Source organism: Equus asinus, chromosome 25 (assembly GCF_041296235.1).
Source record: "Equus asinus isolate D_3611 breed Donkey chromosome 25, EquAss-T2T_v2, whole genome shotgun sequence".
Classification (NCBI taxonomy): domain Eukaryota; kingdom Metazoa; phylum Chordata; class Mammalia; order Perissodactyla; family Equidae; genus Equus; species Equus asinus.
Window position 1 is genome coordinate 23,444,170 of NC_091814.1, and position 65,992 is coordinate 23,510,161.

The 65,992-nt window shown below is 43.6% G+C and overlaps 1 protein-coding gene and 2 pseudogenes across 2 annotated transcripts; 2 read left to right on the plus strand and 1 right to left on the minus strand.

The window, feature by feature from the left end:
• Window positions 1–2,589: 2,589 nt before the first annotated feature.
• Window positions 2,590–3,503, plus strand: LOC106835815 (voltage-dependent anion-selective channel protein 2 pseudogene; annotated as a pseudogene).
• An 11,746-nt stretch (window positions 3,504–15,249) lies between these two features.
• On the plus strand, window positions 15,250–22,690 carry LOC106835814 (intelectin-2-like). 2 transcript variants are annotated; one of them, XM_044758581.2, is made up of 8 exons: window positions 15,250–15,451; window positions 15,741–15,804; window positions 16,435–16,545; window positions 18,154–18,401; window positions 18,742–18,900; window positions 19,298–19,418; window positions 20,271–20,374; window positions 22,440–22,690. In XM_044758581.2, the coding sequence occupies exons 2-8, from the start codon at window positions 15,747–15,749 to the stop codon at window positions 22,590–22,592; spliced, it is 954 nt and encodes a 317-aa protein (XP_044614516.1). In that variant the 5' UTR covers window positions 15,250–15,451; window positions 15,741–15,746; the 3' UTR covers window positions 22,593–22,690. The 2 variants fall into 2 exon arrangements, with proteins under 2 accessions (XP_044614516.1, XP_044614517.1); XM_044758582.2 differs by having other exon boundaries at window positions 15,273–15,451; window positions 16,438–16,545.
• Window positions 22,691–24,619: 1,929 nt separating this feature from the next.
• LOC106835813 (voltage-dependent anion-selective channel protein 2 pseudogene) lies at window positions 24,620–26,001 on the minus strand (annotated as a pseudogene).
• Between the last annotated feature and the right edge of the window lie 39,991 nt (window positions 26,002–65,992).

Sequence of the window (65,992 nt, forward strand, 5' to 3'; positions counted from 1 at the left end):
AAATTGTGTATATAAGGCCATGTACAATGCAGCAATGGCATCAGGGACAAGGATCTGCATAGACTCAATACTATGGCCTTCTCTTCACCAAGGCTGATTTGAATGATGCCACTCCTGAGTATCAAACCTGCCATCATCAGCCGACAATGTGGGACCTCAATGTGGCATTATTCTCTAGGGGGTACCATCCAGCTACCCAGTGACAACTTGAGTTACTTTGGATTCTTTCTATAAGGCAAAGAGTAATGATTGGTCTTCACAAGGATAGATATATATTCTGACTAGGTTTACCCTCCCTGGCCATAATGCTTCTGGTGGCACCAACATTCATTGATGTACAGAATATCATGGCATCTCACGCAACATTGCCTCCAACTAGGGGGCACATTTTATGGAATTCATCATTTGACTACAAGCCTCCTTTTTCAGAAGGGGCCATAGATCAAATGATGAAATAGGCTACTAATGGTTCAGTGTCATCCTGTCATGGTGACAGTACCATCCTACAGGACAGAAAACGATGTCAACATGTGGTTGCCCCACTAATATGGGCTGCATTGTGTTCCCATGGCCCCCTCCAAAGTTTATATATTGAAATTAAAATCCCTAGCACTTCAATGTGTCTCTATATATAAAAATAGGACCTCTGAAGAGGGAATTAAGGTAAAATGAGTTCATGTGGTTGGACCCTAACCCAGAAAAATGACTAATGTCCTTATAAGAAGAGGAGATTAAGACCCAGACACACACTGAAGGAAGACATTTGCAAACATAGGCTGAAGAAGGCCATCTACAAGCCAAGGACAGAGTCCTGGAACACATCCTTCCCTCACGGCCCTCCACAAAAACCAACCCTGCCAACACCATGACCTTGGGCTTCTAGCCTCTAGAATTGTGGGGAAATAAATTTCTGTTGTTTAAGCCCCCCAGCCTGTGGTGCTTTGTTATAGCAGCCCAAGAAAATTAATAAACCAGTCACATCAAATAGCCTAAATGCACAGGTCTGGGGGTCCAGGGGTGGAAAGGAAATAGCTCCTATTACGGTTACAGCAAGTAATATAGTGAAGGAATTTTTGCTTCTAATTCCCCACAACTTGGGGTTCAATGGGTTTGGAGGTCCTAGTAGGCTAGTGGGTTTGGAAGAATGCTTCCACCGGGGAATGCAGTTATGATTCATTGAATTTGGAAGTTGAGTCCACCCACTTGCTATTTTGGCTTCCTCATGCCAATGATCCAGCAGGCAAAGAAGATGTCACTGTACTAGCAGTATGTACCTGATTTCCCAAAAAATTGCAATGTTGCTTCATAATGGAGACAAGGAGGACCATGTCTTTAACCCATATTCCTGGTCAATGAAAAAGTGCCACAACCCAGTAAAGATGGAGCCACAAGACTCAGACCCAGCAAGAATGGAGAATTGGGTTACACAGGCTTTTCCAGCCAAGATGTTGGTAGGGGGTAAAGGAAACAAGGAATGGGTGGGGGAAGAATGAAACTAGGATTATCAACCAAGGCGTCATGACCAGTTACAGAAGCAATAGCTGTGGTGGCTCTTTTCTATGTTTTAATTCCTTCCCCATTCTTTTGCCCCTGCTACCTTATATGAAGACCATTGGCGGTCCTAATGTCTTAAGTTTCACATGAGGATTTGACTGAATTGTTATCACCCCACAAGGACACAAGAGCTAATGGGATGATTGTGTGTCCTCTGATTGGAGATATCAATTTTCCATCTGGACAAAGGACAAAAATGCATGCTGATGGGCAAAAGGAGTGGAGCATATGGGATTTTTCTCATTTGTCCCTTAAGATGCATCCTTCACCCTATTCTGTCGCTCAGGAAGCTGACCTTTATAGAATTAGTTCATGAGCTTCCAGAAGGATTTAGCCAATGAGAGGCACTGGCAAGAGTCCTAAGGGCAGAAGGATTATGAAGGTAACCTGATAAAGGTTGCCATGTGCTGGCTACGTCTCTCTACCAAGACTCAGTTCCTATCTGGCAGACTTCTACACCTGTTCTTTCTTGGGGTTCTAGTAACTGCTCTCTCCCCATGCCCTTCAGTCCTACCCCGATAACTGCTACCTACTGTTGCTGACTCTGGGAAACTACACATCTCTTATTGGTTTCCCATAACTCTGCTAAACCTTTGCATACAGACTCTGTTAAACTCTCCTCCATTACCATTTGAGTGTACTGTGTATTTCTTGCAGAATCCTGACATTGGGAGAGAGAAAGAAACAAGAGAAGAGGTAAAAAAGTGAGTAGAGAAAGAGGGAATAAAGGAGTAGGAAGAAAAAGCAGGAATGTGCTGTTAAGGGACCAAGTTTTATAAAAGAGGGAGAAAACAATAAAAACTACTAGGAAAAAAAACAAATACCTTAACAGTAGCTGACCAAGTACTGTATCGATCAGGTTTGGCCAAGAACAATCACTGGGCTTCCAGTTGGCCCTCTGGCCATGGGAGCTGCAGCCCAACTCAGAGCAAGCAAGAGCAAGCTTCGGATGTGACACACCCCTCAGGAGACCAGCAGATCACCCCTTCTCATGTCCTGGTCATGGTGACCCACAGACAGTGACAAGCAAGGCCAATGGATATTCCTCCATCATATGCTGACCTTGGCCAATCTGCCAGAGATATTTTCATCAGAGGAAGTGGTTTTAGGTTGTCTAGATGTTAAAACAAAATCATGCAGTAACACGGAATTCTTGGCATCTGGTCCATCCAAAACTGACACTGGTCAAGTTACTGGGACCCTGGAGACCAAATTCATACAGTGTGAGTGTGGTCTGACTTTCACAGAAAAATGGAACACTGAAAACACTCTGAGAACAGAATTGAATCACACTTGGAAACCAGATTTGTCAAGGGTAGAAACAGACATTTGATACTACCTTCTCACCAAATAAGGAAAAGAAAAGTGGTAAACTCAAGTCTTCTTGTAGGAGAGAGGGTATGAACCTTGGTTGTGATGTGGACTTGAATTCGCTGGAACTGCCATCCATGGTACCGCTGTCTTTGATTCCAGGGGCTGGATTGCTGGACACTAGATGATCTTTGACAGTGCCTAATCAAAGCTGACAAGGAGTAACTCTGCAATGGGTTGTAGGACTAGAGACTTCCAGCTACATGCTACTGTCAGTAATGGGACAGCATTTGGAGAAGATTTATCAGAAACTATATGAAGATCTTGACACTTCAGTGAATCTTGCTTGGACGTTACGTACTGACTGTCCTTGTTTTGGCATTGCAGCTAACCATCCATTGGATCCCACTGCTTCCATTTCTGCAAAAGCCAACAACTCTAGTTCAAGTGGAGTAGGCTGCTCTCAGACTCTGAGGCCTGGTGTGAGGCTGACACTGTCTGTTCTGGTCAATGGAATGAGAGTTAATGCTGGAGGCCACGAGCTTGGGCTTTCTCTGGAGTTGGAGGTTAACCCAGCGGGGTGGGAACCCTCTGGAATGGATCTCAGAAGGTTTGGCCTTAATGTATTTCCAGTGTGAGCACAGGCTGCCCCCAACTCCTCTCAACCCCTCCAGTGATCAAAACAAAGGATGATCTAAACAAGAGCTGCATTTTAAATGTGGAGACAGTTTTTTGTTAACTGGCCCCTAGTTAAATTGTTTATCTGGTTACCAGTGCTGCAGTGGGGCAGTCACCTGCACATTATCTAAATGTATTTAATTGTTAAGATATACTGTCCACCAATAATGAAGTAGACCTTGCAAAAACTGTAAAAAGAAAAAAAAAAACTGTGCCTACTTCAAATTAAACACCTTCTTGAAAATTTTCTTCTTTGCCTTCTGCTGCCAAAGGCCAGGGGCTCAGAACTTTCATGCTATAGATTTTAAACAAAAACCTCTAATCCAGGGCTTCTCCACTGCAGCACTGCTGACCCCTCAGATCACCTCATTCTTTGCTGTGGGGAGGGCGTCCTGTGCAGTGTCAGACGTCTCACAGCCTCCCTGCCTCCACTCACTAGATGGCTCCCGTCGTCCTTCACACCACCTCTCAGACATGCCAGTGTCCCCAGATATTGCCAAATGGTCCCTGTGGATAGGGCACCAGAGAAAATACTGCACAGGACATACTTATAGTAAAAATATTATTATTGTTTATCTGAAATGAAAATTCAAGTGGGCATCTGTGTTTTTACTAAATATTTTACTTAATACTAAATTTGCTAAATCTCACAGCCCTACTGAGAGGCGAGATCACCCCTACCTCTCCCACCTCCCGCAGCTTTTGAGAACCATTGCTCTAGCCCACAGGCAGCAAAGGAGAAAAAGGATGGTGATGGGAGGTGGGGAATGTTTGAATCAGATTTGCAATTTGAGCAAAACTATGTAAAACGTCTGAGCTCTGCTCACAAGCAGGACTGCTGTTGTCAGCACCCTGTTTGCACAGATGGCACAGTGAGACTTCACTGGAACCGTTGGCTCTCCTTTTGAATAAGCAACTGAAGATGGGAGCCCAGACCTTGCCAGTCACTTGCATCTTTGGGGAGTGCGATATTGTGATTTATAAGAAGAAACATAAGTTTAGTCTTCATCCTGTTTCTGGCTCAGAGCTCCTAAAACCCTTGGAATTTCCTAGGTGACCAGAGCAACAAAGCAACAAAGATGTCTTTTGTTATGTTAATGAGGTGACTTTTGGACCACACCTAAGGATAGGGGCTGGCTGCCAGGAGAAGCAGCCATATGATTGAAGGGTTGGAACCATATGATTGGGGGTTTCAGTACCCCTCCTCCAGGGAAAGAAGAGGGACTGGAGTTTCCGTCAATCACCAATGGCCAATGATTTTGCAATCATGCTTATGTTGGAGCTTTCATAAAAACCCAAAAGGATGGAGTTCAGCGAGATTCCAAGTTGATTAACACGGGAGATGCAGGGACAATGGCGCACCTGGAGAGGGCATGGAAGCTCCTCACCCTTTCCTGTGCATCTCTTCCATCTGGCTGTTCCTGAGTTATATCTTTCTATAATAAACTGGTGATCTAGAAGTAAAATATCTCTCTGCACTCTGTGGGCTGTTCCAGCTAATTAATCGAACATGGGGAGGAAGTCATCAGAATCTCCAATCTGTAGCAGGTTGGTCAGAAGCCTAGATGAGAAACTGGACTTGTGACTGGTATCTGGTGTCGGGGAGGGAGCGCTCTTGTAGTACTGAGCCCTTAACTTGTGGGATCTGATGCTCTCTCCCATAGATAGAGTCAGCATTGAGTTGAATTGTAGGACACCCAGCTGGTGTCAGAGAATTGCTTGGTGCTATGTTGAAGAAAACAAAAACACAATAGAATTGGGAGCAGAATCTTTGAAGGTGTTTTTTGGGATCTGCACCTGTGAAGGAAACAAAGGGCAGTGATAGCAAGGAATGGAGGGGAAGGTTTAGACTTTAAGTGATGTTCGGAAGGCAGAACCAGCAGGATTTGAGCCTGAGTCTTCCAACAAGCTTGAGCTGATGATCAGTCCTGTTCTTAGGCCTAGACAAGAGGGGCTCCTACTCAGAGTCCTGTGCTTTAGAAGGCTCTGCTCTAGTCTCCCTGGCAGCGCCCTCTGCATAGAGTAAGGAGTCAGTCCACACGCCCATTTTCCCTGCTACTGGAGACAGCCTGTCTGTAGAAGTAAAGATTGAGTGAAAGAAGCGAAGCAAAAAGAAGCGCCGAGACAGAGAGAGCCCTGATAACTTCATCTGAGCCTGTACTTATCCCCTTATGCCCCTGACTCTACCCCCAGACCTCCCAGTGACATGGCTAACAAATTCTGTTGTTTTTGCTTATGGTGGTTTGAGGTGGATTTATGTTACTTGTAATTGAAAGATTCCTGACTCCTACTAACCTGGTCCAAGATGTTGAAACAGAGCATGGAGGTTTACTTCATTTGCATACATTCAGACAGCTGGGTTGTGGAAACTAGATGATGAGATTAGGAGGTGACAACTGACCCGCTTTAATAGAGACCATATTTTATTCCTCTTTATATCCTGGCATCTAATACAGGACCTGGCTCATAGAAGATAGTAAATGCTCTTGCCCAGAGCATGGCATGAAAGGAGAGTTGCAAGCTCTTGGGTTAGGAAAAACATGGAAATAGGCATGTTGGTTATGAAAGCCCAGCCTAGACAGGAGATGGGTCAACAAAGAAGAGTTAGGCTTTACCATATAAGACAGCATTGGAAGTTGGCAGGTGATTGACATGGAAGCTGCAGAGAGCCAGCGATAGGTGTGGAAGCCAGAGGAAGGGTCACTCTTCTGGGGAGGAAGCTCAACCAGTAGGAAATTCCTTGCTGCAGGGATGCCGAGGAACATTAGGGCAGAGATGTCTTCTATCTCATTTTTCCTTATTTTCTGGGCTGCGAGGTAATTCCTCTTCGTTATCCCAAACCTTCAGTAGCAGTCTACACAGCTGCCTTGGATTGGTCATGCTTTGCAGGTGAAAGTGGTGGTTCCATACTCGGCCCTACATGCAGTGAGGGAAGAAAATATTTGTTGGAGGAGAGATGTGAGCTAGGTCAAGAGTCCAGCTAGAATAGGAAGTCAAAGCCAGAGGTGGCCATGGGAAGCCCCTGGGAATCTGCTATCTCAGAGAGGGTGCTGAGTTTTTTCATAGTATGTGGGTCAGGAATTGGAGGCAGTGGATTATCTTTTTCTTCAGTCTTAGAGGGAAGAGTGTCTCGAGAAGGTTAGAGGATTTGGATTTTGGGACATTATGGCTGGAAGCATTTGACTTACACACTCACTTATTAAGCATTCATGAATGATTTTTATTGAGCACCTACCATGTGGCAGGCACGGAGGATAGAACGAAAACAGACATGGTCTGAGATACCTGACAGTGTTCTTTGACTCACGACTATATAGAGATGGCGAAGGGGTCCATATGGTGAGACAGTCTGAGCTATCACTCTTGAGAGAGAACCACAGTTTCTGCTTCAGATTTATAGACAAGGAGACATTAAGGGTGTATAGTGGTGTTATGAACCGACCTAAAAAATACTGGCTGCTCACAATTTTCAGGGTCTTGTTGGCAAATATAGGTGGTCTCCAATGATGTGAGGTAGGTGAAAGTGATGCGACTCCTTTTCTGCAACCTCCCCCCCGCCCCAGTGATACATTACAGGGAAAGCAAGTTTCAGACTGAAATCTACCACACATATGTGTGAGCGAGCAGGTACAAACCAATCGTACAACTCGTCCTCCGAGTTCAGTGAAGCACCAGCTCCTGCATTTAGACAGCCCATCCAGAACCTTCGTGAGATACTCACTTGAGCCACTGTGACAATATTCCATTGCAGGATTTAGCATTCCGTTGAGCTGGATCAGGATCAGAACCCTCCTTTAAGTGGCTGAGCTCAGGATCCCAGGCCGGGGAGCCCTGCCAAGCGTCAGGCCTGTAGGTTTTCCAGATGATCACAGGCAGGACAGAGGCCCGAGCAGTGTTCCTAGCCCTTCCTGAGTAGAAACCCCACTCACTTCACCACAGAAAAGATTGTTTCTCAGCTCACGTGCCGACACAGACTCGTTCTGGGTAGAGTTAGAGAAAGATTGTTGAAGTTCTAGTTAAAGCCCCTGGGCAGCTCCAGAGTGTGGACTCCTGAGTATGTTTCAAATGTGGACCTATCACAGGTTTTTATTGTGGCAAAATATGCATAACATAAAATTTACCATCTTGACCATTTTTAAGAACACAGTTCAATGGCATGAAGTACATTCACACTGTTGCACAGTGGTCATCACTGACCATCTCCAGAACGTTGTTGTCATCCCATCCTGCCCCCACTAAACAAGAACTATTTCTCCCTCCCACCAACAGCCCCTGGTAACTGCTGTTGTGGTTATCGTCTCTGTGAATTTGACTACTGTAAGGGGCTCACGTAAGTGGAGTTAGACAATATAGGTCCTTTTGTGTCTGACTTATTTCACTTAGCACAATGTCTTCAAGGTCCTCCATGTCGTGACGTGTCAGAATTTCATTTCTTTTTAAGGCTGGATAATATTCTATTGTATGTATATACTGCATTTTGCTCATCCACTTTTCAGTTGATGGACACTTGCATTGTTTTCACATTTTGGCTATTGTGAACAATGCTACTATGAACATTGGTGTACAAATATCTGTTCATGTTCCTGCTTTCAATTCTTCTGTGTATATACCCAGAGTGAAATAGCTGGGTCACAGGTATTTCTATGTTTAATTTATTAAGGAACCACCGTACTATTTTCTGCAGAGGCAGCACCGTTTCATGTTCTCATCAGCAATGCACAAGAATCCAATTTCCCCACAAACATGCCAACACTTCTCGTCTTCTGTTTTTTTGATAATAGCAATGCTAATGTGTGTGAAGTACTATCTCACTGTGGTTTTGACTTGCATTTCCCTAATAACTAGCAATGTTGAGCATCTTTTCATGTGCTTATCAGCCATTTGTGTATCTTTTTTGGAGAAATGTCTAAGTTCTTTGTCCATTTTGGAACTAGGGTTTTTTTCAATTGTTGAGTCATAAGTAGAAGTTTATAAAAACTACATATCTGTTTCAACTGAATTTGTATTGTTTGTGTAGTTTTAAAAACATTTTTATTTTGAGAAATATTATTTAAAAATTTGGAACACAGTTTTGAAACCATTTCTGAAGCCCAGTTTAGATTTTCCTGTTCCAGAGAGATACTGAAAGATTTTTCTCCAACCCTCATTTTCGTGAGGGGCTGGCATGATTAGCAACACAAGGATCCATAAGTTATTCCCGGAGGCAGGGACCTTTGTGAAGGACACAGGAGATGCTGGGCCAGCAGAGGGGTGGGTGGGGCAGGCGCTCGAGCCCTCTCCCTCCCTCTTCTTCCTCCTGGACCTGCAGATCATCTGATGCAACCAAGTTCATTGAGGAAAGTTTGGCTTTCTTGAGATGCCCTTTGATGCCACGTATCTGGGGAGCTGGCACTAGGGAGCAGATGGTATGTTCCACAGCCCTAAAGAAGTCAATGTTATCTAGTGTTTGTGCAGCGTTTTAGTGCTAACAGAGTGCTCATAACCCACCCTCTTTGACCCTCATGGCAGCCCTGTGACAAGTGTAAATACCCTCACTTTAGGCTTGAGGACATGGAGCTTCTCCAAGGGGGTCGTAAGAGTTTGCTTTCCTGACCACACCTGCCACGCTGTCTGGGTCCACTTCCTGCTTCCGGGCCTGTTTCTCGGTTTTCATCTTGGCTGTGTGCCTGAGCAGAGGGCCTATGGACGCTGATCTTGCTAGCTCCAGAATGGGAGCTCCAGCTCTGTCCTTCTAGCCCCTGATGCCGAATCAAGGCCTTTGGCCAGGTGGCTGCGGGCTGTGCTGTGCTATGTGGGTAGGATGGAATTATAATCATAGTTTGGCTGAGAAAAGTCTCTTCCTTTTTGGAGTAAAAACCAAAAACATGTCTCCCATATACACCAGGATGTTTCTTAGGTAACAGTAACAAGCATTCCTGGGGTAAAGGTGAGAACGCTTACTGTTGAATCCCTGGGTTTCCTCTTGAGTGCAGGTCACGTTTGCCTTTTCCTCATCTCACTGGGGTTCTCCTCAAGCCCCTGTCTCTAATTAACAGTGAGAAGAGTGGTCCCTGGAGGAGTGAAGCAACCGGTCCACGTTCAGACAATGAGCTGGAGGCGGGGTGATTTCTTTCTCAAGGCTCCTCTTCCCAGTGCAACCAACCACCAGGGGAAAAGGCAAAAATGAGAGGTAGAATGACCTTTCATGGGGATTCCTCTTCTGGGGAAATGGAATGGGGTTTACTTCTTGAATTTTCAGGGCACACTTTGTAATGTAGTATAACCATGAGGATTTCTCAGTTTACATCACAGATAAATGAATAATAATACTGAGATGGTAGTGAAAACATATTTACTAATAAACATATTTAATTGAAACTGATTTGCATGCTTTAACTAACAATTTTTACTTATTTTTCATGCAGTTGTTATCACTTTCGTTTTTAGAAATATTTTATATTACAGAACAGCTCTATGCAATTTTGTGTCCTGTTAAGAATCTTGTTTTGTTACCATTATGACCTCAATAAAATAATAATAAAAAAATTGTTTGGAAAAACAATTTGTTTTATTACCCGAGAATATGTAGAAATTTGGACTGACGTCAGCATGATAATTTACAGTAGTGGAAGGCATTGACTTTAAAAGCTCAAGGGACCAACTGGTGATGCCTGAAACAGGGCGTTTTGTGACATACAGAGGAGACCCAGGGCCAGTGGTGGCTGCCTCAGGTCCTATTGTCATCTGAGCCTCTCCTTTCACCGCAAGCTACAGGCCATTTCACACAAAAGACGTGTTTAGGAGGGCTAGTTTAAGCTTCCCTTTGATTCCACACTATCTGGAAACCAGACAATTATAAAGAAATCCATATTACCTAATTTTATTCAGTGTGTTATAGTGCACAAGGCGTATGGCCACACAAGACCTCCATCTGAACTGAACAACAGTCCTATGGGGTCAGTAGAAGCCCTCAGTTTCTCATCCCTAATTCCATATTCCAAAAAGGCAGCACTGTATTGGACGACGAGGGCCGCCTAAGACTCTGCTGGAGATGTTAGGCCATATATGGTATGTTCACACTATTTGTTTTGGAAATCCTTAAATTTTATCCTAAAATGTATCTGATGCTAAGAGTTTGGGATAAGGAGCTGTGGGCTTGAATCCCTAACAAGCATTTTATCCCTATTTTCCCGATGAGGGACCCGAGGTATCTCTGAGGGGCAGTCTCCTCCCTACAGGGCTCTTGGGCAGAGCTGAGGTGACAAACTGTAAGCAGAGCCAGCCCTTGGTAGGGGAGGTTCCAGGTGAGGGCATTTCTGTCCTTTGGCCTCTCTCTTTCTTTCCTGGTCTAACAGGCTCCGGAGACCAAGGTGCCTGTGGTTTCAGCACCCGGGAATAGTCCACCACCCAGTGTCTCCAACTGCTGACTTCCAGCAGCAATGGCCCACCCCTGGAGCTGTGGGGGCCTCCGAGGAACTTGGCATTTCTCATACTACACCACTGAAATACGCCAATGGAGGAGATACTTTGGACCAAAGAACATAAAAGTTATTTATTCATTTGGTGAGGAAGATTGTCCCTGAGCCAGCATCTGTGCCAATCTTCCTCTACTTTGTACGTGGATGGCACCACAGCATGGCCTGATGAGCGGTGTGTAGGTCCACACCCGGGATCAGAACTGCGAGCCCGGGCCTCCGAAGCAGAGTGTTCGAAGTTAACCACTATTCCACTGGGCCCACCCCTAAAACTTATTTTTTTGATCAAGCAGTCGCAAGTGGAATAATTAGCCTTAGGAGGTAGAGGATTAACTTACAAGCAGAGATCAGATTCATTCCTTTAATAGAATTATACCGAGTTTCTATTGCAGGCCAGATCATGTGAGAGATTCCAGGAGGAGGCAGGTGGGTGGGAAAACAAGGGAATCACACCAATGTCTTATTCTTGTCCTCAGGATCAGGGTTGGCAAACTGTGGCCTACAGTCTGGTTTTGTATGGCCAGCTAGCTAAAAATGGTTTTATATTTTTAATGATTGTTAAAAATAAGCAAGAAAACAAACAAAACACAAAGAAGAATGTGCAACAAAGACTATGTGGCCACAAAGTCTGTAGTGTTTATTGTCTGGCCCTTTACAGAAAAAGGTTGCTGAGGCCTGCTTGAGATGATCTATCTAACGATGAAATTAGATACATAAGGAAATAATTAGCCTTAAACTATATAAAGAGAAAGGGTTATAAATGGACATTGAATAAATGGAGAGACAAACCAAGTGTTATGTTAGAATAAACAGTTGAAAATGACCATTGTTTCTAAGTTGATTTCTAGGTTTAGCACAATTGCGATAGAAATTCCAGAGTCACCATTGTCCAATTTCATTAATAATCAAAGAAATGCAGATTACAAGTTTGTTTTTTTCTAAATTTCAAATTGACAAAGAAAATGATAAATCATTGTTCCTAGTAGTAGACTCAGCTCATCATTCCAATCCTCCTTTCTGCTTGTTCCTTCTAATGTCAGTAGGAAAACTCAAATTCTCGGCATCTTTAGTAGCTAGGGATGGCCAGGTAACAAATTCTAGTGAGGAGTAGCCTAACTGCTCTTTGTTCACTCCTTCTTCTTTCTCCCTGGAATACAGATGTGATGCCTAGAGAGACAGTAGCCATCTTGTGATCACAAGGCTGAAAATCATATATGAAGGATGATGAAACAGGAACATCAAAGAAGTTAAATACCCTCTTGACACAGTTGAGTCCCACACCAGTCCTGCAATGCTGACCCCTGGAATTTTTGCTTTGCGATAAAAATCTGCTTACCTATTTAAGCTGCTATGATAAGATTTTCTGTTATTTGCAGCCAAATATAATCTTTGTTGATATACTAGTTTTGGCTAGGGGTTCAAGAAATAGAGTCTTATTCACTATTGGTAGAAAAAAAAATTGGCACAAATTACCAGGAGGACAATACAAATAACTTCAAAAGTGTTCATATTATTTTACCCAGATATTTCACTTCTAGGAACTTTATCTCTAGGCAATAATTATAGACATAAATAAAGATACATGTATAAGAAAGTTTAGTGCAGTGTTCCTTATTATAGTGAAAAATAGAAAACAGCTTACCTGTCCAACACTAAGGAGATGGGTAAACAAATTAGTAAAAGTTTATGTAAGTGAATATTTGAAAGTCTTCTTTGCAAAGAATCTTTACTAACAGTAAAATGCTCAACAGTTTCATGAAAGTAAATAAACACCCAAGTGTATGCATTTTTCTTTCTGTCTCTGTATTTATACCTAAATGATTGGAAGTTAATAGGAGCTATCTTTGAATGGCAAGCGAAACGGAAACTTCTCTTTGATTTTTAAAGTCAACCTGAAATAAATATATAGGGAAGAATAGCAAACAACCATTTAAGAGGAGAAAAATATGATGTGGGCATTAGCCTTTCTTGGTATCAAAATACATTCTTAAGCTATGATAATTTTCATGGCGTAGTACTAGTCAAAAGTACATGAATGGACCCTGAGTAAGAATGCCCTTAATGCCTAATGAAAGCGTTAATTAGGACTGAGAACATTTCATAAGCAAACGCTGGGAAGAGAAATTTGCGAGCTGAAAAACATCAATTTAGATCTCACCTCACATCATACGTGAAAATTAACTTCAGAGATCTTAAAAAATGAAATTTAAAAATTCCAGAATTTGCAAAGAAATGTCCTAGGTGGACAATAAACATAGGTAAATGTGTGATGGAAGCACATTCTTCTTCCAGTCTCCTGGAGCCACGTTCCTCGCCTCTCCCAGTAGAATGGCCCAAGTCCTGGTGCTGTGGGAAACCCAGCAGCATGTCACCTGGTATCACTGAAGAGCCCCCACAGGGCCTGTGTTTCTCCCTGGTGAATCTGCCATTCAGCCAGCTCCTGTTCTTATCTACTCCTTATCATTGCTCTGACTGTGGCTGCATTGTTTTTCTCTGGCCTGCTTCGTCCCAAATAGCACACCACATCTCTTCCTTGTTCCCCAAAGCACTGGTAAAACCCAGAGTGTTGTGTGTATTAAAAATTTTATTGATTAATTGACAGTGGGCACATGGCATAAAAGAATTACAAGGAAGAAAAGACACTTTTAAATTTAGCATTAGATATCGTCATTCCTAGAAATTCCTGGATGAGTGGAGCATTCCAGCTGGTCTTTTAGTACCTTGTGGAATCAATTTCTTTCATTCAACTAATGCAGATTGAGGACCTACTACGTGCCAGGCACTTTGTGTAGTCCTGGGGATATGGTGATGACCCACACACAGTCCCTGTTCTCATGGAGAAGGAGAAAGGTATTAAGCAAATACCTATAGAAATACTCAAATAAAAGGATTCAGAAGCTTCCTGAGGAGGAACTCACACAGGTGTTCCAATGATGGTAGCTCAGGCTTCTATGCCAAAGGTCAATCAGAATGTAGCATAGTGCCCTTCAGATGTATCCCCTATCCTCACCTTTTTAGCCTTCTGTCTGGGTCTAAGAGGGGGGATTCTGGAGGAAACCCTGAAAGGGCAGTTTCACTGAGGTCACTGGGGCACTGGGAAACCAGTCCTGCTTTGGCCCCATCATAGGAGAGGACAGGCATTTCCTTTCTTCAGCACCGAGCAGGGTGGGTGTCTCCTGCCCCTTGGACCGCAAGGAGACGAGGTGCTGGAGGCCTGGGAGTGAGAGGAAGCAGTGCCCGAACATCAGCAGCTGGTCCCGGTGAGCAGGCCCAGCACCAGAGGCGGCAGGGCTGGCGAATCTAGGCCCCATGGGGAGCCGGAGCCTTGGCAGTGGACAGTGCTGAAAGGTGCCGGCAGGCTGGGAGTGCGTGCAGAATGGAGAAATCCTCTTTGTTAGCACATGTAAGACACGGCCCAGGGAATAAGGACTTAGAAGAGGAGGGGAAGTTCCCGACAATAGGAGGAGATGAAAGCCAAGAAATTTCAGTGCCATGAATGCCAACGCAGCATGACCCCCCGCTGGTGTACCCTAGGAAAGTACCAGGTACATTAAAAAGAGTCAATGATATGAAGTTGATAATTGTACTGTGGTTATGTATGAGAAAAATCCCTTTTCTTAGAAAACTCGCACTTATCTAGGAGTAAAGGGCCATGATGTGTGTAACTTACCCTCAAATCATTCAGGAAAACAATGTGTGTGCACGAGTGTGTGTGCACAGAGAGAGTGCATAGATGATAAAGCAAACGGGGTAAAATATTAACACCAGGTGAACCTAGGTAGAAGGCATATGTGCGTTTTTGTACAATTTTTATTTTTGCAATGTTCTGTAAATTTTAAATTATTCCTAAACAAAAGGTTCATAAAACAATGAAATTACAGTGTGATGCATGTCCTCATTAGTGTAGGACAAAGCAGAGCAGTAGGTCAAGGAGAAAGCCATCAGCTTTGCCTGGGGGTGGGGGTGTCAGGGGGGGCTTCCCCGAGAGGCTTAAGCAGAGCTGAAGGATGATGTCCTGACAGGGATGCATGTGAGGCGCTGGAGCAGCTCATCGAGGTGGGAGGGGGGAGGCGGGAGGGAAGAAGTGTAGGGTCCTACCTGTCCTGAGTGTCTGATTACCTAATAAACACTGCAGCCGCTCGGATGAAGCAGAGACCCGCTCCTCAGATGGTGAGTGTCACCTGTGTGACCCATGCTCCTCTGGCCAACCACACGCCCCTCTTACTCCCAGAGGCCCAGCCCAGGGACCTTCAAAGGGAAGCACGTCAGAGGGAGGGGCCAGCAGCCTGGGCAGGGCTGGGCAGGGCTTGCAGCGTTTGGCTCTCCCCAAAAGGGCTCAGCACTTCACTTGAGTCAGGACCCTCTGCAGAGGCAGGGAGCTCTGAGTCTGCACCTGGCAGGGAACTCTCAGCTGTGGCATCTGTGAGGAAGGAAGGAGGGAGCTCTCTGTCCCGGTGAGGATTTCTGAGTCAGCGACAAGACCTGTGGGTGTGGGGAGCAAAGATGTGAGCTCAGGTCTGGTCTTGGTCTCAGGGATTGAGAGTTTCCAAGAAAGGAGCCCATGGCCCCTCAAGAACTTCTAGGATTGGGAAGGGATGGAGGCTATTCGGGGAGGTTCCAGAATGCCCAGAAGCCCATCACTTTCCATTTTTGGTTACGTGACTCAGAAAGGATGGAGAGCAAGGATGAGTGGAAGGGAAAGGATGGTGCAGCCAGTGACTTGTGCATCTGCTTTCCCCTTAGGGGACAATGGCCAGATTCTGCTTCCTGCTGTTCGTCTCTGTGGCCACCAGAGGGTGGAGTGCAGGTAAGTGACTCAGGCGCAGCAGTTTCTTCAGCTCACCTCTCCTGTGCAGGGGAGTGAGGGGGTAGAGTTGGGCTGGATGCTGACATCCTGGGCCTGAAGGAGAGTCATGGAGATGCACAGAAGCCACATGTGGCAGCTGACTTGAGATGTGGCCTGGGTGCTGATTGCTGGCCTCTCCTGGTGTCTGATCTGAAGTAGTCACAGCGTTAGCTAAGTCATGTCCTGGGGCCTCACCCTGTGCCTGTGTGTGGCTGTGAAGGGGCTCAGGAAGGGGGTGGTAAGGACTGTGTCCCCTCCCGGCTACTCCAGCTCCTGTGGCCTTGGCCTCTGCATCTCCAAAGGAAGCTAGGTGGTCACGCTGTGTCCCGGAACATCCCCCTCCAGTCCCCATCCTCCCAATTCCATTCCTCACAACAGGTGTAATGATAGTTTTCAGTTTTAGTTAGTTGAGAAGAAGAATTCAGTGTTAAGCCTGTACGAGATTGTGGTCAGATAGTCTTAGCAGACGGAATCCTGGGTGCTCACAGCATAGTGACGAACTGGCGAAGTGGGCAGGGGCTGGGAGCTGATGCCAGGAAGGATGGTATCAGGCAACAGACTGTTAATGAGAATTATTCTCACATCCTCCAGCAGTGGCCCAGGCTCCTGAGATGTTCCAGGACAGCAAAACCTGTGCCTCCTCCCTATCTTTCCTGCCTAGAAGCTGCAAGGAACTCAAAGAAAATTGCTACAGAGCAGGTGGTGAGTATTAACCAACCCAGTCTTCTCTCCTTGAGGCCACTTTTTAGCTTAACAGAGCCCAGGCATGGAAATCAGGAGGAATGTACCCACCGCTACTGTCTGTTCTGGCTCCAGCTCCCACCCAAGGAGCTTTCCAGTGGGAATTTGGCAGCTTTATGTCCCACCCAGTCACAGCAGGCATGATCTTCTGAGCACAGGGAGAAGGCAGTGTTCCTGGCGACACATGGGGTGGTGGCAAGAGCCATGATGAGTCTAAGAATTTCCTCTAGTTGGGAGCTAATGTTAGCCTGTCAGTTTCATGGGTGCTGGCAGGAAACATGAGACTCCAGAAGCTGAGATGAAAACCTTTGTTATTCACAGCAATAGCAGTAGCCAGAGTATCAGCATTTTCTCGTGCTGGTTCCCTGAGCCCCAGTTCCAACACGGTGACGTGAAGAGGGCCAGGAGACATCTGCACAGGTAGTGGTTTTGTCAAGCAGGCTGACAAGTGGACTGGTAAAGAAACAACAAGCCTTTTTTAGATCAGACAGTTTAGATCAGACTCACATAGACTGCAAAACCAAGATAGCAAAGGTGTCACCTTCTCCCATCCCTTGGCCCACAGGACAGCACAGAAACGAAAGGGGCCGGATGACAATGTAACATGGGTAGCGAGGGACTCTGATGCAGAGGATCTGACCCAGGCTGCAGCTATGCAGTTTTGTCACCTGTAGCTGCATCGTAAGAGACTGCGGCGGGCAGCAAGGCAAAAAGCCCCAGGCCTCATCAGAAGCTGGAGTCAAAGACAAACTGTCTCACGACAGCCTCCCTGCAAGATAGGGAGGTGGGTGAGCACCGACCTTGTAGCAGCCCCCACAAGCCTGCCAGGCTTCCGTGTTTCAGGAGGATGACAGGTGTTCTACCAGGGGTTAGGTCCACTGTGGTTAGGCCTTGCCCATGTGGCACATGTGGAGATGTGCAAAGTGGCTAGGGTGGCACAATGGAGCCTTCTCCTCCAGGGCTGTGTACAGGAGAGGAACTCTGAGCTTCGGGAATCTGAATCTTACACAGTCACACACCATATAACGATGTTTCAGTCAACAAGGGACGGCACAGATGATGGTGTCCCATAAGATTAGTACCACATAGCCTAGGTGTGTAGAAGGCTATATCATCTAGTTGGCATAGGGACACTATGTGATAGCACAATGAAATCACCTAACGATGCATTTCTCAGAGCATATCCCCGTCATTTAGCGAGGCGTGACAGTATAATGGTCAGTGGCCTTGCCTGCCCTTTGCTCTGGGATGAACTTGATGTAAACTTGGGATGTGATAGGGTGCTGATTTCTGGCCTCTCCTGGCCAGAAGCAGGCACTATCCGGAGAGAGACACCATCTCTCTCTTCTAAGGCTGTTTGCTCTGCAATCTCTTTGAAAAGATAGTGTGGAACTAAGGCAGGCAGTGCCTCTGCTCACAGATGACCCAGAGAGAATTGTCTTCCCACAAATGAGGATGTGTGGGAGCCTTCAGAATACGCTTCTGATTTCCCTGAATTTTTCTGGTTGTGGGGCCTGAGAATAACCATGTGCTCTCAGACAGGGGGCTCTGGGCTCGTTCCCTCTGCAGATGGTGTGTATCTCCTCCGCACTGAGAATGGTCTCATCTACCAGACCTTCTGTGACATGACCTCTGGAGGTGGCGGCTGGACCCTGGTGGCCAGCGTGCACGAGAACAACATGCTGGGGAAGTGCACAGTGGGCGACCGCTGGTCCAGTCAGCAGGGCAGCAAGGCAGACTACCCAGAGGGGGACGGCAACTGGGCCAATCACAACACCTTTGGGTCTGCAGAGGCGGCCACCAGCGATGACTACAAGGTTGGTGCCACTCACCACCATTTTGTGAAAGTGTGAGGAGCTGAGTGTGGCTCGACCACACCATATAGAAGGGCGGGTTGGAAGATGGGGATGTGGAGACAGGGCTGGAGAAGAAAGACCTACTTCCAGGTCTTGAAGCACAGCTTCCTCCCAGCAAGGCCGTTAGGGACCTGGGTGGTGGGAGGCATCTTCATCTGCTGGAAGTAGGGGTGTCTGAGCACTGCTGGCCACCTGCCCTCCTGGAGCCCAGAGCTCTCAGCTCCACTGAGGGCTGCGTGTGTGTGTTTGGTGCCTGTGGGACATCCTGGCCTGGTCAGGCTCAATGTCTGTTGCTCTCCAGAACCCTGGCTACTATGACATCCAGGCCCAGGACCTGGGCATCTGGCATGTGCCCAACAAGTCCCCCCTGCAGCAGTGGAGGAACAGCTCCCTGCTGAGGTACCGCACCAGGAATGGCTTCTTGGAGACTCTAGGACATAATCTGTTCGGCCTCTACCAGGTAACCAGGGCTGTTGGCTGGGGGGACCTTCCTCTGGTGAACAGAGAGCCAAGTGTTTGGGGTGAGAGGTAAGTCTTCTCTGTGGCCACGTGTCACCGTGAGGTGCCTGTGCTTGGCCACTTCTCCTACTCTGGGTCACTGTGAACTGCTGTGCTGCCTCTTTCAGGACCTCTGAGGCAGGCAAGGGGAGAGGCCTATGGGAGAGGAGCAGAGAGGGAGAGCGGGAGAAGGCCAAGGGGCTTGGGGCTGTCAGAGAGACACAGCTCTGGGGAAAGAGGCGTGACTATGATGGAGACGGATTTCTGAATAATGACACGGGAAGGCATTAAATCCCCTACCTCTCAATATGACGGCATCTCTGCTGTCCTCACACAACCACTCTTTTGGGTCCCTGCAGAAATACCCAGTGAAGTATGGAGCAGGGAATTGTTGGACTGACAATGGCCCAGCCGTCCCTGTGATCTATGACTTTGGTGATGCTCAGAAAACTGCATCTTATTACTCACCACTTGGTCAGAGTGAGTGTTGGCTTCCTCAGCCTGGTCTTAAATCCCACCGTGCCCTCTTGGGAAAAGTGTACATAAAACAAATAATAATTGCTAGCATTTCCTGAACACTTTACAATGTGCCAAGCTCTTTTCTAGGAACTTGACACAGTTTTGTGTCATTTCATCATCTTGAGAAAGACTATGAAGTTAAAATTACTATTATCTCCATTTTACAGGATATAAACCAAGGCTGCTTAACCACCACCCTGTGTGGCCTGTTAGAACAGTTAAGAAAAGGTGGAGGCTAGTGTTCACAGGAGAGAAAAACTAGCAAAGTGATGAGAAAATTTTATTTTTGTTATGAAGGACAGCTATTAATTATCTTAAAGACATTTTTCAGCATAATAAAGGCACAGAAGTTAAGTCTTTGTTTGGAAAATAAAAGCCATTACTGTTGACATTTGATATTTTGATGAAGGCAGTTAATGGTAGTTAGGAAAACAAACACACAGTAATTGGATGAGAAGCTTGTCCACAGAAACAGATGGCCACATCTGATCGTTGCTTGTCCTCCTGCACCTTTGGAGATCTTCTCGGTGATCCTCTGTGGGGTCTAATTTCTCCTGTAGCAGACAAGTGTCCTCTTGTGAGCCCCAGCCTTTGTCCTCTTGCCCCAGATGGACAGAGGTTCTCTCCTGGATAAGTTCAGGGTCGGATGTCCCACCCACAGGGCACACAGGTGCTGGGCTCCACCACTACAGCTTGGAGGGTTGGGCTGTGACCTGAACTCTTGGCTTAGGGAATCCCTGAGCTGGTCAAAGGGAAGCTATTTCCGGTTCCTCCTTTGAATACTTGGCCCTTTCTCTGCTGCTTCTTTTCCAGAGGAATTTGTTGCAGGATTCATCCAGTTCAGAGTGTTTAATAATGAGAAAGCAGTCAATGCCCTGTGTGCTGGGGTGAGAGTTACTGGCTGCAACACTGAGCACGTGAGTTTGGGGAGATCAAAGCGTGTGCATGTGTCCGTGTGGGGTGTGTTGATGTGTGTCTCCAGGGCTTGCCTTTTTACTTTCTTGATGGTATCCGGTGAACATAATCTATTTCAATGAAGTTTAGTTTATCAAGATTTCCATGTATCGTTAGCACTTTAAAGTTTTGTTTAAGTATGTTCCTATGTTGAGGTCATGATGATATTGTCCAACATTCATATTAACTTCCAGAAGCTTTCTGTTTTTGTTGTTTTCCCAGTCTTAGAGGAGAGAGCACCATAGCTGTGGAGACTGGAGAGTGTCTTTGAGGGACAATTTGTGACTGGGGGAGGAGGAGGGAGTCAGAGCCACAAGAAGAAGGGCATTCACTTAGGGCCCTCTTGCCTCCCCAGCTGACAGTCTGAGAATGTGACCCTGAGATTACTCCATCTTCACATCCCCCTCAGCCATTGGTTTGTCCATTTCAAGATGAGGCAGCTGTGCCCTCATGGAAGGACCCCTAGATTGTGATCCAGAGGATAATGCAGCTGTGGGTCCTGGGAGTGCAGTTGGGTGTGTCTCTTTTCCTAGACAACCGTTTCCTACACTGGCTTCCCTGGCTTCTTACACTGTGCATTAGTGCATCTTTGCATATAACCTTCAGGCATTGATTCTTTCTTTAAAAATACAAGCATAGACTGGTGGTGAACACGATGCAGTCTATACAGAAACTGATAGATAATAATGTACACCTGAAATTTACAGTGTTATAAGCCAATATGACTTCAATAAAATAATTTAAGTAAATACAAGCAGAGAACTCCTGCAGAGTGCTAGGTGTTAGAGGTGCACAGATGACATAGCCATCTTAAGAAGCTATGAGTGGGACAGAGATGGCGATCTCCCGTGGTCTGAACTGTGAGGGTAACGTAAACAAGGGGCTCTCAAACACGATAGAGGAGCTTCTAATTCTACTAGTGGCACAGAGTTGATTCTCTAAAGAAGGTGACATTTGTGATGAATCTCAAGAGATGTATAGAGTTCGACAAGTAGGAAAGGGCAGAATAGTTCATTTTTAACGTGTATGACTACGATGCTCAAAATCATTGGTGTTTGAGAGGGCATGGTGTGCATATTGGGCAGAAGCAGGGGCTGATGAAGAAGATCCCTATAGGAACCAGGACCAGGAGGGACTTCACATTATGTCAAGGATTTAGAGTTTATGTTGCAGGTGACGGGACTCAGAGAACTTTGAACAGAGGAGTGACGTGATCAGCTTTGGTTTTGCTAAGATGATGCATCGCAGTGTGGAGGACAAGGACTGAAGAGCAGGAGAATTAGGGGCCAGGAGACCGTGGGGCAGATGCAAAGGTCCAGATGCGACACACTAAGGTCCTGAGCCAAGGCTTTCTTGATGAGGTTGAATGAGCATGGATAGCTTCCAGGGATACGTAGGGGAAGGAATCATCAGTCCTTAATGAACAGATAAATATGGGGGGATGTCGAGCGAAGGAGACTAAAAAGACCTTAGGTGTTGGTTTTGGGTGACTGTGTACTACCAATTAAGACAGGTGGCAGGATGAGGAACAGATTCCTCAATCAGGGACAGTAAGAGAGATCATTAGTTTTGTTTTGCTCAAGTGGGGTTTTAGATACCTGTGAAATATCCAGGTGGGGACACCCAGGTGGTAGTTGGATATGAGGGTCTCAAGAATGAAACTATCTGGGCTGGCCTCAGAGATTAGGAGTATACTGATAGTATATGAGTATGCTAATAATGGCTGAAGTCATGGGAGAAGATGAGCCATAACAGGGAGAGTGAGATGTGGACTGAGCTCTGAAGAGCATGTAGGGGATGGGCTGAGGAAGAGAGGCAGGCCAAGGGGCCTGAGAATGCATGTTCAGGAAGGTAGAAAGGAAGTCAGGAAGGAGAGTGATTTCAGAGTCCACAGAGGAGAGGCTTTTGTGGGAGGGAGTGGTCAAAGCCAAGTTGGATGAGGACCAAAGATTCCAGGGGACTTGGCCATTAAGAGCTCAGAGCGTCAGCAGAAAATCCGTCATTGTGTCTCTTCTCCTTGCTTCCCAGCACTGCATCGGTGGAGGAGGATTCTTCCCGGAGGGCAACCCCAGGCAGTGTGGGGATTTCTCCTCCTTTGATTGGAATGGATACGGAGCTCACACTGGTTACAGCTGCAGCCGGGAGATAACTGAGGCAGCCGTGCTCTTGTTCTACCGATGAGAGCTCTGTAGTTGGGAGACCGGGAACCCAGATACTCCGAAGTGGAAAAGCTGGAATGCTACCAAGGAGGAGAGGAGAATAAATTACATCAATTTGTGGCTCTAGGTTTCTTTGAATTCTTTTTACAAATCACCTGAGACCTTGAGAAATATCTTAAAATAATACCTATTATTCTGGTGAATATGAGTTTGTAATTTCAAGTCTCAGGGATCCCAGAACCCAAGTGCGCCCCTCTCTCTAGGAGCCCCGAGTTAGATTTACGGGCAGGGGAAATGCTTCCTGTTAATTCTCCCTTCCATACTGTTATCAGCTGATCAAATACAGCCCTCAATATAAACATTTTAAAGAAGAAAAGATGACTATTATTTAGCTTCGATAGAAAAAAAGGAAACAGAGGGCACAAGTTCCCAGTTCCTTACTCTCTCCTGCTTCCACAGTCAGGATACTCTCCCCAAAATGATTCTAGTACTTATTCCAATGTGTGTGTGTGTGCGTGCATGTGTGTGTTTCTATGCCACCAAGAAATTCTCCAGCATCAGCTGGGTGTCCTAGAACTCAATTCAACTTTGGTACTATCTACTCAGAGATAGCATCAGATTCCACAGATTAAGGACTCAGTCCTACCAAGAGTGCTGCCCCCTCCAATTTAGATGACAGTCACAAGCCCAGATTGTCACCTGTGCTTTTGACCAACTGGCTATAGATTGGAGGTTCCAAGGGCTCTCTCAATAGGTTTGATTAATTTGCTAGAACAGCTCACAGATCTCAGAGGGACATTTTACTTACTAGATTATCAGTTTATTATAAAAGGATATAACTCAGGGAGAGCCAAATGGAAGAGACGCATAGGCAAGGTATGAGGAAAGGGCAAGGAGCTTCCATGCCCTATTCAGAGCACACCACTCTCGCTCATCTCCATGTGTTCATCAACCTGGAAACTCTTCAGATGCCATCCTTTTGGGTTTTTATGGAGCCTTCTTTACATAGGCATGAAGATTAAATCATGGGTGATTGATTCAACCTCCACTCCCTCTCCTCTCCCTGACGGTCAGGGGAGTGGGACTGAAAGTTCCAAGCCTCCAATCATAAGGTGGCTTCTCCTGGCAACCAGCCCCCATTTTTCAGTGTGGTCCAAAAGTCACCTCATTAACGTAACAAAAGACACCTTTGTTGCTCCGGTCACTTAGGAAATTCCCAGGGTTTGAAGAGCTCTGTGCCAGGAACATAATGAAGACTAGATTTATACTTCTTATAGATCACAATATCGCACTCCCCAAGGGTGGATGTGACTGGCAAGGTCTGGGCTCCCATCTTCAGTTGCTTATCAAAAGGAGGGCCAAGAGTTCCAGAGAAGTCTCACTGTGTCATCTGTGCAAACAGGATGCTGACGACAGCAGTCCTGGCTTGTGAGCAGAGCTCAGATGTCTTATATAGTTTTGCTCAAAATACAAATCTGACTCGAACATTCCCCACTTCCCATCACCATTCTTTTTCTCCTTCGCTGCCTGTGGACTAGAGCAACAGTTCTCAAATGGGGCGGGAGGTGGGAGAGATAGGGGTGATCTTGCCTCTCAGTAGGGCTGTCAGATTTAGCAAATAAAAATACAGACATCCACTTGAATTTTAATTTCAGATATAACAATATTTTCAGTATAAGTATGTCCTGTGCAGTATTTTCTCTGGTGCCCTATGCCTAGGGACCATTTGGCAATATCTGGGGACACTGTCATGACTGAGAGGTTGTGTGAAGGACGACAAGAGCCATCTAGTGAGTGGAGGCAGGGATGCTGTGAGACGTCTGACACTGCACAGGACGCCCTCCCCACAGCAAAGAATGATATGATCTGAGGTGTCAGCAGTGCTGCAGCAGAGAAGCCCTGGATTAGAGGATTTTGTTTAAAATCTATAGCATGGAAGTCCTGAGGCCCTGGCCATTGGCAGCTGAAAGCAAAGAAGAAAATTTTCAAAATTGTGTTTAATTAAAAAATAGGCCCAATGTTTGCTGGTTTGTTTTACAGTTTTTATCTATTTCATTATTGGTGGATAGCACATTTAACAGTTAAATACATTTAGATAATGTACAGGTGACTGCCACACTGCAGCATTGGTAACTAGATAAACAATCTAACTAGGAGCCAGTTAAGAAGAAACTGACTCCACATTTAAATACACCTTTTGTTTAGATCACCCTTTGTTTTGATTACTGAAGGGGTCGAGAGGAGTTGGGGGGAGCCTGCTGTTTACTCTGGAAATATATTAAGGACAAACCTTCTGAGACCCATTCCTGAGGGTTCCCACCCAGCTGGGTTAACCTCAAACTCCAGAGAAAGCCCAAGCTTGTGGCCTCCAGCATTAACTCTCACTTCATTGACCAGAACAGACAGTGTGAGCTTCACAACGGGCCTCAGAGTCTGCAGCCTACTCCACCTGAACTAGAGCTGTTGACTTTTGCAGAAATGGAAGCAGTGGGATCCAAAGGATGTTTAGCTGCAATGCCAAAATGAGGACTGTCGGTACCTAACATCCAAGCAAGATTCACTGAAGTGTCAAGATCTTCATGTTTTCTGACAAATGGATTCTCCAAACCCTGTCCCATAATTGACAATAGCATGTAGCTGGAAGTCTCTAGTCCTACACCCCATTGCAGAGTTATTCCTTGTCAGCTTTGATTTGGCACTGTCAAAGATCATCCAACATCCAGCAAGCCAGCCCTCAGAATCAAAGACAGCTGAACCATGGATGGCAGGTCCAGCAAATCCAAGTCCACATCACAACCAAGGTTTATACATCCTCTCCTGTGAGAAGACTTGAGTTTACCACTTTTCTTTTCCTTGTTTGGTGAGAAGGTAGTATCAAATGTCAGTTTCTACCCTTGACAAATCTGGTCTTCAAGTCTGATTCAATTCTGTTCCTAGAGTGCTTTCAGTGTTTCATTTTTCTGTGAAGGTCAGACCATACACTGTATGAATTTGGTCTCCAAGGTCCAAGTAATGTGACCAGTGTCTGCTTTAGATGGACTAGAGGCTGAGAATTCCATGTTACTGCATGATTTTGTTTTCACATCTAGACAACCTAAAACCACTTCCTCTGATGAAAATATCTTTGGCAGATTGGCCAAGGTCAGCATATGATGGAGGAATATCCATTGGCCACACTTCTCACTGTCTGTAGGTCACCATGACCAGGACATGAGAAGGGGTGATCTGGTGGTCTCCTGAGGGGTGTGTCACATCCGAAGCTTGCTCTTGCTTGCTCTGAGTTGGGCTGCAGCTCCCATGGTCAGAGGGCCAAGTGAAAGCCCAGTGATTGTTCTTGGCCAAACCTGATTGATACAGTACTTGGTCAGCTACTGCTATTGTATTTGTTTTTTTTCCTAGTAGCTTCTATTGTTTTCTCCCTCTTTAATAAAACTTGGTCCCTTAACAGCACATTCCTGCTTCTCCTTCCTATTCCTTTATTCCCTCTTTCTCTACTCACTTTTTTACCTCTTGTCTTGTTGTTTTCTCTCTCCCAATGTCAGGATTCTGCAAGAAATACACAGTACACTCAAATGGTAATGGAGGAGAATTTAACAGAGTCTGTCTGCAAAGGTTTAGCAGAGTTATGGGAAACCAATAAGAGATGTGTAGTTTCCCTGAGTAAGCAACACTAGGCAGCAGTTATCAGGGGTAGGACTGAAGGGCATGGGGAGAGAGCAGTTACTAGAACCCCAAGAAAGAACAGGTGTGGGAGTCTGCCAGATAGGAACTGAGTCTTGGTAGAGGGACGTAGCCAGCACATGGCAACCTTTATCAGGTTACCTTCATAATCCTTCTGCCCTTAGGACTCTTGCCAGTGCCTCTCATTGGCTAAATCCTTCTGGAAGCCCATGAATGAATACCATAAAGGTCAGCTTCCTGAGCGACAGAATAGGGTGAAGGATGCATCTTAAGGGACAAATGAGAAAAATCCCACATGCTCCACTCCTTTTGCCCATCAGCATGCATTTTTGTCCTTTGTCCAGATGACAAATTCATATCTCCAATCAGAGGACACACAATCATTCCATTAGCTCTTGTGTCCTTGTGGGGTGATAACAATTCAGTCAAATCCTCATGTGAAACCTAAGACATTAGGAACCACCAATGGTCTTCATATAAGGTAGCAGGGGCAAAGGATGGGGAATGAATTAAAACATAGAAAAGAGCTGCCACAGTTATTGCTTCTGTAGCTGGTCATGATGCCTTAGTTGATAATTCTAGTTTCATTCTTCCCCCACCCATTCCTTGTTTCCTTTACCCCCTACCAACATCTTGGCTGGAAAAGCCTGTGTAACCCAATTCTCCATTCTTGCTGGGTCTGAGTCTTGTGGTTCCATCTTTACTGGGTTGTGGCACTTTTTCATTGACCAGGAATATGGGTTAAAGACAAGGTCCTCCTTGTCTCCATTATGAAGCAACATTGCAATTTTTTGGGAAATCAGGTACATACTGCTAGTACAGTGACATCTTCTTTGCCTGCTGGATCATTGGCATGAGGAAGCCAAAATAGCAAGTGGGTGGACTCAACTTCCAAATTGAAAGAACTGTAACTGCATTCTCCGGTGGAAGCATTCCTCCAAACCCACTAGCCTAGTAGGACCTCCAAACCCATTGAACCCCAAGTTGTGGGGAATTAGAAGCAAAAATTCCTTCACTATATTACTTGCTGTAACCGTAATAGGAGCTATTTCCTTTCCACCCCTGGACCCCCAGACCTGTGCATTTAGGCTATTTGATGTGACTGGTTCATTAGTTTTCTTCAGCTGCTATAACAAAGCACCACAGGCTGGGGGGCTTAAGCAACAGAAATTTATTTCCCCACAATTCTAGAGGCTAGAAGCCCAAGGTCATGGTGTTGGCAGGGTTGGTTTTTGTGGAGGGCCGTGAGGGAAGGATGTGTTCCAGGACTCTGTCCTTGGCTTGTAGATGGCCTTCTTCAGCCTATGTTTGCAAATGTCTTCCTTCAGTGTGTGTCTGGGTCTTAATCTCCTCTTCTTATAAGGACATTAGTCATTTTTCTGGGTTAGGGCCCACCCACATGAACTCATTTTACCTTAATTATCTCTTCAAAGATCCTGTTGTTATATACAGACACATTGAAGTGCTAGGGATTTGAACTTCAATATATAAACTTTGAGGGGGGCCATGGGAACACAATGCAGCCCATATTAGGGGGGCAACCACATGTTGGCATCATTTATAGTTTGTGTCACATAGGACAGTACTCTTACCATGACAGGATGACACTGAGCCATTAGTAGCATATTTCATCACTTTAGCTATGGCCCCTTCCAAAAGATGGGGCTTGTGGTAAAATGATGAATTCCATAAAATGTGCCCCCAGTTGGAGGCAGTGTTTGTGAGATGCCATGATATTCTGTACGTCAATGAATGTTGGTGCCACCAGAAGCATTATGGCCAGGGAGGGTAAACCTATAGCCAGAATATATATCTATGCTTGTGAAGACCAATCATTACTCTTTGCCTTATAGAAAGGATCCAAAGTAACTCAAGTTGTCACTGGGTAGCTGGATGGTACCCCCTAGAGAATAGTGCCACATTGAGGTTCCACATTGTTGGCTGATGATGGCAGGTTGGATACTCAGGAGTGGCATCATTCAAATCAGCCTTGGTGAAGAGAAGGCCATAGTATTGAGTCTATGCAGATCCTTGTCCCTGATGCCATTGCTGCATTGTGCATGAGCCCACTAAATGAGCACTGGGGTGGTTGGGGAAAGACACTGAGTGCCATCCACAGGTTGGTGCACCTTACTGACCTGGTGATTCAGAGCCTCCTTACAGAGGATGCCCCCAGTGCACATTTACATGGAAGGCAAATTCCTTATTCTCTGTGCTCACATGTAGAGGTCCATTCATGTACTTCCCCTCACAGCTTTTTGTTGCCATTCTTTCAGTCCTACTCTATCCAAGTTCCTCCCCAAAGGGCCAACGTGCAAGCCACCGCTCATGAAGCAGTGTAGATTTGTACTTCAGGCAATCTCTTCTTCCTCACAAAGTCAGCAACCAGATGAATCACCTGAAGTCACCCTCAGGGAGAATTCCTTTTCACTATCACTTTTCAGGTCACCCCTGCTTGGGGCTGTAATACCGTGGCTGTCTACTTATAGCTAGAGCCAACAGATCAAGCAAATCCATTTGTAAATCACACTTTCCCTCCATTCCTTCTTCATTAACTGATCATAGGTTACTTCATATGAGGCCACAGGTGTGGACTTAGGAAGATGAAGCAAAGAGTCGGAGAGGATAATACGGGAGTCTGAGACATTTGCTCATGTAGTGGAGTTCTGTCACCTTGACTTGCCTTGGTTTGGCCTTAAATACACCATTTCCATTTCACAACTGTATGATTTGATGGGTTAGATAATACCTAGTTCATGGTCATGATGGGAAGTTTGGGTTACACAGTCAATTGATATCCCTTGTCATGCATTTAGCCTCTCCAGGGCCCAGTAGCAAGACAGGTTATCTTAAAAAAGCTGTTTTAAATGGAGAATAATTGGCAGGAGACACAATGTCTTTACTCCAAAACTCTAGGGGTATGTGCTGTGGTTCTCCTACTGGGGCTTGCCAGAAACTCCAAATAGCTGCTTTTCCATCTGAAATCTTATCTGGTATGCTCCACAATAAGGTCCATGTGGGAAACAAAATTTCACTGGGACCTGGACCTGTTGTAGAGCCTTTTCTTGTTTTGTGTCCACTCACAATTGGTACCCTTGTGGCCTGAGTAAGAGCAGCAGGCTCAAATGTCATATGTGTTGCTTCCATATTCCGAAGAGACTAGCCTGACCTGGGATTGTGTCTTTTTCTTCAAAATAGCTGATGAAAGCTGTTTCTCACTTTAGGAAGAACATTCAGACATAGATAATTAACTGATGTGGCACATTCCGCATATACTCTGTGAATTCTTTGATAACCGTGCCTCAAAATTTGGTCTCACTTAGTGACTCAATTCTAATGAATAGAATGTGGCAGAAATGACACTGTGTGACTTCTGAGACCATGTGAAAATACCACATAGAGAGAGAGGGATGTCCAGGAAGCTCTGTGTGTTCCCTCCTCCAACTGTTTGAGTCTTCCCAGCCAGGCAGCAGACATGTGAGTAAAGGAGCCTTAAAGATTTTCCCAACCTTAGCCACCATCTGACTCAAATGAGTCAGAGAGCTGCAATATCAGCTTGACCTCTGGAGAGCTGGAGACTGAGGGCAGCCAAGCAGCTTTATGTGGTTGAGCCTCAAAAGACTCTAAGCAGCAAGGATTGGGTGAGCTTTCCTGATTGACAATTCTCTGTGTGTATTGTTACACCTTGATGTCAGGAAAGTAACGGTGTTGGAAAGTCTATGAGGAGAGGACACCTGGAAGCCCTGTGCTTGGAACTTTCCTGGGCTCTTCCTTATGCACCTCTTCCTTTAACTGATTTTAATCTGTATTCTTTGGCTGCAGTAAACCATAACTGTGAATATAGCAGCTTTCAGTGAGTTCTGAGAGTAATTCTATATAATTATTTAACCTAAGAGTACTCTTCGGGCCCTTCAAACTGGGAAATAATTTCAGAGGTGATGGTGGTGGTCTTGAAGGAGCCCAAGACTTGCAATTGGTGTCAGAAGTGAGGGTGGTCTTGTGGCCCATTCTTCTAACTCTGCACTCAGCATAACCATACTACAAATATCAGACAAGAATATCATAAGATAGGATAGTCACAAGCCAATCACTTTGATGATCACAGATGTAACAATCCTAAATAAGATACTAACTAACCTAATCCATTAATTAAAAATACATCATTGCAAAGTTAGGTTTATTCCAGGAATGCAAGAAGTCAATCAATGTAACTGGCTGCATTAACAGGATGAAAGAGAAAAATGATCTCATAGAAGCATAAAAAGAAGCTGATGAAATTCAAAACGTATATATGATGAAAGCTATCATTATGATAAATAGTAAATTCTAGAAAACTACAGCAGATATCATAATCTATGGTGAAATTGAAAACTTTCCTTTAGAGACTGTGAACTCGGTGAAGATGGCTAATCCCACCATTTCTAGTCAACATTTATAAGTGACCTCAGCCAGGGAAATAAGGTGAGAACAAGAATAGATATGATTGTGTTTGTAGAATATACTAAAGTCTCTCTAAGCTTTAGAATGAATAAATGAATTTAGGAATGTCACAAGATCAACACACAAATATTAAGACCTATTGGAAACAAACAACTAGAAAATAAAATAAACCACCATTTATGATAACATCAACATAATCAAATACCAAAGGATAAATGTAATGAAAGATGAGCAATATCTCTAGAATAAAAGCTACAAAACCTTACTGGGAGAAATTAAGAAGACTTAAATAAATGGAGGTATAAACAGGGTCATAGATTAGAAAACTCAAAGTTACAATGATGTCAATTCTCTCAAATTTGTCCATGAATTCAATGCCACCCCAATCAAAATCTAAGCAGATGTTTGAATTCCAAGCTAATGATAAATTTTATGTGGAAATGAAAAGAGCCAAGAACAGTGAAGACAATCCTGAAGAAGAAGGAAAATTTAGAGAACTTACGCTACAAAATACATATCAAGACTTGTCTCAATTAGGGTTCTTCCAGAACTGGATGCTGAGATGGGCATTTGGGTAAAAGGATTTTTTGGGAAGTGACCCCAGAAAATATGGTGAGGGAATGCAGAAGTGAAATAGGGTAGGTAAGAGAGCCCATAAAATATGCCTTCACTTTAGGTGATGTGAGCAATGAAGGGGTTGCTGGTTCTGCAGGTCTTGACAATGTCCTTCACGATCTAGTCTATGCGGTGTGTGTATTAGGCACTACGGATAGACAAACGTATACCCAGTCTCTGAATAAAATCTCCTTCAAATCTTTTGCCAACAGCAACTGGGTTAGTTTTTTGTTAAGGTATGCTTTTCCCATCCTGAATATGTACAGACAACTACTCAGATATCTTCATCTAAATAATAGTGTGTTATCCGAAAACAATCTATCTGAATATTTAGAAAGGAATTCAAGGGAGGCAGTGAGCTGTCTTTCTTTTTCTTTTTTCGGTGGCAGGTTTGTTGACATTATATACTTGGAAAATTGGGCAGATCTGAGTCACCCTGGAACATTTTGGGGCGAACCATGTCTTATTATTTCTCCCACCGCAACATCTCCTTTCACTGTTCTGTTTTCTCCATTCTTTATTCACTGGGGCAACATCTTTTGGCATCACCAAGTGGTAGTCTGGGCCATGGCACAGAAGATGTGCAACAGGCATGGAGTGGGTGGGTAACAGACGCCCTCGGTCCCCAAGACTTCTTCCTCGATATGAGGGCCTTGATCTAGCAGAAGGGTAACATGGAGTTTCAAGAGTAGTCAGTTGGAAAAAATTAAAACATCGGTGAAATCTGGGGTAAGAAATGGTTGTTCTCTTGATAATGTTATCAAACAATGCATTTTTATGTTTTGCAAAATATAGTTCAAAATTTTTCACTACTTAATATATGCACATAGTACAATATTCCAAAGGCATAAAAAATATACAGTGAGGAGTATATCCACCTCTTACCACTGACCCCAGATCCCTAGCCCCATGACCCAGAGAAAACCATTGTTATACCTTTTCTTATAATAAAATTTTGAACTACAAGAGCTCTTCAGCTCATTAAGTGACAGAGAGTAAGCAGCAAAGATCCTCTGTGAGAAGCTTCTGAGTGACAAGCTGCAAGAAAATGTCACCTTCTAACCTGAATACCTATCCTCATTCTGGGCACAAACTGTTATTTGTAATCAAGAAAAATGTCTCCATTTGTTCATATCCGGAGGTTGACATCTCCCTGAAACTTCTTGAGGATTTGTTGTTATTCCAAAAATCACACTCAACTCGTTCAACTATTTTGTTAGTTTAGAAAGTATCTTTTGTCTTTCATTCAATTTTAGTATTTCTTAACAGTTTTGATGTTAGGCAAGGAAAGAGTCAGAACTCTTGAAAAATCTGGCAACATTTAAAATCTTGAGGTCCAGGTATCTGTGATGAATACAAGCTGAAGAGGAGCCTGTGACTAAAGTTCTAGCAGAAAGTGATCCCTCCACCGGAATTGTAGCCATGGGCATAGTACACAGGCAGGGCGGCTGCCCGGCTTTGCACGGTTCCGAGGAGGGCTGTGTGTCAGGCAGTAGGCTTTTGCTTGTCTCCATGACTTAGTGTTGTCGCCCCTAAGGTAACTCTATCCTCTCATGACAAAAGAGGGAAAGTTCTCATCCTAATTGGGAAGACCTGGCTGAACTCCACTGGAGGAGGGAAAATTATTCTTCCATTTCTAGCAGCCAAGCTCCAATTCGTTGTATTAAAGAGTCAGCAGTTGAAGAATATCCCAATTTCTCTTATGAATAATGGCCAGCCATGTCTCAAAAGGTACATCTTGGTGAAATTGCAGTTATCCTCGGGACCTTGGGAATGGCTTCTACTTGGGAGGTATTGGGTGTTGCATGACAAGACATGTCACAGGAAAGAGACTCATGCCAAATAAAATTGTAATTTTTCCTTAGAAACCTCATGGCCCTTTTTTTTTTTCTCTGTGCTCCCATTGCACTTTATTTCTTTTTAATTTAGGTGTTGCATACACACAGTAAAATACACAAATCTGAATTATAAAACTTTATGAATTTTTACATGTGAACCCAGGGTAACCACCACACAGATCAAGACATAGGACATCTCCAAATCCCCAGAAGGTTCTATTGTGTTCACTCCCATCGTTATCCCTAATCCCCACTGTTAACTTTCATTTTGGCTTTTATCATCCTTTAGCTTTTGGCTGTATATGCATATATATATGAGAAGGCATATACATATGCATATATAACCTCATGGCCCTTTTAAATGAGAGAAGAGAGTAAAATTACTGAGCCCACTCGCAGGCATGAATTGAGGAAGAGGCTGGTGAGAGGTCATCTACCTACTAGACAAGCATGGAGTATCCAGGAAATAGAATACATACTATCCAAATCTTTTTTGTAGATTTGCAAAGATACGTGGACTTGCAGCATCCAAGGCTACAGGAGACCTTGACGTTTAATGGCAAATAAAAACAGGCTGTCAGGATGAATGAGGACAGAACAGAGGGAGGAGGAACACCTATCTACCACCAGAGAAGGGCAGAAGATGGAGTGATGATTACACAGTGGCCAGATTGAGAGAAACTGGGTACAAAGGCAACACCATTGCACTGACTGCCCAGGGATCTTGAAGAAAACGGTAAGCACATTTGTTGGTCTGTTTAGCTGAAAGAATTGGGGAATCTCAAGAGCCTTTAAGTGGAATTATAATTTCTTGTTGCAGCAGTTGTGGCAATGACATTACAGTGTGATACCTACTGCTGATTCTGGACACAAGGGATACTGAGACATTTTAGGAAGGAGCTCAGCTGCCTTTCATCTGATTCTAACTGGCTGAGCAGAATGAATGAGTCTGACGTCATTAGCATGTTGGGGCCTGTCTTAGCATGTTTGGGATGGTACAACAAATTACCATAGACCAGGTGGCTTCTAAGCAGCACACATTTATTTCTCTTGGTTCTAGGTTCTGGGAAGTCCAAGATTAAGATCCTGGTAGATTCAGTGTCTGGTGAGAGCCTGCTTCCTGGTTCATACATGGCCATCTTCTTGCTGTGTCCTCACATGGCAGAAGCAATGGGGAATCTCTTTTATGAGGGCACTAATCCTATTCATGAGGGCTCCACTCTCAGGACCTAATCGCCTCCCAAAGGCTCTGCCTCCTAATACCATCATCTTCGTGGTTAGGAATTCAGCATACAGATTTTGGGGGAACAGAAACATTCAGACGACAGCAGGACCAGAGTGAAGAGGGGATGAACAGAAACATTCAGACAACAGCAGGACCAGAGTGAAGAGGGGATCGTATGTCACAGTCATTGAAACCTCTGGCAATGAACTGGGAATTGCAGAGACGATGATGTTTGCTCTTGGTTGGTGCTCCGAGGCACTAGTATTCAGGGATCACCAATTTCAAGAATTAAGATCATTCAAAGCTAGGCTTCTCCTGCTCCAGGGCTGTTGTGGTTTTTATACATATTAATGGTCTCCAACTCTCCCTTAAATTGTGTCATTTCTCTTCAAACACAGGACATTCCTGCACCAAAGTCAGGAATTATAAAATTTCAAGTTGAATAATAATTTTCAGTTCTTTGCTAAAATATTTATTCCTTCTTTTATTCCTTTGAACATATTAAACACAATGTAGGCTCCAAGTCTGATAACTCCATTATCGGAGTGTCCTGTTGCTTTGTTCCCATTGGCTTGTTTCTCTTGGGTTGTGGTCACATTGTTTTGTCTGCACATATGCTACATTATGTGTGATTGGATGCTAAATGTTGTCTATGAAAAATTATAGACAGAATTCAAGGTCTAGAACGATGATTGCTGTTGTGGGCTGAGTTGTGTTCCCCAGAAAGTTATGTCGGAGTCCTGATCCCAGGTACCCGTGAACATGACCTTACTTGGAACTAGGATCTTTGCAGATGTAATGGGATAAATTAATGAGCGCATACTGGGTTAGGGTGGGCCCTAGATCCAATATGACTGGTGTCCTTATAAGAAGAGAAAGAGGCATGGCGACAGACACACATAGTCGGAAGATGGCTGTGGAAGATGGAGGCTGAGAATGGAGGTATGCTGCCGCAAACCAAGGAATGCCGGGATTATGGGCAACCACAGAAGCTAGGAAGAGGCAAGGAAGGCTCCTCCCTCAGGACTTTCAGAGAGAGCTCGGCCCCACAGACACCTTGATTTCAGACTTCTCACCTCCAGAACTGCCACAGAATGAATTTCTATTGTTTTAAGCCACTCAGTTTGTGGTAATTGGTTATGGCAGCCGCAGGAAACTAATACAATTGCTTCTGGCTGTTGGAAGCTGTGCCCACTGGGCCCATCTGCGTTTGCCGGCCGACTGCCACTGCTTCACGCACACAGGCCCAAGCTCTCTGGCAGGGACCCCCTGCCCTGGCCAACCAGCTGAGGTGGTGCTGAGGATCCAGCAACAGAAAACGCAAACACTTCAGCCTTTCTGGAGATTGCCCTCTAGTGTGGGAAATAGACAATATCCAAAATAAATACATAAACTAAATATAATGTTAAGTTTTGATAGGTGCTATGGAGAAAGAGAAAGTAGAGTAGGGACTTTGACATGTTGGGGGTGGTGGTGGTTTGCAACTTTAAATAGATCTTTAGACATTCAATGTCATTCCAATAAAAATTCCCAGTTTGTGTGTGATTTAAATAGACTTAAAAATTTTATATAGAGGCAAACGGCCAAGAGTAACTGAGACACTTTTGAAGAACAGGTGGGAGGCCTTGCTTCACAGCCTGTCCACACATTTCATTAAGTCTCTAATATGTACAGCAACGTGTCTGGGCACAAGGAAGTGATTCCTACAATTGAGGCTAATGATTACCTTTAGGGAGAAGGGAGGCCTTTGTGAAAGAGCGAGCACTTCTGGGGAACTGGCAAAGTGTTATTTCTTAGCCAGGATGGTGATTACAGAGGTATTTGCCTTTCTGTAAGTCATTAAACTGGATATTTAGGTTTCATATCCTTTTCCATATGTGTGTTAAGTTTTCTTACAATAAAGTTTTGTTTTCGACAACAAAGAATAAACAAGTCACCTGGAGAAGCTGGGCTGGATATGAGGTTGGAGGAGAAGGCTTTCTTCCATTGTATTCTCTCAGTGCAGACACGTACCACCCATTTTTTTGCCTCAAGTGTGTTTGGAACTATTTTCGGTTGGACTGGCCATTGATGATCAATCTAAACCCACAAGAAGCAATACTCTATCAAAAGCAATTATTTTTCTTCTTTTACATTCTTACCAACCCTCTTCTACCTACCGACAATTCCCAGGAAGTTACTACACACACCCTGGCCTCAAACTCTCCCTTGCTACCCCAGTTTAGGCTGTGATATGGTGGGAGGGTCAGGTGTCCAAAATTGCTACTCCTCACATTTCCCTCACTTTCCCTCAGCCCCCCTTCACAGCCCATGCTCTTACAGTGCTTGCCGGGTCTACACTCACCCTCTTAACTTCTCTCCCTGATTTGTATCTTCTGGTGCACATGGATGTTCAGTGATCAGAGGAGTTGATCTAAAATAGATAAAAGGCCCAAAGAGGGGAAGAGAAAGGTGGAGAGGGCAAGCGCCAGGTGTTAATGCAGCTCCACTGACCAGCAGCAATGGGTTTACTATTCCTTTCAGAGATGTAAGCAATTCAACTCTGAAATTCCATGCTGACAGCCCATTTCCAGAACCATTTCTGGTACTATTTTTCTTAGCCTGAGTCCTCTACAAATGAAAGCCTGAGACAAAGACTAAAGTGCTAACGCTTGACTTGGAAGGTGGAAATTCAGGGAGGTAAAGATTAGGAAAAATGGAATAGATGCAAGGAAATATGTTAATTTCAGCATTATTCAGAATAGCCAAGGCTTTGAAGCATCCTAAGCACCATCGATGGATGAATGAAGAAGATGTGGTATGTATATACAATAGAATAGGGGCCGGCTCCATGGCCGAGTGGTTAAGCTCGTGTGCTCTGCTGTGGTGGCCCAGGATTCGGGTCCTGGGTGTGGACATGGCACCACTCGTCAGGCCACGTTGAGGTGGTGTCCCACATCCCACAACCAGAAGGACCTGCAACTAAGATATACAACTGCGTACAGGGGGTTTTGGGCAGATAAAGCAGAAAAAAATAAAAAGATTGGCAACAGTTGTTAGCCCAGGTGCCAATCTTTAAAAAAAAAAAAAACAATAGAATACTAGTCAGTGATAAGAAAGATGAAATTGTGCCATTTGCTACAACATGAATGGACCTAGAAGGTATTATGCTAAGTGAGATAAGCTGGACCCAGAAAGATGAATACTGTGTGATTTCACTCACATGAGAAGATGAATGAACAAACTCATAGATACGGAAAATAGATTGGTGGTTACCAGAGGGGAAGTGTGTAGGAAGGGAGAAAGGGGTAAAGGGGCACATTTGTGTGGTGACAGATGCAAACCAGACATCACAATACAGTTTATAAAAAAGCCAAAATATAATGCTTTACATCTGAAATTTACACAATGATGTAAACCAATGTGACTTCTACAAAATAATTTTTATAAAAGATAAGATCAGAAACTACATGATTTGTGATTATCCTGCCTATCACTTTGCAATGATTCCCTAAGTGACCGGGAGGAGGCAGAGACCTGAACAGAAATCTGTCCCGGGTCCCATGGCGCTTTCTGCAGTGTGGGAGGGAGCATGGCTGAAGGACAGCTGTTGCAGTATGAGGAACGTGGAAAAGGGTGGGCAGAGAGAGGGTGGGAGAACAGAGGAACGGGTCAGGAGGCAAAGCAAGTGCAGAGCAAAAGATGAAGGGAGAGGAGGGGGAGAGAAGGCAAACTGGGCGTGCTGAGGGGAGAGGGGTCATTGAGGAAGGAGAGAAGTTAGAAGGGATTGAAGAAGAGAGACGGCATTCAATGTCCCTGCTGACGGCATGTGCAGAGACCAAGCCATCCCCACTAAGCTCTGCTCAAATGGAAGACTCATGAGCAAAGTAAATGATTGTTGTAGTTTTAATCAGTAAGTTTTAGAGTAGTTTGTAATGCCCACAGACAACTGATGCAACCTCTATGATGTGGAGTTTGAGCTTGGTGTTCTAGCTGAAGACACGAACCTTTTCAGTGGGATTATGGGTGGTTTGTGTTTTATCAGGAGCCCTTTGGGCAGCAGTATGGAGAAGGGATTGGAGCAGGCTAGTACTGGACACAGAAGAGGATTAGGAATGGGCAGGAGGCCATTTTTTCTATATTTATTCTGATTCGATCAAGTTCAAATTGTGCTGTTAAAATTCCCTTTTTCTATCAACTGATGATATGGTAGATGTTCAATCAAAAATTTTTTTTGCTTTGCTAGAAATAATGACACAAACAGGGCCCAGCCCCGTGGCCAAGTGGTTCAGTTCGCACGCTCTGCTTCAGCGGCCCAGGGTTTTTGTTTGTTCTGATCCTGGGCAAGGACATGGCAGGGCTCATCAGGCCATGCTGAGGGGGTGTCCCACATGCCACAACCTGAAGGGCCGACAACTAGAATATACAACTATGGACTCGGGGGTGTGGGGAGAAGAAGAAGAAGAAGGAGCGGGAGGGGGGGAAGGGGAGGAGGATGGGTAGGAGGAGGAGAAGAAGGAAAAGAAGGAAAAGAAGAAGAAGGAGAAGAAGAAGAAGAAGGAGAAAGATCGGCAACAGGTGTTAGCTCAGGTGCCAGACTTCAAAAAAAACAAAAAACAAAAAACAAAAACCAACATCAACACATACCAGTCTTGTCCTCAACTATTTTTTTTTTTTGAAAAAAAAAACGCAGGTCCATGAAATCCCCAAATCCAGAAACAATGCTGGGAAATGGTGTTTCAGATTTGTATTTAGAGCCTGTTAACTCCATGAATTATCCCTGTAGAAAGACCCTGCCCCTAGATACCTGGAGCCCTCACCTCACTGGGCATCCTGCCATGAAAGCCTGCTCTGGGTCCCACTGGTCTTTCTCCATCAATGGCTCAGGGCCCTCAACCCACACCAGGAGCCTCTGCAGAGCAACTTCCCAGCTCCGGCCAGCTGGCAGCTCTCAGCTCCTGGCCCCAGTATGGAGGGAAGGAGGGAGCTCTGTGTGATGGAGGAGAGTGCCGCTGAACTCAGACTGGGTCTGTGAGTGGGGGGAGCCCTGATTCCAGCTCAGAGATGTGTGGGGTTTAGCGCAAGGGGTCCTTGGCCTTTGAGTTTTTGTAGGACTAAACCGGGGTTGAGGGTGTGGCAGGGTTGGAGAGAAAAAGGATGCTAGTGACGTTAACCATCTTGTTTTTCCTCAGGTTACAATGACCCAACTCGGCTTCCTGCTGTTTCACTTTACGACCACCAGAGGGAGCAGTGCAGGGGAGTAACTCCCAGGAGGAGCAGTTCCTCAAGCTCACCTCTAGGGGTCAGTAACAGAACTGGGCTGTGCTGCTCCCAGGGTCTGGTCTCTCCTGGCCAGAGGGGATGTCTTTGAGTTGCACAGAGGCCACATCTTGCTGCAGACTTGAGATGTAGGCTGGATGCTGATTTCTGGCCTCTGCTGGGATCTGGCCTGTAGCAGTTAGGGTGTAGGCTGAGGCGTGTCCTGGGCCCAAGCTCTGTGCCCCTGTGTGGTCCAGAGGAGCCTCTGGTAAGAACTCTGCCCTCTCTGAGCCATGCCCTACTCCTGTAGCCTCGGCCTTGGGAGGTCCAGAGGGAGTTGCATGGTCTGTTTTGTGCCCAGGAATGCTCTCTTCACAGTCTTCCTCTCCACAACAAAAATAACAATGGCATTTTAAAATTTGTATTTGTCTTCTTTGTTATTTATCTATTTTTTTAAAAAAAGAAAGAAAACCATATTCCTAAACACAGTCTCACTTGATCTTGACAAAATCTGTTTCCTAGCATCCTGTTAGGCGTGAGGAAGCCGAGAGAGTCTCAGATATGTGAGGTCTAATTCCAAGGACGCTCAACCAATAAGTGTTGAGCTACTTGTAACTGAAGACATCTGACCTCAAAGCTTGGGATTCTTCATTCTTGTAGACTTTTAGAATTGCCTGCAAACTCTTTAAAGTTTGGACTAGTATACAAGGTTCTTCATTTGATGCCTCGGTTAGCTTCTTGGTCACAGTCTCACCACCCCCTACCTCACACAGTAGGTTTCAGCCACATTAAACTACTTACGTTTCCTCAAGAGGTTGGGCTGGGCTTTGTCTCTCCCTCCATGCCTTTGGGCTGTTCTCCCTAGCCAGTATTGTCTTTTCTTCCTACTGATGAGTAATGTTTACTCTCTTGGAATAAGCCAAGGTGTCTCTAGGACTAGGAGGCCACCTCTGACTATCCACTGACCTCCATTCCTGGGACAACCTCCTGCCCCCAGACTGCCCTCTCCATTCCCCAGTCTCACCTCAGAGTCTCTCTTTTGTTCTCCTGGGCTGGTCTTTCATTTATTCTTATGAATATAACTTTTTTTCATAGTTCAGGGTAGATCAACAGACTTTAACGTGATTGAGTACAAGGAGTTCATTGACAAAGTTTCACATTCTACATTACAACTACCATTTAAAGAAATAGTGCAGGGGGTCGGCCCCATGCCGAGTGGTTAAGTTCACGCACTCCGCTTTGGCGGCCCAGGGTTTTCCAGGTTTAGATCCTGGGCGCAGACATGGCATGCTTATCAGGCCACGTTGAGGCGGTGTCCCACATGCCACAGCTAGGAGGACCCACAAGTAAAATATACAACTAGCTACTTGGGGCATTTGGGAAGAAAAAGCAGAAGGAAAAAAGATTGGCAACAGTTTTTAGCTCAGGCGCCAATCTTAAAAAAAAAAATTACTGCCTTTTGAACTTTCATATAGCATCAAAGAAAAATACCCATGATGATCTGAAAGGCTATTAAAATTTTTACTGTATTTATTATGATTATTTTTTATCATGAAAATTTCCCAACTACATGTCCGAGTTAGGCTGGATTTCCTTCTTTTTTTTTTTTATTCCACCATACAACTTGTATTTCTAGGCAACCAAATAGCTCTAATTGATATGGAAATTTTCTTTTTCTTTTTTTATTATTTCATTACGCTCATAATAGTTTATAACTGTGAAATTTCAGGTGTACATTATTGTTTCTCAGTCATCATATCTATGTGCCCGTTTACCCCTTTTCCCCTTCCCCCAAACCCCTTCCACTCTGGTGACCACTAATCTGTTCTCCTTGTCCGTGTGTTTGTTTATCTTCCACATATGAGTGAAATCATACAGTGTGTGTCTTTCTCAGCTTAGCTTACTTTGCTTAACATAATACACTCGGCGTCCATCCATGTTGTTGAAAATGGCACTATTTTGTCTCTTTTAATGGCTGAGTAGCATTCCTTTGTATATATAAACCACATCTTCTTTATCCATTCATCAGTCAATGGACACTTAGGTTGCTTCCACATGTTGGCTATGGTGAATAATGCTGCAATGAACACACAGATGCATAACTCTCTTTGCATTATTAATTTCAAGTTCTTTAGATAAATACCCAGTAATGGGATAGTTGGGTCATATGGTATTTCTATTCTTAGTTTTTTGAGGAATCTCCATACTATTTTCCATAGTGGCTGCAGGAGAATGCCTTCCCACCAGCAGTGTATGAGGGTTCCCTTTTCTCCACATCCTCTCCAACATTTGTTATTTGTTGTTTTGATAATTATAGCCATGCTAACAGGTGTAAGGTGATATCTCATTGTGGTTTTGATTTGCATTTCCCTAATGATTAGTGATTCTGAACATCTTTTCATGTGTCTCTGGGCCATCTGTATATCTTCTTTAGAAAAATGTCTGTTCATATCCTCTGCCTATTTTTTGATCAGGTTGTTTGGGTTTTTGTTGTTGAGTTGTATGAGTTCTTTATATATTTTGGTGATTAACCCCTTGTTGGATATATGATTTGCAAATATTTTCTTCTGTGTCATGGGTTTTCTTTTCATTTTGTTCCTGGTTTCCTTTGCCTCGCAGAAACTCTTTAGTCTGATGTAGTCTCATTTGTTTATTTTTCCTTTTGTTTCCCTTGCCTGAGTAGACATGGTATTCCAAAAGATCCTTCTAAGACCTATGTCAAAGAATGTACTGCCTATATTTACTTCTGAGAGTTTTATGGTTTCACATCTTACCTTCAAGTCTTTAATCCATTTTGAGTTCATTTTTGTGTATGGTGAAAGATAATGGATTACTTTCATCCTTTTGCATGTGCCCGTCCAGTTTTCCCAACACCATTTATTGAAGACTTTCCTTTCTCCATTCTATGCTCTTGGCTCCTTTATCAAAGATTAGCAGTCCACAGATGTGTGGGTTTATTTTAAGGCTCTCAATTCTGTTCCATTGATCTGTGTGTCTGTTTTTGTGCCAGTACCATGCTGTTTTGGTAGCATAACTTTGTACTATATTTTGAAGTCAGGCATTTTGATGCCTCTAGCTTTGCTCTTTTTTCTCGGGATTGTTTTAGCTATTTAGGTCTTTTGTTGCCCCATATGAGTTTTAGGATTCTTTGTTCTATTTCCATGAAGAATGTCATTGGGATTCTGATTGGGAATGCATTGAATCTGTAAATTGCTTTAGGTAGTATGGATATTTTAACTATGTTTATTCTTTCAATCCACATGCATGGAATATCCTTCTGTTTCTTTATGTCATCATCAATTTCTTTCAATGTCTTATTGTTTTCATTGTATAGGTCTTTCACCTCCTTGATTAAATTTATTCCTAAATATTTTATTCCTTTTGTTGCAATTGTAAATGGCATTGTATTCTTGAGTTCTCTTTCTGCTAGTTCATTATCAGAGTACCCTGAAACTTTGCTGTGGTTGTTGATTATTTCTGATAGTTTTCCAATGAATTCTTTAGAGTTTACTATATATCAAATCACATCGTTTGCATAGGGCAGGAGTTTCACTTCTTCCTCACCTATTTGGATACCTCTTATTTCTTTTTCTTGCCTGCTTGCTCTGGTGAAAACCTCCAGTACTATGTTGAATAAAAAGTGTTGAGAGTGGACACGTTTGTCTTGTTCCTGTCATCAGAGGGATCACTTTCAATTTTTCCCCATTGAGTATGATGTTGGCTGTGGGTTTGCCATATATGGCCTTTATTATGTTGAGGTACTTTCTTTCTGACCCATTTTATTGGGAATTTTTATGATAAATGGATGTTGGATCTTGCCAAATGCTTTCTCTGCACCTACTGAGATAATCATGTGGTTTTTATTCCTCATTTTGTTACTGCTGTATCACATTGATTGATTTGTGGATGTTGAACCATCCCTGTGTCCCTGGTATAAAACTCACTTCATCATGGTCTATGATCCTCTTACGGTATTGCTGTATTCAGTTTGCCATTTTTTTTTTTTTGAGGAAGATTAGCCCTGAGCTAACTGCTGTCAATCCTCCTTTTTGCTGAGCAAAACTTGCCCTGAGCTAACATCCATGCCCATCTTCCTCTACTTTATATATGTGACGCCTACCACAGTATGGCTTTTGCCAAGCAGTGCCATGTCCGCACATGGGATCCGAACCGGTGAACCCTGGGCCGCCGAGAAGAAGAACATGCGAACTTAACTGCTGTGCCACCTGGCTGGCCCCCCATTTGCCAATATGTTATTGAGTATTTTTGCATCTATGTTCATCAGCAACATTGGCCTGTAATTTTCCTTCTTTGTGTTGTCCTTGTCTGGCTTCGTGATCAGGGTGATGTTGGCCTCATAGAAGGTGTTAGGAAGTGCTCCATCTTCTTCTTTTTTGAATAGTTTGAGGAGGATAGGAATTAAATCTTCTTTGAATGTTTGATAAAATTCTGCAGAGAAGCCACCCGGTTCTGGACTTTCTTCTTTGGGAGGTTTTTGATTACTGTTTCGGTCTCTTTACCTATGATTGGTCTGTCCAGATTCTCTATTTCTTCTTGACTCAGTTTTGGGAGGTTGCATGAGTCTAAGAATTTATCCATTTCTTCTAGGTTTGCCAGTTTTTTAGCGTTCACTTTTCCATTGTATTCTCTTATAATCCTTTGTGTTTCTGTGGTATCCATTGTAATTTCTCGTCTTTCATTTTTAGTTTTATTTATTCGAGCCTTGTCTCTTTTTTTCTTCGTGACTCTGGCTAAAGGATTTTCAATTTTATTTATCCGCTCAAAGAACCAGCTCTTAGTTTCATTAATCCTTTCTACTGTTTTCTTGGTTTCTATTTCCTTTATTTCTGCTCTAATTTCTATTATTTCCCTCCTTCTGCTGACTTTGGGCTTTCTTCTTCTTTTTCTAGTTCTATTAGGTGTAATTTAAGATTACTTATTTGAGATTTTTCTTGTTTGTTAAGGTGGGCTTGTATTGTTATGAATTTCTCTCTTAGGACCACTTTTGCTGCAACCCATATGAGTTCGTATGATGTATTTTCATTTTCACTTGTCTTCAGATATTTTTTGATTTCTCCTTCAATTCTTCATTGATCCATTGGTCATTCAGTAGCATGTTGATTAGTCTCCACATATTTGTCACTTTCCCAGCTTTTTCTTGCAGTTGATTTCTAGTTTCACAGCATTATGGTCAGAAAAGATGCTTGATATAATTTCAATCTTCTTAGATTTGGGGGGCTTGCCCTGTTTCCCAACATATGATCTATCTTTGAGAATGTTGCATGTGCACTCGAGAAGAATGTGTGTTCTGCTGTTTTTGGATGGAGTGTTCTATATATATCTATTAAGTCCATCTGGTCTAGTTTTTCATCATTATTCCCTTGTTGACATTCTGTCTCAATGATCCATCCATTAATATAGGCAGGGCATTGAGTTCCCCTACTACTATCTTGTTCCTGTTCATTTCCCCCTATAGGTCTGTTAATAGTTGCTTTATGTACTTTGGTTCTCCTGTGTTAGGTGCATATATATTCATAAGTGTTCTGTCCTCTGGTGGAATGTCCCTTTTATCATTATATATCGTCCCTTTTTGTGTCCCATTGCCTTTTTTTATCTTGAAGTCTACTTTGTCTGATATAAGTATGGCCACATCTGCTTTCTTTTGTTTGCCATTGGCTTGGAGTATCATATTCCATCCCTTCACTCTGAGCCTGTTCGTCTTTAGAGCCGAGATGTGTTTCCTGGAGGCAACATATTGTTGGGTCTTGTGTTTTAATCCATCCAGCCACTCTGTTTTTTGATTGGAGAATTCAATCCGTTTACATTTAGAGTGGTTGTTGATAAATGAAGGCTTAATGCTGCCACTTTATCTCGTGTTTTTCTGGTTGTTCTGTATTTCCCTTGTTTCTTGTCCCAGGGATTTCTCATTGCCATTTCAGTTTGGTGATTTTCTAGGATGGTTTTCTCAGTTTTCTCTTTATTTATCATTTGTGTCTCTGTTCTGATTTTTTGTTTAGTGGTCACCATGAGGTTTGTACAAAAGATCCCGTAGATGAGATAGCGCATTTTCTGATAGCCTCTTATCTCCACCTAAGCAGGTTCCATCCCTTCCTCTTCCCTAAGTTATTGTTGTCACAACTTATTCCATTTTGTGTTGTGAGTTTGTGATTAAAAAGAAGTGATTATAGTTATCTTTGATGCTTCCCTTCCCTTTATCTTTAGTGTTATAATTAACTGTTTGCTAAACTGTTCTGATAGACAGTTACAATTTTCTGATTTTGTCTGTCTATTTATCTCCTTGCTCAAGGTTTTGAAAACATTTTTTTTTTCAGGTATGAGGGCCTTCTTGACCATTTCTTGTAGGCAGCAGATCTTGTGGTCATGAGCTCCCTCAGCTTTTGTGTGTCTGGGAAAGTTTTTATTTCTCTGTCGTATCCGAAGGATATTTTCACTAGATAGAGTATTCTTAGCTGAAAGTTTTTGTCTTTCAGTATTTTAAATTTATCCTTCCATTATCTCCTGTTCTGTAAGATTTCTGCTGAGAAATCTGCTGAAAGCCTGACTGGGGTTCTTTGTAGGTTATTTTCTTCTGCCTTGCTGCCATCAGGATTCTTTCTTTGTCATTCACTTTTGCCACTTTCACTACTATATGCCTTACACTAGGTCTTTTTACACTGACATATTTAGGAGATCTGATAGCCTCTTCCACATGGATTTCCATCTCCTTCCCTAGGTTTGGGAAGTTCTCTGCTATTATTTCTTTGAACAAGCATTCTGTGTTTGAATACCTTCTCTTCTCCTTTTTGAATACCTATAATTCTTATGTTGCATTTCCTAACTGAATTGGATATTTCTCAGAGACTTTCTTCACTTATTTTTAGTCTTAGTTCTCTCTCCTCCTCTATCTGGAGCATTTCAACATGTCTATCTTCGATTAAGCTGATACACTTTTCTCTGATGTCCACTCGAGCATTCAGGGAACGCATATTTTGTTTTATTTCTTTCACTGTGTCTTTCATCTCTCATATTTCTGATTGATTCCTCTTTACAGTTTTGATCTCTTTTGTGAAGTAGCTCCTAAACTTGTGGAATTGCTTCTCTACATTCTAACTCGTTGAGTTTTTTGATGATGGCTATTTTGAATTCTTTGTCATTTAGATTACATATTTCAGTGTCCTCAGGACTATTTTCTGGGTACTTGTCATTATCTCTCTGGCCTGGAGATCTAATATAACCTTTGATATTGCTAGAGGGAGTGACTCTGTTTTTTTATATCTTGGTATTATTTGGTTGCAGTTACTGAGCCTTAGCTCCTGGTAGGTGACCCTGAATATCCTAACTCTTTTTCCTTCCTCAGCCATCAACTTGTCCTTCTCCCACTGAGGGTGAGGGAGTTTTGCTGTCTAGGAGGACCTGGGATCCTATGGGAGAATGATGAGTATGGGGACACTAAACAAGTGGGTCTCTGTGCATTCATTCTCTTTGTGACAACCTGGCTCTCATGGCTCCTTTCAGCCATGGCCCAAAGCATGTGTAATATAATGTGTGCACGTGCCTGCATGCACCTCAACAAAGCACGCAGTGAGCACCTATGCTGTGCTTGTGTGGGAGACATGAAGATGGCATGTTCCTTGCTCAGTGTTTAGCAGGACAGACATTCACACAAACACACAATTGTAGTCTGATGTATCCAAGGTATATAGAAATATTAATGAGGGGCTATAGGAGCACCTGACTCTGCTGGGGTGTGGGGTAGCAACGGCAGGAAAGGTAACTTCTGAGCTGTGTCTTGAGCAATGTCTAGAAGTTTAGGATGTGTCAGTGCAATTTAGGTAGGGGGCAGAGCACATTAAAAATCAGTGTTAGAGAGAGCATGTCATGTTGTGGGAGCAGCAAGCTGTTTTGTAAATTTCGAGCATGGGATGTATGTCGGGTAGAGGCAGGAGCTGATGGACATGTTAACAGGAGCCAGATCATGGAGGGACTTTTTACATCATGACAATGATTCTGGACTTTATGCTGTCGGTGATGGGAGCATTAAATTATTTCAAGGGAAGATTGACCTGGTCATCTGCATATTTTACAAAGACCATGCTGTTTGCACAGTGGTGACATATTCTAGTAGGGACAAGCAGACCAGTGTTGAGTTAGGTTCAATAATCCAGATAAAGGCCTGAAGTAGAGCAGTGTGCTTGGGGATGAATGGTGGGTAATGATGAATTCTAATGATTTTAAATTTGTGACCAGTTGAATACAGAAGATGGGAAGGGAGGAACTTTAGAATAACCCCATCATCTTCATTTGGTTGACAGACTGTCATTTATCAAGTCAGGATATCTGGTTGATGAACTGGTTTTGGGTAAAGAGGGATATAATTAACTCTCCTTTGGTCATGTAGAGCTTGAGGTACTTGTGTGGACATCCAGGTGGCAGCTGGATTTTTAGGTCTTCAGCACAAGAAATATTTGGTTTGGAAGTAGAGATTTGGGGGCCTTGAGTTAATTCTTAGTAACTGAAGGCAAAGGGGTCGCGCAATCCATAAGGGAGAGAGAGATGTGTCCTTTATTGGGGAACAGCACTTAAGGAATTCATGAAGGAAGAACCCAGTCAAGGAACCTGAGGATGAATGTTCAGAGAAGTTGAAGAAAAGTCATGAGATAATGAAATCACTAGAGCTAAAGGAAGAGAGGTTTTTACGTGAGGAATAGATCAACGCTGCCAATGGAAAGTCTGACGAGGACCAGAGATTCCCACTAAGATGTCATTGGCCTCACTGACAGATCTCTCATTACCATGTCTCCCTCTCCTTATTTCCCAGCACTGCATTGGTGGAGAAGGATTCTCCCCAGAGTCGACCCCTTGCAGTTTTGGGGGGATTTCTGTGGTTTTGATTGGCATAGATACAGAACTCATGCTAGTTTTAGCAACAGGCTGGAGATAACTGAGGCAGCTGTGCTTTTTTTCTCCGGGTGAGAGCTTCATGGCATGGGATCCAGACATCTTCTCCCAACCATGGGATCCCAAGGATGGGGAACAACTTACCTAGTAAGTAGAATGTTAATGGCAGAGGATAGGAAAATAAATCACATTGATTCAAGGTTGGTGTTTTTGTGAATTCTTTTCCTGCAGAGGATGAAGCAGAGTAGGATAGTTCAAAAAAAGTCTGCTGTTCTGGTTGATTCTACTTTAACCACTTCTGTGATTGGTATGTTAGGGCTCAGGAATCTTGCTAAAGGAGCAGGTCACCCCTCACGCCTTTTTCAAGTAGCTGTTAAAATAGCCAGAGGAATTAAGGGCAGGGGGGAAGCATTTTATCCTAACCCTTCCTAAGTCACCCAGATGGACTGATCAATTTGCATCCTTAACCTGAAGATCCTAAAGGAGAAAGAGCTCTTTTTTGGGGGGGGGGGGGACTACATAGGGAAAGAGATACTCCCAGTAACCATATCTGGTATATTCTAGCTGTAGCTGTAGGGCAATCTCCCTGGGGATGGATGGGACTGGGAGTCCTGTGATGATGGTGACTTTTCCTGGGCTGTGGTTTGATGGCTCCTTGGCTCCTATCATCAGGTGCTTATACAAAAGGAGCCAAGTAGCCAAATCATCTTCAACGTGTTATCAGTACAGATAGGATGTCAATGACATCAGTCCTGACCTATAACTAAATCTTAGACATTTTATTCTGTTTTCCTCTCGGATGCAAATCTGATGATAACAAGCCCCTGCAATCCTCTCCACCCCAAGTGTCAACTATTTCTCACTGGCGAGAACATGAAGTCCACAGTCCTTAGGCCTTGGGGAAATTAGAAGAAGAGGAGGAACAGGAAGGAACAGTAGGAGGAGCAAGAGAAGAAGGGAAAGAAGAAGAAGGACAGAAATGGGAAGAAGGGGGAGGAAGGGGAGCAAGTTTGCTGTGAAAATATCTGGGAGATTTATCTTGGTTTAAACTTGATTGATGTGGCCCTGGGTCAGAAATTGTTAATAGCTCTCTACCACCTTTCTTCCTCCCTTCTTTTTTCTCTTGTCCCCATTCTCTATTCCCAAAAACAGACATCTCTGCCCCTCATTGCTCTCAGCTGCCCTTCCTCCAAGTGGAGAAGATGTCAGGGAACCTGAATAAGTTTTCAGCTCTGGTTGGTGTTCCCCTGTATGTGACTCACCTCCTGTGTGGGAGTGCACAGACCAGTGGTGGGACAGATGAGGGAGCATTTCTTCTTTTTCATGTATTCTTTTTTCTTAAGATTTTTTAATTTTTTTTCCTTTTTCTCCCCAAAGCCCCCCAGTACATAGTTGTGGGTCCTTCCAGTTGTGGCATGTGGGACACCGCCTCAGCATGGCTTGATGAGCAGTGCCATGTCCACGCCCAGGATTCGAACTGACAAAACACTGGGCCACCTGCAGCAGAGCACGTGAACTTAACCACTCGACCACGGGGCCGGCCCCTTTCTTGTATTCTTCGATGCGTTCATTCAAAAATATTTATTGAATGTGTACTAGGTTTTAGGCTAAGGGCTGGGGGTCCAGTGATAGAGGAGACCCATGAGCCCCATTCTACAGCTGCCGGTGGTGGAATCCACAGGCTATTTTGGTGCAAGGTGATAAGTGCTCAGATGAGGACATCTCGAGGAGCAGCCCAAACTCCAGAAAAGAATGTCAGGAAGGACCTTTCTGAGAAGGTGACTTTGCCTTCATTGTTTTCCCTTCTACCCTGGAGTGACCACAGAGATCTCTGAACTGGGAAAGTTTTCACCTGTCATTGTTTTCATTGTGCCCCACACCTGTGGAGTGAAGTGGTTAAAGATCTAAGCTCTGGAATTAGATGAAACTAGTCCACATCATGGCTCCCTAAAATCACCTGACCCTTGGAAAGCTATTCATATATCAGAGTCTCAGTTTCCTTAACTGATACATATAATACAGGTAATAATAAAATACAGATAATAGTAAAGTCCTCACATGTGGCTTCCATAAGAATAAGATGAAATAACATATAGAGCCATTAAAAGAGTGCCTGAATTATACTAACTGCTTGATACCTGTTAGTCTTTATTACATTTTATTCTTCAGGGTTTTAAAAAGTCTACTTCAATTCCATTTCACACACTCATTAAAAAGAAGCTTTGGGGCACTTTTGCTGAAGGATCACTGCATTGTGGTAAACTCTGAAGCAGATGTAAAGAAAACTAAGACATGTTCCTTGACTCACAGAGTGCAGTGGGAGGGAGGGTGAAGTGAGGAGGATGGCAGGGAAATGTATTACTCAACCCCTGTGAATACATTTTGTTTTCTATTTAAGGGATGAATGCATTACAAAAGTATTAGTTTATGGGCTTGGACACATAATGTATAAAGATGTAATTTTGTGACATCAACAACTGAAAGGGATGGAGACAGAGCTGAAAAGGAGTAGAGTTTTTGTATGATATTGAAATTAACTGGTATAAATTCAAGTACAGTGTTGTAACTTTAGGATGTTAGATGTAGTCCCTTTGGTAACTGCAAAGAAAATAGCTATTGAATATACACAAGAGGAAATAAGCAAGAACTTTAAATTTTCACTACAAAAATCAATTAAATACAAAAGAAGACTGTAATGAAGAAAATGAGAGGCAATAAAACTATAAGGCATATAGAAAACAAAACAAAATGACAGAAGCCCTTCCTTATCAGCAATTACTTTAAGTATAAATGGATTAAATTCTCCAATTGGAAGACAGAGATTGGCAGAATGGATTAAAAAAATGATCCAACTATATGCTGTCTATAAGAGACTCAATTTAGATCCAAGACACAAATAAGTTAAAAGTGAAAGGAGGGAAAATGATATTCCATAACAAAAGTAACCAAAAGAGAGTGGGATTTACTATCCTAATATCAGACAAAATAGACTTTAAATAAAAAATTCTGAGAGAGAAAGGGCATTATATATTAATAAAGGATCCAAGACAGCAAGAATATATAACAATTATAAACATTTATGCAGCTAATAACAGACCATTAAACATATGTGAAGCAAAGAATCAACAATTGAAAGGAGAAATAGTTCTACAGTAATAGTCGGAAACCATTATTTAATAATACTCTACTAGTCTACCTTCAATAATGCAAAGAAGAAACAGAGAGAAGATAAGTTAGGAAATAGAGGACTTAAAAACACCATAAATGGACTTTACCAAATAGATATACACAGAGTACTCTACCCAACAAAAACAGAATCCACATTCTTCTCAAGTGCACATGGGTCATTTTCTAGGAAAGCCATATGTTAGGCCACAAATCAATTCTCAATAGATTTAAAAGATAGATATCATACAAGGTATCTTCTCTTACAACAATGGGATGAAGTTAGAAATCAACAGCAGAAAGAAAACTGGAAAATTAAAAAATGTGTGGAAATTGAACAACACACTCTTAAGCAAACAATTGATCAAGAAGAAATCACCAGGGAAATTAAAAATTACATAGAGACCAATGAAAACTAAACCACAACATACCAGAACACATGGGACACAGCAAGGGCAGTGCGAAGGGGAAATCTATAGCTAAAAATGCTTACATTGAAAAAGAAGAAAGGTCCCAAATCAATAACCTACCTTCACAATTTAAGGGATTAGAAGATGAATAAACTAAACTAAACTCTAGCAGAAGGGAGGAAATAAAGATTAGAGCAGAGATAAATGAAATAGAGAATAGAAAAAGAATAGAGAAAGTTAACGAAATGAAAATTTTTTTCCTTGGAAAGATCAACAACATTGTCAATCTTTCAGCAGGTGGACTAAGAAAAAAGACTGAAATTACTAAAACAAGAAATGAAATGGGAAAAATTACTACAGATTCTACAGAAATAAAAAGGGTATAAGAGTAAAATATGAACAATTTTATGCTAGCAAATTGGATAACTTAGATAAAAGGGACAAATTCCTAGAAGAACAAAATCTCCCAAAACTAAATCACTAAGAAATAGAAAATCTGAATAGACCTACAACTACAGGTCTTACTATAGTCTTACTATAACTAGTAAGGAGATTAAATCAGTAGTCAAAATCTCCTGACAAAGAAAAGGCCTTGATCTGATGACTTCAATACTGAATTCTACCAAATACTTAAAGAAGAACACACACAAATCTTTTTCAAACTTACCAAAAAACTGAAGAGGAGGAAACATTCACTCATTCAATGAGGCCAGCAGTATCCTGATACCAAAGTCAGACAGATACCACAAGAAAAGAAAACTACAGACCAATATCCTTTATGAACATTGATGCAAAAATTCTCAACAGAATATTCACAAGTAGAATTCATCAGTATATTAAAAGAATTATACACCATGTCTAAGTGGGATTTCTTCCTGGAATGCAAAGATGGCTCAATATACGACTATTGATCAATGTAATCACCACATTAACAGAATGAAAGATAAAAACCACATGATCATCTCCAGCAATGCTGGAAAAGCATTTGACAAAAATCAACACCCTTTCATGATAAAAACAAAACAGGAACAGAAGGAAAGTCTTTCAACATAATGAAAGCCATATATGAAAAACTCACAGTGAGTATCATACTCAGTGGCGAAAGACTGAAAGCTTTGCCTCCAAGATCAGAAACAAGGCAGGGATGTGTTTCTACTTCTATTCAACATAGTATGGGAAGTTCCAGCCAGAGAAATTTGTCAAGGAAAAGAAATAAAAGGCACTCAAATTGGAAAGGAAGAAGTAAAATTTCTAAAATTTTCTACATGTAAGATGATATGATCTTATACGTAGAAAACGCCAAAGATTCCACAAAAATATTGTTAGAGCTAATTGATTTCTGCAAGGAAGCAGGATATGAAGTCCACACAGGAAAATCTGTTGCATTTCTATACACTAACGATGAACAATTTGAAAAGGAAATTAAGAAAACAATTCCATTTCCAACAGCATCAAAAAGAATATAATGCTTAGGAATTAACTTAGCCAAGGAGGTGAAAGACTTGTACACTGAAAACTATAAAACATTTCTGAAAGGAATTGAGGAAGACATAAAGAAATAGAAGGACATCTTATGCTCACGGATTGGAAGACTTAATATTGTTAAGAGGTCAATACCGCCAAAGGTGATCTGCAGATTTAATGAGTTCCCTACCAAAATCCCAATGATATTTTTGTCAGAAATAGAAAAACCATCCTGAATTCATATGGAATCTCAAAGAACCCTGGTGAGCCAAAAGAACCTTGAAAAAGAACAAAATAGGAGGACTCACACTTCCTGACTTCAAAACTTAACTACAAAGCTACAGTAATCAAAATAGTGGGATTCTAGCATGAAGACAGACATATAGACAAACAGAATAGAACAGTGAGCCTAGAAATAAACTCCTGCACATGTGGTGAAATGATTTTGACAAGGGCACCAAGACTATTCAATGGAAAAAGGACAGTGTTTTCAGTCAATGGTGCTGGGAAAACTGGATATCCACAAGCAAAAGAATGACATTGGACCCTTACATTACACTATATTCAAAAATTAACTAAAAGTAGATCCATGACCTAAATGTAAGGCCTAAACCATAAAACTCTTAGAAGAAAACATAGGGAAAAATCTTCACAATGTTGGAATTGGCAATAATATCTTGGATATGACACCAAAGGCATAGGCAACAAAAGAAAAAATAGACAAATTGTAATTCATGGAAAAGAAAAAAATTTGTTCATCAAAAGACACAATTAGCAGAGAAAAAGGCAACCTATGGAATGGTAGGAAATATTTGCAAATCACATATCTGATATGGGAATAGGATTCAGAATATATAGAGAACTCCTAAAACTCAGCAACAAAAAACAGCCTAATTAAAAAATGGGCAAAGGACTTGAATAGATATTTCTCCAAAGAAGATATACAAAAGGCCAACAAGCACATGAAAAGATGTCCTACACCGCTAATCACTAGATAAATGCAGATACCACTTCAAACTCATTTGGATGGTCATGATCAAAACATAAATACCAAGTGTTGAGGAGGATGTGGAGAAATTGGAACACTTGTGCACTCTTGGTAGGAATGTAAAATGGTACAGCCCCTGTGGGAAACAGTAAGGCAGTTCCTCAAAAAATTAAAAGTAGAATGACCATATGACCCAGAAATTCCACTTTGGGGTATATACCCAAAAGATTTCAAAGCAGGTCTTGAAGAGATATATTTGTACACCTATGTTCAGAGCAGCATTATTCACAATAGCTAAAAAACGGATGCAACCCAATGTCCATTAATAAATGGATAAGCAAAATATGGTATATACATACAATGGAATATTTCTCAGCCTTAAAAAGCAAGGAAACTCTGACACATGCTACAACATGGATGAACCTTGAGGACATTACGCTAAGTGAAGTAAGCCAGTCACAAATAGACAAATACTGTATAATTCCACTAATATGAGGTACTTAGAGTAATGAAATGATAGAGATAGAAAGTAGAATGGTGGTTGCCGGGGCCTGGGGCGGGGGAGAATGGAGATTCACTGTTTAATAGGTATAGAGTTTCAGTGTTGCAAGATGAAAAGAGTTACAGAGATGGATGATGGTGACGGTTGCATAACAGTAAGAACTTAATACCACTGAATGGTACACTTAAAAATGGTTAAGATGGTAAATTTCATGTCATGTGTATTATACCAGAATGAAAAAAAGTTGACAAAGAGCCCCACTGTGAATAAAGTTATGTCTGGTTCAACAGTTTCGGATTCCCATTTTTCAGAGTCCTTCCAGCTGCCCAGGAATAGGCAATTTCTTCAGACCAGTGGTTCTCAAGCTGTACCGTGCATCAGAATAATCTGGAAGGCTTATTAAAACACATTGCTGGAGCCCACTCCCAGAGTTCCCGATTCAGCAGATATAGAGAGGGACCCAGGAGTGTGCACTTCCAGCAAGTTCCTGGGTGATTCTAATGCTGCTGGTCTGGGAACCACAACTGAGAACCACTGTCCTAGAATTTCTATTTTCCACTTAGGATCTTGTACTAGTTTGCTGGAGCTGCTGTAACAAAATACCACACAGTGGGTGGCTTAAACAACAGAAATTGGTGTCACAGTCCTGGAGGCTGGAAATCCGAGATCCAGGTGTCAGAAGGGCTTATTTCTGAGGGGTGTGAGGGGGAGTCTGTCCTCGGCTCGCCCCCAGCTTCTCATTGTTCACTGGCAATCTTTGGCGTTCCTTCGCTTGTCGATGCAGCACCTGATCTCTGCCTTCATCCTCACATGACGGTCTGTCTCTGGGCCCAAATTTCCCCTTTTCATAAGGAGACCAGTTACACTGGATTAGGGCCCACCCTAATGACATCGTCTGAACTTCTCCTCGCCAGAGACCCTGTTTCCAAATAAGGTCATATTCTGAGGTACTGGGGTTGGCAGTTGAACATCTTTTGGGGCACAATTCAACTGATAACAAGTCCCTTAGATATTTTGGTCTCCACTCGGCTGAACAATTCACTAAGCAGCACACTGAGCATTATCACAGGCAATTCTGTCCTTTCCTTCTCTGCAGTCCTGGCCTGGCCTGGGCCACTTGAATTATCAGATGCCTTTGTTCTCCTTTATACCGTAGGCTTGCAGTGGACTTTGGCTTCTGGTTCCACTTTCTTGTAATTTTAGAGAAGAAACCCTTCCATCCTTGTACATCTGTTCCTGCCCCTTTAGCACCAAGAGCAAACCCATCACAGTGGGCCATGAGACACAGCACATACAGAAATCAATAACTTTCTTATATACGTGAATAACAAGCTAGAAAACAGAATGGAAGAAACGATTCCATTTACAATAACAGAAGATGAAATATTAGGAGATAAATTTAACAAGTAATGTGTGAGATCTAGACGACAACCTGCAAACACTGAAAGATTCTGAGGAGGGCAGTGGCGCAGACCTGGAATAACCAAGATGAAGGTGCCCACGAAGCACGCTGACAGACGTTCTAGGGAGCCAGCCTGTCAGACTCCACAGTTAAAGACCCAGGTCTTCTGAGACTGTTTCCTTTGACAACCAACTCAACCGCACAGAACAATGATAATGCCGTGTGGGATTTTTAGGAGTTCTTTATATGTTCTGGAGACAAGCCTTTTGCTATGTGTTACAAAATCTTTTCCCACTCTGTGGCTTGCTTTTTCACTCTCTTTATGTATCTTTGGTGAACAGAGGTTCTTAATTATAATGAATTGCAACTTATTGTTTCTTTTTCCTTTTGTGTCTTATTGAAGCTTTCCTTATTCTTAGGTCATGAAGATATTCAGCTATGTAATATTCTAGAAGCACTATTGTTTTATGTTTCACATATAAATCTACAATCCACCTGTAATTAAGTTTTATATTTATTATGAGGTAAGAGTTGTTTAATTTTCTTTCCTATATTGATTTCAAATTGTCCCAGCACCCCTGTGATGGAAAACAGTTATTTTCCCCACTTCTCTGTACTTTTCTGCTAGGTGGTTTGGCGCCCTCTTGCTTTTTCCTCTTATTTCCTCTCCACACCCTCATTTCCTCGGAGGGTCCTATCCTTGGACAGTCAGGCTGGGAAGAAGAGGATGTCACATGACTGGGTGTGAGAGGAGAGACCACTTAAAGGAGTAACAGTAAAAGACTCTACCAGAGGCTCAGAAATGATCTCCCCAGGTCTGAAGCCCGCAGCATGCTGAAGGGTTTCTGCAGCTCAGAGACATCCACTGCGACGCAGGGTAGACCCTGCTGCTGGGAATATCTTAGCACAGCTCTGTTACCTCTTCTCCATTGAACCACTAACAGAAAGGAATTGCTGCTCCTAAGAAAGTGACTCATGGGCACTGACCCCTCTCCTGGCTAGGAAGAAAAATAGCAGAGAACACAATCTGGTCATCGTCATTGAAAAGATAAAACCGAGATGCAGAAAGTCATTGTCCTAATGATCACTTTTTATTCCCCTTCGAGCATTAAACCCCAAAGAGAAAGGGATGGGAGACTTAATCATCGACTTGATCACAGCCCCTGAATTCTCCTTCCACAGGGGTATAGGAGCTTTCTCTTACTCCTCCCTTCTTCCTCGACTGCCTGGAATGAAAAATTCACTGCTATGTGGGGATCCTGGGCTTGTTTTTCAAACTCTCTGAGGATTGCTGCTGAGTCCTTTATGAGGAAAGCCCAGCGGTGTCCTCTGTCCACATTCTTTGCCCAAAGGAGATGAGAACTTCAGTTTTCTCAGGGAGAGCCTAGGCTCAACACAGAATCCTAGACTTAGAACTTATCATCAAGTTCATTTCCTTCCGTGGGAAACAACATAAAGTTACAAAATTTTAAAATTAGCCAACTAGAGGTTAAAAAGCAAAAATCAAACATCTATTATCAATATCATTTCACATGAAAGATATTTCAATGACAACAAAATAGAAAGGACACAATCGCAGACTAATTATAGTTCTTTAGCTTGAATATATCTAGTTTCAAGCAAAAGCCACACTTTCATTCTTCTATTTTTTTGTTGTTGCCAACCACAGGAATGTGTCATGACCTGCTGCAACCTTTGGATGGCAATTTGGGAACCTTCCATTCAGTACAAACCCCTCTGATGATTAAAATCTTTGACATCATTCCTACCCTAGAGTTAACGAGTTCTGTAAGAAATATTTACCTCCCTCTCCCAATAATAGAATCAACCCTTTCTTCCTATGTGTTTTCCTATTGTGGGGGAGAGCTTTTATTATGCAACTGATAGCATTGCATTTCAAAGGTCTGTCTTTTTTAGAAAGTCTTAGGAAAAACTGGGTGACTTCCTAAGTTTCCTAAGCTAATATTTTTTATTTTGAGAACGTCAAGGAGATGCCACCCAAACACTAGCGAGACAGGCTAATGCAGAGAATGACAGCTCATTGGGAACAGAGCTGCTGGAGCCAGCAACTGTTAGGGACACTTAAATGGTAACTGACCAATTGCTGGCTGCTGAGTGTGGAATAGTTGAGAGTTTAAAACTCCTGGGGGCCCAGACTTGGGGGTGAGTCCCCACACTTCTGTGAGTTTTATCTGCAGGTGCTTGAGCAGGTTCTTATGATGGAGATCAGAAAAACCCCCAAAGGACTGACACTAGCAACTTCCAGACCTGCTAGAAAGCTACAGTTATCCACACAGTGTGGAACTGGTGAAAACACAGAAAATAGGTCAATGGAACAAAATCAGAAATAGACCTACATAAATGCAGTCAATTAATGTTTGCAAAGGAGCAAAAGCAATTCACTGGAGAAAGTATAATGGTAGTCTCTTCCACAAATGATGCTGGAGCAACTGGACACCTACACTGAAAAAAAAAAGAATCCAGACAGAGACCTTCTTCCTTTCACAAGGTGGATTATAGTCCTAAACGTAAGGTGTAAAACCCACAAAAATTATAGAAGATAACATGGAAGGATATCTAGGTGACTTTGGGTTTGGTGATGACTTTTTTGATATAATGCTAAAAGCACAATCCATGAAAGAAAAAATTGATAAGTTGGACTTCATTAAAATTAAAAACTTCTGCTCTGTGAAAGACACTGTTAAGCTAATTAAAGGCAAGCCACAGACTGGGAGAAAATCTTTGCAAAACACATATCTGATGAAGGACTGGTATCCTAAACATACAAAGAACTCTTAAAACTCAACAATGAGACAGCTAACTTCCCCATTAAAAAATGGACAAAAGATCTAAAAAGACACTTCACCAAAAACGAAATACAGATGGCAAAGAAACCTCAGAAAGATGCATAAAATCATTTGTCATTAGGGAACTGCAAATTAAAACGACAGTGAGATATCTCTCTATACCCATTAGAATGACTCAAATTCAAAGCACTGATAACACCAAATGTCGGCAAGGATGTGGATCAATAGGACTCTCATTCATTAGTGATGGGAACACAAAAATGGCACAGCCACTTTAGAAGACAGTTTGGCAGTTTCTTACAAAACTAAACATACTCTTTCATTTGATCCGACAATCACAGTCCTTGGTATTTCCCCAAATGAGATGAAAAGTTATGTTCCTACAAAAATCTGCAGATGAGTGCTTATAGCAGCTTTCTTCATAATTGTCAAAAAGTGGAAGGGACCGAGATGTCCTTCCTTAGGTGACTGGATAAACAAGCTGGGGTACATCTGTACAATGGAATGGTGTTCAGCAATAAAAAGAAATGAGCCATCAAGCCGTAAATGACGTGGAGGAACCTTGAACACATAGCGTTGAGTGAACAAAGCCAGTCTGAAAAGTCTACACACTGTATGATGCCAACTGTAGGACATTCCGGAAAAGGCAAAATCACAGAGACAGTGGAAAGGTCTGTGGTTGCCGTGGGTTTGTGAGGAGGAGAGGAGGGGTGGACAAGGGAAGCGCCGGGACTGGTGAGCAGTGAGACTATTCTGTATGACACTGTGCTGGTGGATTCGTGACACGATGCATCTGTCAAACCCCATAGAACTGTGTGACACAAAGAATGAACTCTAATGTAAACTATGGGCTTTAGTTAATAATAAAGTATCAATATTGGTTCATCAATTGTAACAAGGGTACCACAATAATGCAAGATGCCATCATAGTGGAAATTGTATGAGGGAGAACAGGGGGTATGTGAGAACTCTATACTATCTGCTCAATTTATCTGTCAACACAAAACTGTTCTAAAAAGTAACGTCTATATAGTAAAGCTGCAGGGTAAAGAGCAACAGACAAAAATCAGTTGTGTTTCTATACACTAACAATGAAATAGCAGAAAGAGAAATTAAGAATACAATCCCATTTACAATTGCAACAAAAAGAACAAAATAGCTAGGAATAAATTTAACCAAAAGGGTGAAAGACCTAGACAGTGAAAACTATAATACATTGCTCAAAGAAATCAAAGAAGACATAAAGAAATGCAAAGAAATTCCATGCTCATGGATTGGAAGAATTAACATAGTTATAATATCCATACTTCCTGAAGCAATCCACAGATTCAATGCAATCCCTATCAAAGTCCCAATGACACTTTTTACAGAAATAGAACAAAGAATACCAAAATTTATAGAGAACAATGTAAAACCCTGAATAGCCAAAAGAATCTTGAGAAAAAAGAATGATGCTGAAGGTGTCCCATGCCCCGCTTTCAAAACATACTACAAAGATATAGTAATCAAAACAGCGTGATACTGACGCAAAAGCAGCACACAGATCAATGGGACAGAACTGAGATCCCAGAAATAAACCTGCACATCTATGGACAGCTACTTTTCAATAAGAGAGCCAAGAAAATACAATGGAGAAAGGAAAGTCTCTTCAATGAATGGTGTTGGGAGAACTGAACAGCCACATGCAAAAGAATGAAAGCAGACCATTATCTTACACCATGCACAAAAATTAACACAAAATGGATTAAAGGCTTGAATGTAAGACCTGAAGCCATAAAACTTCTAGAAGAAAACCTAGGCAGTACACTCTTTGACATCAAACTTAGCAGTATCTTTTTGAATAGCGTGTCTGACCAAGCAAGGGAAACAAAAGAAAAAATGAACAAATGGGACCAAACTAAAAAACTTCTGCACAGCAAAGGAAACCATCAACAAAACAAACAGACAAACCACTCACTGGGAGAGGATATTTGCAAATCCTAGATCTGATATGAGGTTACTATCCAAACTATATAAAGAACTCATACAGCTCAAACACAGAAAAACAAACAACGCAATTAAAAAGTGGGCAAAGGATCGGAACAGACATTTTTCTAAAGAAGAAACACAGACAGTCAAAAGGACTTGACAAGATGTTCAACATTGCTAATTATTAAGGAAATGCAAATCAAAACTGCAATGAGATACCACCTCACACCCGTCAGAACGGCTGTAATTAACGACAAGAAATAACAAGTATTGGAGAGGACGTGGAACAAAGGGAACCCTCATGCACTGCTGGTGGGAATGTAAACTGGTGTAGCCACCATGAAAAAGCATGGAGGTTCCTAAAACAATTAAGAATAGAACTACCATATGATCCAGCCACTCCATTTCTTGGTATTTATCCAAAGAACATGAAAACACAAATGCAAAAAGATATTTATACCCCTATATTCATTGCAGCATTATTCACAATAGCCAAGACGTGGAAACAACCTAAGCACCCATCAATGGATGAATGGGTAAAGATGTGGTATATATATACACAATGGAATACTACTCAGCTGTAAAAAATGATGCAATCTTGCCATTTGTGATAACATGGATGGAACCTGAGGGTATTATACTAAGCGAAATAAGTCAGACAAAGTCAAATACTGTATGATTACCAGAGGGGAGGAGGGAGAAAGGAGTAATAGGCCACATGTGTAGGGTGAAAGATGGTAGTTAGTCTTTGGGTGGTGAATATGATGTAGTGTACACTGAAATCGAAACATAATGATGTATATCTTAAATTATGCAATATTATAAACAGTTACCTCAATAAAAAATGTCTATTAATTAAAAAACAAAAGTAAGGATGCCACACCCACAAATCTACGTGTGGGTGGCATCCTGTAATGGTGTGGTTAATACTAGTGTTGAGTGGCACCAACCTGGAGTCTGAAGAGCTGGTGATTCGATGCTTGTGCCTTCAGCCACTGGCCCTGGTAGTTCCCCTGGAATCCAGATGTTTGCATCAGGCAGGTCAAGTTGGCTTCGGTGCCCCAAATGTTGCAGAGAGACCAATGGCATCTGATAAGGACCAGGAGAAAACACCGCGCAGAGCAGAACTCGGTGACTATTCAGGGCTGAGATCCGGCCGCTGCCCCACCTGCGCCCACGGAGCAAGGGAGAGCGAGGGCAGAAAGTGAGAGACAAAGGATGAGGTTGCTGCCTGAAAGGTCAAAGCACCACCTCTGAAGCCGCCTCGCTTCAGGTGAGACCACAGCCTCTTGCGCCGAAGTCATCCATTTGCCATTCTTCCCTGCACTTCACCTGTCACGCTCACCTGGATTCCCCCCAGGCCCGGGGAAGGGGAAGACACACGTGGGAAGGACACCAGCGGGCTGTGCCGCCAAAGCGCTGTCGCCCTCTCCTGGCCTCCAGAGGACAGCTCCACGGGGCAGGGACTGGAGTTTGCTCACCATGCAGACCCTCGCCTGGAGGAGGGCCTGGTACCCAATACATGCTCAGTTAAGGAAGGCATTCGCCACAGGGTGCCGGGAGGGACCAAACATTTCACTGTGGACTACGTGTTTTTAGTCTTAGAGGAACCCCGGGACAGGAGGATGGGAAAGGCTTTCCAAAGTGGCCGTTGTTTAAAACTTTAATGCTGGCAGCTGAATCATAGAAATGTTCCGATTGCAGAAACATCTAGAGGGCACCACCTGCAACCGCACTGAGCTCCCACCCAGGACCCTGCAGGGCCTCAGTCTGGGGGATGCGGTGGGCGCGAGTGGGGGTGAACCCGGAAATTGAAGAGGAGAAAGAAGGTGAGGGAGGGAAAGTGACGGGGGAGAGAGAGAAACAGAGACAGTGTTGCAGATACAGCCACTACGGAAAGAGCCCAGAAGAAAACGCTGTCACCTGGGTACACCCAACCACACCGCCGCAGGTCGTGGGTGGCGCTGTGCTCACGGCGCGAGGTGTAGGGGCTCTGGCAGCTTCCGTTCGAATCCCGAATCCCATTCACAGTAGAGGAGGCCTGTCTGTCTCAGATAGAAGCCGGCAATTCCGTGTGATTTTGCCCTTTGGACTGGGAGCTCTCCCTCCGGCAAGGCGGCTCTTGGCGCGCCACAGGAGGACGATTCAGCAGTCAGAGGCACTGAGACTCCGCCGGAGGTTCTCGTACCCGGGAGTCGGCAGCGCCCCCGGTCTGGAGACCAAGCTCCCAACACCGCCAGCAGGGCAGTTGGAGACAGTCTCTTGGTGAGCCCCTCTGTCCAAGCGGACCTTCTCCGTCTAAATGGGGCGCTAGGATGGGTTTTCTTTGGACCAGCCCTTGCAGCATCCTGGGCGAGGCGAATCCCAGCACGCCGTCCCTGCGGAGGCCACAAGGAGGCGCCGTGGGCTTTCCACCGGAAAGGCTGGCCGAGGACAAGGTCTCCCACTGGTTTCAATGTCCCTCAGAGGCTGCCTATTTAAATAGGGGTCACCCCAGGCACGGGGTCACCTTGGATCAGCCCGTCCTCCCCAGGCCTCGAGGACTGGCTGTGGACGCTCCGCCACTCAGCTGGGGCCACCTCACTCTGTCTTCCAGCAAGAATCCCCAGAGGGCTCTCACCAAGGAGACATGTATCCCTCATCGCCCTCTCAGTCTGTGGTGGTCTGTGGTGGCCCCTTCCTACCTTGGTTTGGACAGCGTGTGCGGTGGGGGCGCAGGGGCGGTGGATCAGGGAGGAGAGGGAAGAGGAGCAGAGGGAGGAGAGGAGAGGATGGAGAGAGTGAGGGAAAAATGGGTGGTGAGGAAGACAGCAAGGAAGGGCGGGCGAGGAATAGAAAGGGATGAGAAGGACGAGGAGGAGACGGAGGGGGAGGGGGAGGGGGAGGAGAGGTACCATGGAGGAAGGAGAGGAGATGGAGGGAGCTGGAGAAAAGGGGTGGTGAGGGAGACAGCAAGGAAGACGCGGGGGGTGCGCGGGCGCCAAGAGGAGGAGGGAGAGGCACTTCTAGGAAGTCCCAGGTCCTGTTCTGGGGATCATCAGAGCTCCCAGGGCAGTGGGAAGAGGGCAACTGCAAAGAAAAGGAAAGGAACTTTTTCTTTCCTGCCAGATAATTTACCGCAGAGCAGGAAACTCTAGTGATCCAGGCAGAGCAGGTGGATTTCGGGGAAGCCTAAAAGCCCTTCCCTGTCGCTATGATGGATTTTATCTCGTTCCCCGACGTGCGAACCCAGAGAGACGGCAGAGAGCACGGGAGTCAGGGCGACCCCTTCCGTCGCGGAGGAACCGCACTGGGGCCGGGGGGAGGGCGGCGCCCGGCGGCGCGGGTCCCGGCCGCGGGGACTGGAAAGGCCGTGCGCTCCCCGGGCGTCCGCTCGGTGCCTTCGCCGCGCGCACTCAGGACTCGGCCTCCAGCGACCCGAGGGCACATCTCAGCGGGACTGTCCCATCAGGCCGAGCCCCCGCCACTTTTCCTCCAGCGGCCCGCAGACAGAGGGTCCCCTGGAAAGCAAACTCGCGCCTTAGACGCGGAGGGAGGGGGACGCGGTGTCCCGCCCTGTGTCCCCCTCCCTCCTGCTTTCGGGAGAGGAAGGTTCCGTCTTGGGAAGGGAGCTCCGCGTGCCGCCGGCCGCTCTGGGTCCCCGCATCCCTTCTGCTTCTGCCGCCCTTTGCGCCTCCCAGCCATGTCCCGGCGCTCTTCCGCCTCTTCCTCAGGCGGCGGGGACGCAGGAGGCGGGTTCTCTCAGTGGCGCCGTCCACAGGGACAATGCTGGCATATCAGGGTGACCGGAGCCTGGGGTGCCCCTGCGGGCCTCGTGGGGCTCTGCCCAGCCGCTCAGCATCGGAGGCCTCTGCATCGCCATCAAGGGACCCAGCGACCGAGCCAGTGCCACCCCGTCGTCAGGGTTACCCCGGGGCTTCAGGGTAAAAGGCAGAAGCTGCGTCCACTACATCCTGGACCACGAGGAGTGTTCACAGGACTGATGGTCCGTTCGTGAGGACATTGTAGGTACAAGAACCTGTGATCGCGCTAACTGGGTCATTACTGACTGTGTCTTAGTTTTGGGGTGGACAGGTCGAGACCTGAATTGGAAGTACTGTAGTTTATTCAAATAGTCTATTTTATTCAGAATTTTAACATATTCTAGTCTAACTTGTTCAGATCTTATGCAGAATTTCTAGCTCCTGAGTCTCCATTGGACACTAGGACTGCTGTTAGGCTGAGCTTTGAAACTGACTCTGGGAAATCTCATCCTTTCCTCCCAAACTCAGCCAGAGAGAGGAATCCTGGCTACAGACTCCAGCCTCTGTGGAGACCAGGAGTCCCTACTTCACCTCCACCCGGGCCGTGGAGGAGTTTGCAGATCTGAGTGTCAAGGCTAGACTATTTGGAATATACTTTGTTTGGTTAGGTATGAGTTGCAAACCATATAAAACCGAATTAAAGTTTTAACATTTGGCCTTTAGACATTGAAAACACAATGTAACAAATGAACCTAATTGTGCAAAAATGTTATAGAACAACCAAATGGATTAGAACTATTCCACGAGACTTTAAAACAATAATTTATCTATACCCCAGGACAGTAAGAAAACCAAAAGCTACTTTTCTCAATCGTGTTGCTAGTGGTGTTGCTGCTATCATCTTTATTCGTGTGTCTGTATAATGTGGGAAAAGCAAACGTTGTGGGATATTCTAATTCTACTACTCCCTGTGTCCTTAACGCACAATGCTTGGTGTTAGAGGAGGAGATTTAGATGAAAAACAAACGTTCAGTAAAA

Bases quoted from the DNA above. Each gene is read 5' to 3' on its own strand.
- LOC106835814 (XM_044758581.2), top strand. From the start codon at position 15,747: ATGGCCAGATTCTGCTTCCTGCTGTTCGTCTCTGTGGCCACCAGAGGG. The intron at 15,805-16,434 runs GTAAGTGACTCA...CACATCCTCCAG, and splicing joins CACCAGAGGGTGGAGTGCAG to CAGTGGCCCAGGCTCCTGAG. The intron at 16,546-18,153 runs GTGAGTATTAAC...TTCCCTCTGCAG, and splicing joins AAATTGCTACAGAGCAGGTG to ATGGTGTGTATCTCCTCCGC.